At 36.4% G+C, this 72,089-nt stretch overlaps 4 protein-coding genes and 1 long non-coding RNA gene across 5 annotated transcripts; all 5 read right to left on the minus strand.

Moving 5' to 3' along the window:
- Positions 1-15,630: 15,630 nt before the first annotated feature.
- On the minus strand, positions 15,631-19,138 carry LOC131624416 (receptor-like serine/threonine-protein kinase SD1-8). The gene is made up of 6 exons (XM_058895359.1): positions 17,626-19,138; positions 17,256-17,518; positions 16,786-16,996; positions 16,451-16,688; positions 16,209-16,359; positions 15,631-16,108 (listed from the first exon to the last, which is right to left on the minus strand). Exons 1-6 carry the CDS (start codon positions 18,920-18,922, stop codon positions 15,791-15,793), a joined length of 2,478 nt encoding a protein of 825 aa, XP_058751342.1. The 5' UTR covers positions 18,923-19,138; the 3' UTR covers positions 15,631-15,790.
- An 18,372-nt stretch (positions 19,139-37,510) lies between these two features.
- LOC131624422 (G-type lectin S-receptor-like serine/threonine-protein kinase B120) lies at positions 37,511-40,873 on the minus strand. Its single transcript, XM_058895365.1, has 7 exons — positions 39,487-40,873; positions 39,284-39,394; positions 38,917-39,146; positions 38,611-38,821; positions 38,285-38,522; positions 38,060-38,207; positions 37,511-37,969 (listed from the first exon to the last, which is right to left on the minus strand). Exons 1-7 carry the CDS (start codon positions 40,799-40,801, stop codon positions 37,667-37,669), a joined length of 2,556 nt encoding a protein of 851 aa, XP_058751348.1. The 5' UTR covers positions 40,802-40,873; the 3' UTR covers positions 37,511-37,666.
- A 4,816-nt stretch (positions 40,874-45,689) lies between these two features.
- Positions 45,690-47,585, minus strand: LOC131624427 (uncharacterized). The gene is made up of 4 exons (XR_009290598.1): positions 47,305-47,585; positions 47,018-47,217; positions 46,823-46,914; positions 45,690-46,114 (listed from the first exon to the last, which is right to left on the minus strand). It is a non-coding gene; the product is annotated as an uncharacterized LOC131624427 (long non-coding RNA).
- Positions 47,586-47,798: 213 nt separating this feature from the next.
- Positions 47,799-49,734, minus strand: LOC131597533 (uncharacterized). Its single transcript, XM_058870228.1, has 7 exons — positions 49,586-49,734; positions 49,511-49,526; positions 49,263-49,303; positions 49,094-49,184; positions 48,918-48,999; positions 48,126-48,198; positions 47,799-47,940 (listed from the first exon to the last, which is right to left on the minus strand). Exons 1-7 carry the CDS (start codon positions 49,732-49,734, stop codon positions 47,799-47,801), a joined length of 594 nt encoding a protein of 197 aa, XP_058726211.1.
- A 64-nt stretch (positions 49,735-49,798) lies between these two features.
- Positions 49,799-50,756, minus strand: LOC131624430 (trafficking protein particle complex II-specific subunit 130 homolog). Its single transcript, XM_058895372.1, has 2 exons — positions 50,284-50,756; positions 49,799-50,128 (listed from the first exon to the last, which is right to left on the minus strand). The coding sequence occupies exons 1-2, from the start codon at positions 50,467-50,469 to the stop codon at positions 49,847-49,849; spliced, it is 468 nt and encodes a 155-aa protein (XP_058751355.1). The 5' UTR covers positions 50,470-50,756; the 3' UTR covers positions 49,799-49,846.
- Positions 50,757-72,089: the final 21,333 nt, after the last annotated feature.

Raw genomic sequence — 72,089 nt, forward strand, 5'->3', positions numbered from 1 at the left:
ATCAGAAGATGGTATCACGCTCAGAAGCACTTCAAGGTCAGAAGATCAGAAGATGCTATGCACCAAGCTGTTTGACTCTGATGATATTCAAACGTCGTATTCACAAACATCAGATCAGAAGGAAGTACACGTGGCAGACTACGCTGACTGACAAAAGGAACGTTAAAAGCTACTAAAGGCTACGTCAGTAGACACAGCGTGAACAAGGCTCGAGGTAGTTGACAAAAGCGTATAACATTAAATGCAAAGCTGTACGGAACACGCAAAGCATTAAATGCATTCAACGGTCATCTTCTCAACGCCTATAAATATGAAGTTCTGATGAGAAGCAAGGTTAACGATTTCGCACCAATACAATTCAAATTAACTTGCTGAAACTCTGTTCAAATCTAAACTCAGAATCTTCATCTTCATCAAAGCTCACTACATTGCTGTTGTAATATCTTAGTGAGATTAAGCTTAAACTGTAAGAGAAATATCACAGTTGTGATTATCGCTTTTAAGAAGCATTTGTAAACTCTTGAATAGATTACATTAAAATGTAAGGAACTAGAGTGATCGTGTTGATCAGTATACTCTAGGAAGTCTTAGCAGTTGGCTGAGCAGAAAGTCTTAGGAGTGAACTAAGCCTAGAGTGATCGTGTTGATCAGTAGACTCTAGAAAAGTCTTAGGAGTGAACTAAGCAGTTGTTCCCGGAGTGATCAGTGTGTGATCAGAAGACTCTGGAAGACTTAGTTGCGGACTAAGTGGAAAACCATTGTAATCCGTGCGATTAGTGGATTAAATCCTCAGTTGAGGTAAATCATCTCTGCGGGGGTGGACTGGAGTAGCTTCGTTAACAGCGAACCAGGATAAAAATAATTGTGCAATTTATTTTTATCGTCCAAGATTTAAAGTCACACTTATTCAATCCCCCCTTTCTAAGTGTTTTTCTATCCTTCAATTGGCATCAGAGCGCCGGTTCTAAGGTGCAAGCACTTAACCGTGTTTAGAAAAGATTCAGGAAGAGAAAAACGCTTCATTTAAAAGATGGTTGATGAAAGTGAAAAGACTACATCTACATCTGGCTCTGCTGAGCAATACAACGGTAACAATGGTTATACTAGACCGCCGGTATTTGATGGTGAAAACTTTGAATACTGGAAAGATAAACTGGAAAGTTACTTTCTGGGTCTAGATGGTGATCTATGGGATCTTCTGATGGATGGTTACAAACATCCTGTAAATGCCAGAGGCGTAAAGCTAACAAGGCAAGAAATGAATGATGATCAAAAGAAGCTTTTCAGGAATCATCATAAATGCAGAACTGTTTTGCTGAATGCTATCTCTCATGCTAAGTATGAGAAGATATCTAACAGGGAAACGGCCTATGACATATATGAGTCCTTGAAAATGACTCATGAAGGAAATGCTCAAGTCAAGGAGACTAAAGCTCTAGCCTTAATCCAGAAGTATGAAGCCTTCAAGATGGAGGATGATGAAGACATTGAAAAGATGTTTTCAAGATTTCAAACTCTTACTGCTGGATTGAGAGTTCTTGACAAGGGATACACCAAGGCGGATCATGTAAAGAAGATCATCAGAAGCTTACCCAGAAGATGGGGTCCGATGGTGACTGCATTCAAGATTGCGAAGAATCTGAATGAAGTTTCTCTGGAAGAGCTTATCAGTGCCTTGAGAAGCCATGAAATAGAGCTGGATGCAAATGAGCCTCAAAAGAAAGGTAAGTCTATTGCATTAAAATCTAATATCAAGAAATGCACTAACGCTTTTCAGGCTAGAGAAGAAGATCCTGAAGAATCAGAATCTGAAGAAGAAGATGAACTGTCCCTGATCTCCAGAAGGCTAAATCAACTCTGGAAGACCAAGCAAAGGAAGTTCAGAGGCTTCAGAAGTTCAAGGAAATTTGAACGTGGAGAATCTTCTGATGAAAGAAGATTTGACAAGAAGAAGGTCATGTGCTATGAATGCAATGAGCCTGGACACTACAAGAATGAATGTCCAAATCTTCAGAAGGAAAGTCCCAAGAAGAAGTTTCATAAGAAGAAAGGTCTTATGGCAACCTGGGATGAGTCAGAAGATGATTCAGAAGATGAGCAGGCCAACTGTGCGCTGATGGCGACAGAAGATGACGGATCAGAATCTACATCAGAATCAGATTCTGAAGAGGTATTTTCTGAACTTACTAGAGATGAGTTAGTTTCCGGTCTAACTGAACTTCTGGAACTCAAGTCTCAGATTAGTCTCAAATACAAAAAGCTGAAAAAGCAATTTGAATTTGAAACAAAGAAGCTTGAGTTGGAGAATTCTGAATTAAAAGAAAAACTTTTAAAACTATCCAATAATGTTGGATCTCCTTCTGATTCAGAAAAATCCACTCCCAGTCTAAACCATATTCTGAAAGAATATGATTTAAGTTTCAGGAAGTTCTTATCTAGAAGTATTGGCAGAAGTCAGCTAGCTTCTATGATATATGCCGTATCTGGAAACAAAAGAGTTGGCATTGGTTATGAGGGTGAAACCCCATACAAACTTGAACCTGTTGATGAAATGAAAATTACATACAAGCCATTGTATGATCAGTTCAAGTATGGCCACTCTCATGATATTAGGCACACTTCACATGCACAAAGTTTTCACATTACACACACTAAGAAGCATGTGACACAACCTAGGAAATATCATGAAACTCACATTAAGAATTATCATGCTGTTCCTCCTATTACTTACAATGTCAAATCCAAGTTCAATCAGAACTTGAGAAAATCTAACAAGAAAGGACCCAAAAAGATGTGGGTACCTAAGGATAAGATTATTTCTATTGCAGATATCCTTGACTGCAAAAAGGACAAAGCACAACATGTCATGGTACCTGGACTCTGGATGCTCGCGACACATGACAGGAAGAAGGTCTATGTTCCAAGACCTGGTGCTTAAGTCTGGAGGAGAAGTCAAGTTCGGAGGAGATCAGAAGGGCAAGATAATTGGCTCTGGAACTATAAAGTCTGGTTGATAATTTTGCAGGTTATGATATTGACATATCAGAAGTTGTTGAGCCAAGAAGCAACGCATCAGAAGCAGAGCTTCTCAGAAGCAAAGAACCAGAAGATCAAGTATCAGCTTCTCTGGAGGATCTAAGCATATCTGAAGAACCATCTGTCAGAAGATCATCCAGACTCATCTCTGGTCACTCAGAAGATGTCATTCTTGGAAAGAAGGATGATCCAATCAGAACAAGAGCATTCCTTAAGAACAATGCAGACTGTCAATTAGGTCTTGTATCTTTGATCGAGCCAACTTCTGTTGATCATGCTCTAGAAGATCCAGACTGGATAATTGCTATGCAAGAAGAACTAAATCAGTTTACAAGGAATGATGTTTGGGATCTTGTTCCTAGACCAGATGGATTCAATATAATTGGTACAAAATGGGTCTTCAGAAACAAGCTCAGTGAGAAAGGTGAAGTGGTAAGGAACAAAGCCAGACTGGTAGCTCAGGGTTATAGTCAGCAAGAAGGGATTGACTACACAGAAACCTTTGCACCAGTGGCCAGGTTAGAATCTATTCGTCTACTAATTTCTTTTGCCACTCAACATAACATCACTCTCTATCAAATGGATGTTAAGAGTGCCTTCTTAAATGGTTATATAGATGAAGAAGTTTATGTCCATCAACCTCCTGGTTTTGAAGACTCTATGTCTCCAAATCATGTTTTTAAACTTAAGAAATCATTATATGGATTGAAACAGGCTCCCAGAGCTTGGTATGAACGCTTAAGTTCTTTCCTTCTAGATAATGGTTTCACTAGAGGAAAAGTGGACACTACTCTCTTTTGTAAAACCTTTGAAAAGGATATTTTAATTTGTCAAACATATGTAGATGATATTATTTTTGGAACATCTAATGCTACACTTGGAAAGGAGTTTGCTAAGTCTATGCAGGCTGAATTTGAAATGAGCATGATGGGAGAACTCAAGTATTTCCTTGGAATACAAATAAATCAAACATCAGAAGGAACGTATGTTCACCAAACCAAGTATGTGAAGGAACTTCTGAAGAAGTTTAATCTTCTGGACTGCAAAGAAGCCAAAACTCCTATGCATCCAACATGCATCCTAGGTAAGGATGAGGTAAGTAAAAAGGTAGATCAGAAGTTATACAGAGGTATGATTGGATCTCTTCTATATCTGACTGCTTCTAGACCTGACATTCTGTTCAGTGTTTGTTTGTGTGCTAGATTCCAATCAGATCCTAGAGAATCTCATTTAACTGCTGTTAAGAGAATTCTAAGGTATCTGAAAGGTACTACTAATGTTGGTTTAGTTTACAGAAAATCTAAAGAATACAACTTAGTAGGATTCTGCGATGCTGATTATGCTGGAGACAGAATTGAAAGAAAAAGTACTTCAGGAAGCTGCCAGTTTCTTGGAAGTCATTTGATCTCTTGGTACAGCAAGAAGCAAGCAACCATTGCTCTATCAACAACAGAAGCAGAATATGTCGCAGCTGCTGGTTGTAGTACACAGATGCTCTGGATGAAGAGTCAGTTAGAAGATTATCAGATATTTGAGAGTAACATTCCTATTTTCTGTGATAATACTTCTGCTATATGTTTATCTAAGAATCCTATTCTTCATTCAAAAGCTAAACATATTGAGATTAAACATCATTTCATAAGGGACTATGTTCAGAAGGGTGTTATTTCTTTAAACTTTGTTGATACAGACCATCAATGGGCTGATATCTTTACAAAACCCCTGGCTGAAGATAGGTTTAAATTCATTCTGAAGAACATCAGTATGGATCTATGCCCAGAATGAGAAGATGAGAAGTTCTTATGTATGAGTAACTTCTGAAATGAAAAATGGATCATTTCTTTTAAACAGAAGTTCTGATTGAATTCTTTTAGAAATTATGATTCGGTTATTACTAACGTTTCATTGTCTAAGTTGATTCAGAACCTCTTTTAAAGCAAAACAGCTGTTACGTTTTATCTCGGGATGGTAAACCTGTCGTTACTATTCGTGGATAAGCGTGCGTGCAGTTGAAGGGACACCGACCATAGGTAACTGTGCTAGTCACCTCATTTGTCTTTATTATCTCTCCTCACGTCACGTAACATTAAATGCTTTTCATCATTCGTTTCATTTTATTTCTTTTTAAATACTCTTCAAAATGGTTTTTTGGTTTTCTATCTCCTTGCATTCCTCTTAAAGTTTGTCTCTCTCTCTTCCATATCAAACCCTACCTGTTCATTTTTTCTGCAAACCCATCATGAACTCTTCATCAAGCCCAGGAAATAATGAAAATGATAAAATCAACAAACGAAAAGCTATTGAAACATCACCTTCCAAACCCAAAAAGATCAAAATCACCTATGATCCTCTCAAGGTGAATCCATTCGAAGCAATGTTGTCTGGAAACTATTCTAGACGTGTGTTTCATCCTCCTGGTGAAAGCCCTCCATCATCTCCATCTTCTTCCTCATCTTTCGACCTTCAAGACTCAGCTTCCTCTTCATCTAACCTTTCCTCTCCCTTAATCTCTTCTGAAGAAATCTCTTCATCTCCACCGGCTGGTAAAGATGGTGGAAGATCTGCATCAGAACCAAGTCTCCCTGATCCCGCGCCTGAAAGCCCAAGAAGCAGTCAATGAGGCGTTTCACTCCTTCATGGCATGCTGGCACAGACGGTGTCTTAGCTAGGGTCCTAGGATTTGGTCTTAGTAGTTTTATTTTTCTTGATTGTTAAACATCTTCTTGTAATCCTTTTTTTAATTATCAATGAAAAACTTTCTTTGTTTTACATCCCAGTAAATGTTTTCTTTTGTCGTTTTATGCATCTGAATTTTTTTTAAAATATTCTTTTTGATGTTATGACAAAAAGGGGGAGAAAGATAAATGATAAATGATTTGATTAAATCTATCAGTTGCTGGGTAAAGAGGCTCCCACACATTCACTAACAAGAACTGCAAGTTCTATATGGTTTAAGTGTTTTGCAGGTACAGAAAAGTGAAGAAAATCTTCAAAGCAAACACAAGAAGCAAAACCATGGAAACTGAAGCAAGCTGAGTACTGTCAAGCTTCAGAGATCAGAAGCAAGAAAGAAGAATGAATCAGAAGCACTGATAATAGAATTTGAATATCATTGTCTATCCTGTTCTGACAAAATTCTATTTGCTCTGATACATATAATGTTATGGCTCTGATACATTATTTGCTCTGATACACGTTTTTAGCCTAAATGCTCTGATACATTTGGCTCTAATACATATCATGTATTTGAATATACATTTTATGTTCTAACTCGTTCATGCTGACTTTTGTCGTTTAGTTTTTGTTCTGTAACATTTCAGGATGTAGAGATGCTCTGATGATGCTCTGGTACATTCAACAATGTTCTGATACAAATCTAGCATGAAGTGATGTTGGTAGAAATTCAAAGTTCTGAAGCTATCCGTGGGAAGCAGAAATCAGAAGATATGAATGTTCTAGAAGATCCAGAAATTCAAGTTCTGAAGCTGTCCTGAATGGAAGCAGAAGTCAGAAGCTGTGAATGTTCTGAAGATCAAAGTAATTCAAGTTCTGAAGCTGTCCTGAATGGAAGCAGAAGTCAGAAGCTGTGAATGTTCTGAAGATCAAAGAAATTCAAGTTCTGAAGCTGTCCAATGGAAGCAGAAGTCAGAAGCTATGAATTCTCTGAAGGCAGAAGCTTATATGATCGTCTCTACCGAAATAATCAGGGAAGTCTTTTATCAAAGTTCTTCGAGTATTTATTTCAGGGGGAGATTATTTATCTCAGGGGGAGATTGTCAATCTCAGGGGGAGACATATTCATATGCTTATGCTATAGCTGTGTAATTTGTCTTTTGCCGTCTACTCTTTCTGATCGCAAATTCATATCATTTATATATGTTTTTGTCATCATCAAAAAGGGGGAGATTGTTAGAACAAGATTTGTTCTTATCAATTATCTTAGTTTTGATGATAACAATAATATGAATTTTGCTTAAGATAATATGGTACTCTAATCCAATGCAATTTCCCTTTCAGGAAATATATAAAGAGTACGCATAATTCAGCGCTCAGAAGTTGTGTCTCAAATGGTTCAGCATGCAACATCAGAACATGGTCTGGCAAGACATCAGAAGATGGTCGAAGCAGAATCAGAACATGGGTCTATGGAAGCATCAGAAGAACATGAGATCAGAAGCACTGAAGATCAGAAGATGGTATCACGCTCAGAAGCACTTCAAGGTCAGAAGATCAGAAGATGCTATGCACCAAGCTGTTTGACTCTGATGATATTCAAACGTCGTATTCACAAACATCAGATCAGAAGGAAGTACACGTGGCAGACTACGCTGACTGACAAAAGGAACGTTAAAAGCTACTAAAGGCTACGTCAGTAGACACAGCGTGAACAAGGCTCGAGGTAGTTGACAAAAGCGTATAACATTAAATGCAAAGCTGTACGGAACACGCAAAGCATTAAATGCATTCAACGGTCATCTTCTCAACGCCTATAAATATGAAGTTCTGATGAGAAGCAAGGTTAACGATTTCGCACCAATACAATTCAAATTAACTTGCTGAAACTCTGTTCAAATCTAAACTCAGAATCTTCATCTTCATCAAAGCTCACTACATTGCTGTTGTAATATCTTAGTGAGATTAAGCTTAAACTGTAAGAGAAATATCACAGTTGTGATTATCGCTTTTAAGAAGCATTTGTAAACTCTTGAATAGATTACATTAAGTTGTAAGGAACTAGAGTGATCGTGTTGATCAGTATACTCTAGGAAGTCTTAGCAGTTGGCTGAGCAGAAAGTCTTAGGAGTGAACTAAGCCTAGAGTGATCGTGTTGATCAGTAGACTCTAGAAAAGTCTTAGGAGTGAACTAAGCAGTTGTTCCCGGAGTGATCAGTGTGTGATCAGAAGACTCTGGAAGACTTAGTTGCGGACTAAGTGGAAAACCATTGTAATCCGTGCGATTAGTGGATTAAATCCTCAGTTGAGGTAAATCATCTCTGCGGGGGTGGACTGGAGTAGCTTCGTTAACAGCGAACCAGGATAAAAATAATTGTGCAATTTATTTTTATCGTCCAAGATTTAAAGTCACACTTATTCAATCCCCCCCTTTCTAAGTGTTTTTCTATCCTTCAGTAAGTTCGCTAGAACTATAGCAGGCGATCACTCTTATGCAGGTACACTTGTCAGAACCATGGCAAGTAATTCCTTTGGTACAGGCGAAGTTACTATGAGCATAGCAAATTAGCCTAAAATGGTACAGGTAAATTCTGCGATAACACTCGCAGATAACCATGGTGGTACAGGTAAATTCTGCGATAACGCTCGCAGATAACCCTGTTGGTGCAGGTGAACTTGCTAGAACTATAGCAAGCAATCCTAGTGGGGGTTCACAAACTACGGAAACTTACTAGAACTATAGTAAGTGGGGGTTCACAAACTGCGGAAGCTTGCTGACCATAGCAAGCCAATTACACAACCAACAGAAGGTCCTCGCTATTCCTTTTCAGGAACCTTTCCAGGAAGTCTTCTTTAAGGCGTATTCCATCCTTTCTAGGAGCTTTTTCAGGCACACAAGATTTTTAAACCGTTCTTCAATTGGGTTTATCACGTTAGTCCCTCGGCAGTGATATCTTCCAAAACATCATCAACAAACAATCAAAGGTGCTATCTTTCTTTTCAGAATTACTAACATACTTCGATTAACGTAACTAACAATCATGCATCATTTCAACTAACTAACCTCATTCATACATTACGCATATACATACATGGCTCTCATTTATTTTGAGAAGCGCACTGCATCATGCATCGCATGCATCATAAACATTGCATAAAGTCAAAGTTGCCTTTTTAGGCCACGCTACGGTCTGAATGCGTAGCTCCTACAAAAAAAAAGAGGAAAAAAGAAGAGAGCATTTGCTCCACAAAAAAAGAGAGAAGGAAGAAGGAGGAACATTTTCCCTGGGTGGCATCTGTAAGCCCATCTCCCTCAGAAGTCCTTCTCGACAAATGCAAATTTTAGGGCATTTCAGTGTCCAATCATCTTCTACCTTTAGATCACGATATGCAGACGTGCCTATCCAACTCTTCAGGTTTAAGAAGATTGAACAGGGGCAGCTGTCATACCCCAAAATTTGCCCGGTCAACTCATGTCTTTTAATCCATCAAGGATCAAAATTAAGAATCATGGGGTTTGACATTCCTATTGTCAAACCTGCGTTCTTATAAGATATCCTGAGTTAAAATGGGGGTAAAAATCAGAAAGTGCTTAAGCTCAGTCATCTAGCTCATTTATTCCGTCTTCTTGAAGTTTTTTTAGCCCTTTCTCACAAATTATTCACATGGTTTATTATTTATAATTAGTTTAATCATTTTATTATTATAACTAACTATTATTAATTAGTAGTGGTTTTAATAATATTATTATTAAGATTATTATAATTATTTTTAACTATTATTGTTATAATATACCATGAATTAATGAGGTAGTAATTTATTTGGGCTAAAAAAAAAAGATCAATTGGACAATGGGCCCATTAGAAAAAACCTAAGTTGTGCACTATGAAGAGGACACAAGGGGAGCCAATAGAGGGGGGATTTGGCCGCAAAAACCTTGGTGGGAGAACAGGAAAAAAACGTGAAAAATAGTGGCCATGGCAAAGGGATTTGAAAACCAATTCAATCCGTTCTAAAGACCAAATCGTCTCTCTCGGTCCCTCCTGAAGCTATCCCGATCGTTAGGGACGATCAAAGCACACGAAATCACCTCCATATGCTCACGGACGGGTCAAATCATGGAGAGTCTCGGTTGCCATCATACGAGCAGCATAAATACTGTTTGATCTTATATTCTTGTTCATATTCATGCTCTATGTGTTTCTGGATGGTTTAATTTGAATATAGGTGCAGGAATTGGGAAGCACCATTATTAGGTTTTGAAACTCTAATTCAGGGGTTTCCATTAGAGGCAAAATTGGACCATAAGAATGGCACCAATGAATTTAGAGAGTAATTTAGAGTTGGAATATGTCTTTGTATTTTATTTATTATGTGCCTATTATGAGTTTCGAATTCACAGGTCTATAGCAACAGTGTAGAACCGTGGGGGATAAACCTCTGCATTTTTCCAGGAAAATGAAGAAGACGACAGCCGTGTCGAGCAGCCATTCGTCCGTTCAAATCCACGCGCGCAAGTTCTGGTTTACACCGTTTTACCTTATCATATTACTTATCGTGTGCACGTTGTTTACAGGAAAAAGAAAGTGGACGAGTGGCAAGCGTATGGACTTGTGAATGAAGAAGCGCTAGTTCGAGTCCCAGCGGCGACGTTTGATTTTTTATGTGAATTAGAAAGCTTCTTGATCCCATGCGTACACTTCCAGTAGACTCACGTTGCAACCCCTCATCCTGGCCATCTGATACGTGTTCAGCCAGATCCAACGCTCGTAAGAGCGCAACCCTATGGTGTTCTCTCAAAAGGCCGGCACACAGGATTCACCCCAGGTTTATTTATTCTTTTTATTATTAATTATTTTATCTTTAATTCTAGAATTAGATTTAATTAATTTGTTTAAATTAAGATTAGCATATAAATTAGAATTTAGGCTATATTAGGTCATTCAGGATTTCTCCCAATTTTTCAATTATGTCGATTATTCGACTTAATAATTGATTTATTTATTTTAACCGATATTAATTATACAAATCAATAAAACCCTAGAAAGATTATATCTATTAGGGTTTGCTCGATCCCATTAGCCACGTGGCCGAAGATACTAGGGTTCAATTTATTATTCGTTTCGACTAAATTTATTGGTCGCGATGGTTAATAATCGATTAATTTAATTAATCAAATCCTATAAATTAAAATAAACATTATTTTGCTAAGTGGTTTTAACCATCTTATTGGTTATGATGATTAGCATACCTTATCAATTTGTTATTATTTGTAATCGTATTAATCGGTTATGAGAGGTAACAGTATAAAAATACAAATTCATAAAATAATAAAATACCTTAATTCATTATTAGTGATAATCGAATCAATCGATTTGAATTGGTAATGGTGCAAAACCCCAATCTTTTAACTATGGTGATCAAACCTATTGATCATTGCGGTTAATTGTGCCAAATCAGGGTTGTACGCCCGAAACATCTAAAACACACTAAACCACGATACTACAGGATTTTTATCCTGGGCAACTCAAAATGCCCTTTCAAATCAAATTCAAACCGCGATAGGCAATTCGAAGAGCCTAAAAACAATTTCAAAACAACTTCACACAATCTCTATAATCAATTCTAAGGCGTACAATCCTGTACCCGAACTACGTTGACTCTGATCCTCCATAAGGAGGTACGTAGGCACTTGGCAACAAGGCGAGTCCCCCTCCCTAAAATCTCAATTTTTCCCCTATTCAATTCTTTAGCTATTAAACCTGAATATTTTAGCCATAAACTTGACCCTTAGATTCAAAGCCAATAGGAAAGGGTTGAGGGTGCCTAACACCTTCCCTCGACCTGAATATAGTATCTTACCCTGATCTCTTAACTGCGTAGGGTTTCCTATTCGCCCTTCAGAATAGGTGGCGACTCTAAAACCTTTAATTTTAGGGCATGTTGCTACACACGGGTAAACTGTTCAAAGCTTTAGGATATGGATTTTTTAACTAGCAATTTCAAAATATTCTGATATCTAAACTTTAAACTCCAGTCGCACATGAAAAATCCGTGATATAACTTTGTACATAAGGTCATGTGCAACTCTAAGTTATGTTTTCATCAATCTATCCCCAATGGTAGCAATAAGTTCGAAACTTGCATGATTCATCCGATAGATTGTGATAAATCTGCAATATTTACGATATAATCCATTGTGTTAGTCTTAAACAGCGTCAATGAAATATCGAAAAGCATGGTATGAGAATCTACGAACACTTGCTCTGTCAGTCTCTAGGCTTTAGCAAGTTAATTCTTCATGCTTCCCCAACTCTATTGAACGGGTCCCAAATAGAGTTCGGACCCGCATTCTTACCTGCTATGTCATGGTAAGAATGCATAAATAAGGAATGCATAAATGAGAATCTGGGAAAGCTTGCTATGTGACTCTCTAGGTTTTAGCAAGATAATTCTCTATGTTTTGCTCCAACTCCAGTGGACAGATCCCAAACAGAGTTCAGACACGCATTCCTTACCTGCTAGGTCATGGTAAGAATGCATAATGAGAATATGTGAATACTTGCTATGTCAATCTCTAGGTTTTAGCAAGTTAATTCTTAATGCATAAATGAGAATCTGTAAACGCTTGCTATGTCAATCTCTAGGTTTTAGCAAGTTAATTCTCTATGTTTTTCCCAACTCTATTGGACGGATCCTAAACAGAGTTCGGATTTGCATTCCTTACCCGCTAGGCCGTGAAAAGAATGCATAAATAAGAATTCAATTGCACATGGTAGAAACAAGCACATTGAGATGACGTTTCACCACTTTATGGAGCTGGTTAGTGAAGGCAAGTTAAGATTGAGATATTGTAGAAGTGAGGACCAAGTTGCTAGTTTGTTGACTAAGGGAGTAAAAAATGATGTGTTCAAAAGGTTGAAGATGAGCATAGACATGGAAAACTTGGAGCACTTAATTAAGGTGATGTGTTGAGTGAAAACTTGGTAATTCAAGTGCTATAGCCGGTTAACACGAGAGTGTAACCGGTTACAGTTGGAAGAAAAGCACTTCTGGACAAGGAAAAAAGCAGTTTTGGAGTTTTGTTAACCGTATACCAGCTGCATTAACCGGTTACACCTGATTGTGTATTTTTTTAGTTTTGTCAGCTGTAATTGGTTAACCATTTGCGTTAACAGGTTACAGCCTCGAGTTTTGGATTTTTCTTGTATTTTGTTGATGTGTTTTATGTCCCAATCATTTTGTAACATTTGGATAAATGTCTTGGAGGCATCCTCGTCATTGGTTAATGCAAATTATCATTCTCACCCTCAATTATCTTTCTCTCTCACTATCTCTTTCTCCACATACTTCATAGTTTATCAATTGTGTGATTGTATCTTCTAACAATTTTAGAATTAAGGTTTATGCAATTGGTAAAATGAGCCACCAATTGACTTGGAAAAACCATGTTTGAAGAACAACCAAAAAGACATGTGAATTTATGTATATGTATTCTCTCTTAAGAAATTAAGATTCTATATTGCTTCCATATCTCCAATTAAATCAAATTCATCTTTTTATCATTGACTTAGGAATCTTAAAAGTCTCATATTACAAATTGGTAATATTGTATCGTATAAAAAGAAATATTACTAATTACCTCAATGTATTCACTTTCAAGTATATATAGTTTCCATTCACAAGGCAAAAATGAAGAAAAACAACAAAATTATGAGCCGTGTGAAAACAAAAATGACTCATAAAGTGCATTAACTAATTCTATCTCCCTACTAACATTGTGACTGTGAGATCATTTGAAACATCAAGACCATCCATGTAAAATTCTCTGTCCTCAGATCTCCTCATGGAAGTAATCAAAGGCTGCACAGGTAAAGGAAGAGTTGTTGCTTCACTCTAAAGCATCAACACAACATTGGACATGTTTGGTCTAAGACCTGCTGAATCTTGTACACATAGCATCCCTATGTGTATGCATCTCAATGCTTTGTTTTCCGGACTAGAATCGTGAATGCAACCATCAACAAGTTCCATTGCTCTGCGTTCGTTCCATAGATGCCATGCCTACATCCATTCCATTACAAAAACATTAGCTTTTCGCATTTCAATTAAAAAAGTTATGAGCTACGTTGGATATACTCACATAACCTATGAGACTTGAATCATCTGAATGACGAAAGCTAGTGTTTCTGCGGCCACTCACAATCTCTAGTAGCAATACACCAAAACTATATACATCTGATTTGACATAAAATAGGCCTTCCATAGCGTATTCGGGAGACATATAACCATTGTAGGTGGTAGAGTTATTCGATATTAGTAAATACCAAGAAAGAATGAGCATAGAAACAAAAGCAAACAATACTTACTATGTACCAACCACTCTGTTTGTATTGGCTTCATTTTGATTTCCACCGAATATCCGGGCTAAGCCAAAGTCAGATATTTTTGGATTTATGTTTTCATCTAGCAAAATGTTACTTGCTTTTAGATCCCGATGAATAATTCTAAGTCTTGAATCACGATGCAGATAAAGTAGTCCTCTTGCAATTCCTTCAATGATTTCAAAACCCAACTTTTTCAATATAAAGCGGAGAAAAGAACAACTAACCTTATCATAGGTCTTTCGCAGTCTACCTTAAAAGGCAAACAACCAACATCTTCCTTATTCGTAGAATCCACCAATTCGTTCGCCACTACGACCCCATCTAGAAGTTGCCTCCCCTGAACAATTTATTTGTTGGCAATAAGCGTGATCTCACTTATGGTGTTTAAATCTAATTGAGATAAAAGCTAATTTGTTTATTAAAAGGACAATCTTAATTTATATATATAAAAAAAAAGACAATTCTAATTAGTGACATTTTTATTTTTTATTAAACTGGGAAGGAACAAATTTGTCAATAACTCTCCATTAAGCTAGTTGTTCATTATTACTATTGGTAGAATGGTAGTGATGTTGCTTCCACCATAAATTGAGTGAAATTTTGTTGATGATGTTCAGCAAGTGCAATAAAGTCTTGTGTTTATTGTATCACAAATTTTGGCATATTGAGACTTTTGGTTTAAAGTTTCAAGATTCTAATTGTTTAGGTGTACAATATAATTTATTCAAAGTTTCGAATTATGAGATATTTGCACTCCCACATCAAAAGTTGCTAAAAAATGGACATAAAAATTTGAAGTGTGTATGAAATGGAAATCACAGAAGTGGGCCCAAGAGCAGATACACTTATAATATTTATTGTATAAGTTATATGCTACTTTTTATAATTAATGCAGTCACCAAAATAAATTATTAATATTCCGTTAATTTTGTTTTTGAGGTCTATATTCAATTAAAAAAAATTTGAGGTCCTTCGTTTTTTTTTGAGGTCCATATCCAATTAAAAAAAATTTGAGGTTCTTCATTTTATGAGACCTGTGACTTTTGTTGCACATGCACATGGCTGATCCTGTAAGATAAATGATATGATGTTTAATGTATTTGTTGGCAAATAAGCGTGATCTCACTTTATGAGTTTGTCTAATTTATAAATATATAAAGTTACCAACTAAGATTCACTTAGTTGCACTCAATAGAATAATGAGGTTTCTCAAAGTATCATTGAGTCTTGGTATCTTATATAAGAGAAACACTAAGGTAGAGTTGCATATATGGTGTTAGATTTAATTTATGGAGGTCATCTTGGTAAAAAAGCACTTCATGACATGCCCTCATGTCTAGATTAGGATACATATCTTGGTCATCTTAAAAACAATTTATAATCATTATTTCACCTAAGTTCGAGTTTGTGGCAACAACTTCTTGTGTGTGCCATGGTATATAGCTTAGAATAATTCTTGATCAACCTAGACAATCTCAAAGGAAGTAAATTGTAATGTTTTTTGAAAAAAAAATCTTCTATAAAGCTCTTTGAAAATAAAGTGATGCATAGAAGATACAAACACGTCAAAATTAAACTCTTTAAAAAACCAAATTTGCAACTCCTACTAAATTCCATTTACAGAAAAAAATTATGTTTATGACTTTCTAGGACTATACAAATATGTTAGATCAAGATGATGTCATATTTTTTTACTACCTAGCATCAAGTAATGTGACTGTGACTTGGTTCACACTCTGTGTTTCATCTTGCTTACTTGAAGACGACTTAGTCTCTGGAGGATTCTTTGATCTTCCAAGAGAAAACCCCGGACTTCTAGGTTCTGGCTTTAGTGCATTTTCACTTCCAAGCATCAAAAGCACTAAAGGCATTGTTGGCCTATCTTCGGCGCGTTCTTGGACACACAATAGCCCAACATGTATGCATCTAAGAACTTCAGATTTTGTATATGAATCGCCAATCGACGAATCAATGAGTTCCAATGCATTTCCTTCTCTCCATTGTCCCCATGCCTACAACAATAAAACATTGTCAGTTCTTTCTTAGTACCTAGAACTTCGATTTCATCAAAGATTATATCATACTACTGATTGAAGGATCTATCTAGCTTACATTCTTTAGAAGATTCATATCATCGTCTGTGTAGTAAAATCCTTTATTTTTCTTTCCACTTATGGTCTCTAGCACAATAACTCCAAAGCTAAAAACATCTGATTTAACTGAGAAGTTTCCGTCCATAGCATATTCAGGAGACATATAACCGCTGCACGTTAAAAAAAACATACAAAATGTTAAGGTCTCTTATATTTGGTATTTTATTAGAGAGTACTATAATGCAACATTGTGTTACTCACTATGTTCCGACTACACGTAAAGTGTTTGCCTCTGTTTGCTCATGGGCAAATATTCTAGCCATTCCAAAATCTGATATTTTTGGATTCATTTCGGCGTCAAGTAGAATGTTGCTTGCCTTGATATCCCTATGGATAATTCTCAGCCTTGAATCGTGATGCAAGTAATGAAGCCCTCTAGCGATTCCGCATATAACGTAGAATCGTTTTTTCCAATCCAATAAGTGTTTTCTAGCTTTGTCTAAACACATTAATAAGACAATCTAGAATGAGAAAAAACATATCTACATTTTGCAAAAAGAAAAGGACTTATGATCCAAAATGTTGAAAAAACTCACCAAACAAAATTGAATCAAGACTTCTATTTTCCATATACTCATACACAAGAAGCTTCTCTTCCTTGTCAATGCAACAACCTAAAAGCCGAACAAGGTTTCGATGTTGAAGCTTGGCAATTAACTTGACCTCATTCTTAAATTCTTCATTTCCTTGCCCTGAAGTTTCTGATAACCTCTTGACAGCTATTTCTTGCCCTTCAGCCAACCTTCCCTGATAACATCAAAACCACAAAACCTCATGTTAGTGTTAGAATATATGTTTTACATTATACTCTCTTTAATCACGATTATAAGCAAATATTCTTTTTTTAGTTTTATTGAATAACTGATGTATATATGATTTCTATATAGACCAGATACACCAGTTATTCAATAAACTTCAAAAAACAAAAAACTTTGCTTATAAACCAAAGAGGTAATTGCTTTGCAATTTTGACTTAATATGATAGGAGATAACAAAAAGAACTTACCTTATAAACACTACCAAAGCCTCCATGTCCAAGTTTATTTGCTTCCAAGAAGTTATTTGTAGCTATTATTATGGTATTAAAATCAAATATTGGCAAGTCTAGTTCATCCATGTCGTCTGCATTTCTAATTCTATGACTTAGCAATTTCCTCTTACATAAAAGGATACACAATCCCAAAACTATAACAACAATAGAAATTGTGATTCCTATAATCACAGCTTTAGGGTTTTTCTTGTGAGAGCCTCTGGTAGAAGTTGAGTTATCTAAAGGAAAAAGAGTTTTATATTTAACATTAGTTCTATTAGTGACATCCTAATTTCTAATAATCAAAAACCAACAAATATAAGAGAAAGAAACTCAAGAAACATACCTAGTAGTTCAGAAGCTGCTAATCTAACAAAAAGATCTTGTCCACCATCAGAAAAATTTCTTATATCATTGAGTTCTCCAATCCACATAACACAACCACTTCCTCCATTACTTATATAAACATTTGCATAACCAGTACATGAACAATTCCCATGACACAATTCACCACATTCACCAATTTCCATTGTCGTGTTCACAAACACTGAGGTTGTCTCAGGCAACTTCACTTTCTCCATATGATAAAACTTATCACTCTTACAATCCAATTTCGTGTTCCTCACACATCCATCAGACCCATCTCTCAATTTCCAAGCTTGTTCATTCTTAGGACTAAACCCTTTCATGCATTCACAAACCGGCGAAGCGTTGGAATCACATACACCGTAAGGACCACATTCTTTGTAATTATCACATGGATCTCTCGGCGCGTACCAAAACTTTGTCCATGTTTTGCTACTCTGAACCCAAGTTAGACGTTGAAGTTGACCATCAGAATTCACTACAAGTCTCGAAAAAATCGATTTATTCCTAATCGAAAACGAGTAGTTCACACCGTGTTCGTTCAATGAGAAACTGAAAACTATTGAATCTATCTCACGTTGCATATCTGGTACACCGCTGAATCTTTCACCATTCCAAGGTCCAGTTCGGAATATTATAGTATCCCTATCATCATTCCGCAGGAAAAATTCTGGTAGACCATGATAATCAACTTTGAGTGAATAATCACCTGAGGAAGGATCTTCACCTGTGATCTTCCATGAAGTTAAGTGCTTTTCAGTTTTTTTGTCGAAATTCCAACCCATGGTCATGTTTGGTAACAAAGTATCTGTCGGGTGATCGAAGCTTTGCCATAGATATTTTGTTGGATCATTCACGTTTATTTCTCTGAGAACTAAATTTCCAGTATCTAATAGCTGAAGAACAAGAACCTGGTTTTTAGCATTTGTTTGATTCAAAGAATTCGAAGACCAAACGAGGTTGTTTGAAGCTGTCGATGAATTGAGAAGTGCTATGTTTCCATCGTTAGTGATTTTGAGGAAGCTGTCGGTTGAATTTTGAAGAGGGTTGTCTCTATTTGCAACCCAAACAACAGTGTCTGGGATGTTTTTGTACCGTATGGCTAAATAAATGTTGGAAGATGTTCGTGAGATGAAACCAAGAACGAATGATCCTTGAAGAGATTCAAGGGTGTGATTTGTTCTGAGAATTTGTGTTGAGGTTAACGTGTCTGTGACTGTAGAGGTTGAGATTGTGATGAACAAGAAGAAGAGGAAGAAGAAGAAACCTCCTCGCATGTTGGAGAATTGTATGTGTGTGTGCGTGTTTGGTTTGTTTATTGTCTTTGTTTTATGTTTATGTGGGAGAGAAATTGCATAGTTTTTAATAATATTGATTATTTGACATTATTATGATGTAGGTGGAGAAGAAAGAAGAACCAGCTGACCCGGCACTAAATAGGATTAGTTTTTGCTAGGTCAATGCTTGGATAATTGCTTCCATAACGTGAAACTAACTATCCGTAACCGATAACACAAAATTGTAACTGGTTACCGCTATTTGAACAATTAAAATGCAATATAGTGGTAACCAATTACCAAAACGCAGTTATCGATTACATAATTAGCTATACTTGGCAATTAGCTATACTCGGCAGCAAGTAATAAGTCCTTGCAAAATTTTGATTTTTCGTATGCTACACATTTTGACTAAAGGATACGACGGGCAAGATAAATAATGTTACACTGACTTGATTCTGTCAACAAATGTTATGACTACGTATTCCATTTCATTAAATAATATTTGACTTTAATGCCTAATTTTGTTACTACTTTGGTGCTGGTTTCTAGATCCTTGTTGAATTTTGAGTTTTTGTTGACTGGTAATTCACGATCAAACCGTGTAATATGAATGGAAAACACTCGCATAAAACATGAACGAAAATTAAATCACAGAAGAAAGTTCAATTACATGTGCATTAATTGACTACATAAGCAAATATGTCCGCAAATGTCATTTTCGATAGTTTATAGTTATATTTTGACTGTCCTATTATAGTCTATATTTGTTTTTATATTTTAGTATGAACTGCCTAATTTACAAGTGGTCTTCATAAAAACATTACGAGTATTACAATAAAACTATGATAAAAATAGCACATTTTATTACTATTTAAACTAAAGTTGTCATAAATAAAATTTAATCTTAACCACTAAAAAAGTAAATTATACTTAAAAATAAAATGTGTTAAGATTAAGCATTGATTAGTAGCTTAATTGAAGTTTAACAAATTTCCTTGTGATGCATCAAATTATCACCATCAACCAGCCCTTTAAGTGTTTTAGTTCTCTCTCTTCTCCCCTTACTTTAATCTAGCCTCCACTTTTTTTTTCTTTCTAAAATTCAATTTTTTTATTTATTCATGTAAGTAGGGGTTGAAAATAGATATACCCACTTTGTTTAAAGTTATCTCATAAAAATCCACAAAAAATAAATGAATGGGGCAATCATACTTAAGGGGGTTTTTCCCGCAAAATTGAGGTAGGGCGAACAAGTGAGTGCTGCGCATTTTTAACTTAAAATTGTAAAAAAAAAAATTATGTTGATACCACCGAACACATTAGAGAGTGCAAGCTTAAAACATTGGTTCGTGCCTGCAAAAAAGTGTGGGAAAAACGTACATGTCCGACGGGGCGGACCCGTTTTTCATCCCTAGGTGTAGTTTCCCTTCTGGTGATGTGATTAGTTCCTTCCTCTACACCACCCTTTTGTTCCGTTGAAGGTTTTACTTCATTTGCCTCCAGCATCGCACAAATTTGTGGTAATTCTCCAGCGGACTATTGTTCGCTATTTTCATTTGAGTGGTTCTTTGGGGGTATGTTTCAATCTACTTCAGAGCATTTATGGTTTTTTTCGGCCTAAAAATATGCAAGGGTTTGTTTTAAACTTTTGCTTGGTGGTGGTGTGACTTAACTAGATTTATTGTGATATGGAGTTTTCAAGATGTTTGGGTTGATGCCATCACAATAATGTTTTCTTTTTCTTTTTCATAACCTTATCGCTTCCATACTGGGCTTATGATTTCTCAATTATGGTTCGTTGCGATATAGGTTTATTTAGCTTGAAAAAGCTTTTATGCTTGCTGTGATTTCTTGCGGGGAGTTATTGGCATGTAAATACGTCTGGGTTGGTGTCGACTCATTAGCTATTACTAGATGAAAAAGCTTTTTTATTTTATGGTTTTTTTTTAAATTAATTTTTTAGTTTTGTTTTGTTTTCAATTGGTTTATTTTCTGGTTGGTTACTTTCATATAGTAATAAGGTAATTATAGCTTAAGTTGTTGTGTGAAAAAGTACCCATACTAAATGCTTATGTGTCCTCTGCGCATGCTAACTCGCCAAACTATTTTAAATATAATTCTGAATGATCTGATTGGTTTAATTGAGCTATACTGAAGGTTAAGCAGGTTTACTGTAACTAGTTGAGAAGCCCCATCCAAGAAGAGGTACTGTATAGATTGTCATCTCTACCCAACATGGTGAGGACAGAAAAAATCAAATATATTGTTTCATCGTGAGAGAATATTTCAGTATGTCTCTATTATTTAGAACTTGTGTACATTTTTTTCTGATGTCATTTTCATGATTACACACACTGAGGCACATTATTTCACTACAAGAAAAGTGTGATATAGCCACCTAATTTTGCGACGTGATTATCACGTGGCTCAAAAAAGTGAGTTGCAACGTGATAATCACGTCACTATAAGTTTTTAATATTAAAAAACTAAAATCAACGTTGGCACATGGGGTGTCAGAAATATTATTTTAAAAAAATATTTCCGAAGTGAAAAACACGTCGCAACAACTAAATAAAATAAAATAAATTCAAAACAGGTAAAGTATACTGACAAAGGGGGGAATTTCAAAGGGGGGAATTTCAAATTTTCATTTTTTTTGTTGCGGCGTGTATATCACGTCGCAAATGTTTTTAGTATACCACGCCAACATTTATGCAGTCATGTGTGCAGTCATGTGTGCAGTTAACTGACACATTTATTACTGTCAGGATGTTGCGACGTGATTTTCACTTCGCAACCTAGACACGTGAAAATCACGTCGCTAAAATTAATATACCCATTCGCGTACAGCTCCTCTTCCCAGAACCCCCATTTCTGTTTCAATCTTCATCTTCCCCCAAACCCTCTTCCTCTCCTCCCTCTTCAACACTCCTCCCTCTTCAATCCACCATTTTCAGTCTCAAATTTTTCATACAATCCCCCATTTCCAGGTATGCAATCAATCTTCACTTGTTCTTGTCCATTTTTTTTTAAATTTTTTGCTAATAATCTGATTTTGATTTAATATGTGTAGGTGAAGAATTTCTGATTTTGATTCAACTATAAGAGCTCACTAAATATTGTTCAAGTTCATTGAGGTATCTTTTTTCAATTTTATTTATCTAATTTTTCAGATTTTTTGATGTGATTATATATATATATATATATATATATATATATATATATATATATATATATATATATATATATATATATATATATATATATATATATATATATATATATATATATATATATATATATATATATATATATATATATATATATATATGTTATAGATTAATTTGATATATAATTTATTTTTTGATGTGATTATATGTTATAGTATGTATTATTTATATGTTATAGTATGTATTATTTATAGTATGTATTATTTATTTTTTGATGTGATTATAGGTTAATTTGATATATAATTTATTTTTTGATATATAGTTATTTTTATATGTGATTATTAGTTAATTTATCTAATTAGAAACATATATAGATTTAATAAAAATAGATTTTATGTTATAATTTTTAGAATGTATATATATAAAAACAGAATATTAGGATGTTATTATAGTTATAGAATATTAGGATGTTATAATTTTTAGAATGTTATAATTATAGATTTTATAAAAACGAAAAATATTATATATAATATGTATTATTTTTATAGAATGTATATAATATTGTTAGAATGTTATAGAATGTATATATTGGTAGAATGTATATATTGTTTATCTACTTATATTATAGAAAATTATTTACTTATAGTTGATATAAGTAAATGTTTAGTTATTGTTACTAAAAAGAGAATGATTGGATATATGTGCAGTATGGAATATTATTTGTATTATCGTAGTTGGATGTATGATAGAGTGGAACCAGGAAGACGTGCACTTAAACCCAATTTTATAGAAGGAGTTAACGGGTTTATCACGTGGGTGTTGCTCAAGAATGTTGTCGAAGCGAAGGAGGAGTTAGGTGTCCCTGTCTTAAAGGTGAATGTAGACCTATAATTAGTGACCCAGAGGAAGTGGTCAGGCATTTGTATAGAAGGGGTTTCATGGAAAATTATTGGGTTTGGACGTTTAATGGTGAAAAATTGCCGAGTAACGTACCAGAGACTAGCAGTACGCGTGCTTCAAGTAGTCGTCCGCCAATGGAATATGAGGAAAGACCGCCTATTAAATATGAGGAAAAATTTAATCAGATCGGTGACATGGTTGAGGATGCTTTTGGTGTGAACGTGACCTATGATCAACCTGAAGATTTTGATGGGGAAGAGATGCCGAACGAGGAAGCGCAAAGATTTTATCAGCTGTTGAATGAGATGAATACGCCGTTATATGATGGTTCGTCTGACTCGAAGTTATCAATGTGTGTGAGATTATTGGCCGCCAAGTCAAATTGGAATGTTCCTGATGAGTGTTTGGAATTCTTTGTAAAAATGATGTTGGACTCAACTGCAATGAAAGACAACTTACCTACAACATTTTATGAAGCAAAGAAGTTGGTGTCGAAGTTGGGCTTAAGAGTAAGAAAGATTGATTGTTGCATTAATGGTTGTATGTTTTTTTATGACAATGAGTTTGGTACTCAAGATGGATTGTTGGAGGAATGCAAATTTTGTATGAGTCCAAGATATAAAGTTTGCAGTAAAGCCATTAACACTAATCAAGACCGTGTAGCAGAAAAGTCCATGTTTTATCTTCCGATAATTCCAAGGTTAAAAAGAATGTTTGCTTCAATGCACAGTGCAAGTCAGATGACATGGCATCATACAAACAAAACAAGTCCAGGCACTATGCGGCATCCATCTGATGGCGAGGCATGGAAACACTTTGATCGAATACATCCTGATTTTGCCGCAGAACCTAGAAATGTCAGGATTGGATTATGCTCAGATGGTTTTGCTCCTTATGTTCAAGCGTTGGGAAGTGTGTATTCTTGTTGGCCAGTTATTGTAACCCCTTACAACCTCCCTCCCGAGATGTGCATGACAAAACCATACATGTTTTTGACGTGCGTCATTCCAGGACCTTCAAGTCCAAAAGCCGGGATTGATGTGTATTTACAACCTTTAATTGATGATTTGAAGAGGTTGTGGATTGGTGGAGAATGGACTTATGATATATCACGCAAAAAAAATTTACTATGCGAGCTGCCTTGATGTGGACCATCAACGACTTTCCAGCATATGGCATGTTGTCTGGTTGGGGTACACATGGTAGAATGGGTTGTCCGCATTGTATGAGTTCCACCAAGGCGTTTACGTTGGATAAAGGGGGGAAAAGTTCGTAGTTTGACTGTCACCGCAAATTTCTACCAAAAAATCATCCGTATAGAAAGAACAAGATAAATTTCATAAAAGACAAACAGGTAACAGATATGCCTCCGCCCCGATTGTCACCAGGTGTTGTATGGGACAAAGTTTGTGGGCTATCAAAAATTACAGATACTGGAAAGGCATGTAGAATTGAAAGATATGGGGTCGATCACAATTGAACAAAAAGAAGTATATTTTGGGACCTTCCATAATGGAAAGATAATTTGTTGCGCCATAATCTAGATGTTATGCATATTGAGAAGAATTTTTTTGATAATGTATTTAACACCGTGATGGATGTTAAAGACAAGACGAAAGATAATGAGAAGGCTAGACATGACATGGAAAAATGGTGCAATCGAAAAGAGTTGGAGTTGAAGCCTCAACCAAATGGGAAATTATTGAAACCGAAGGCTTGTTTCAGTCTGACCTCCCCAGAAGGTAAAGCGGTTTGCCGATGGTTAAAAGAATTGAGAATGCCCGACGGCTATTCTTCAAATTTAGCAAGGTGTGCTGACGCCAACACTGGGAAGTTGCATGGTATGAAAAGTCATGATTGCCATGTTTTTATGGAACAATTGCTACCAATTGCGTTTGGTTCTCTACCTAAACATGTGCTTAATCCACTGACTGAAATTAGTCAATTTTTCAGAGATATTTGTGCTTCAGCTTTAAAAGTAGATGACGTCATTAAGTTGGATCGAAATATTCCAGTCATTCTATGCAAGTTGGAACAAGTATTTCCGCCTGGTTTTTTTGACTCCATGGAACATCTACCTGTGCATCTCACCTATGAAGCTTATCTTGGAGGACCTGTTCAATATAGGTGGATGTATCCGTTTGAAAGGTTAATGGGTGATTCAAAACGATCAGTGAAAAATAAGGTTAGAGTTGAAGGATCGATATGTGCACATTACTTGCATCGAGAAACATCACATTTTTGCAGTCACTATTTCAAGCATTTGATGTTAACTCCAAGAATCATTCGAAATCCTGTCAATGTTAGTGAAAGGAGTCAATTCACTTTATCGGTCTTCGGGCTTCCTGGCCGTCCATCTGGAGAAAAGGGTGTGCATTGGTTGACCCAACAAGAAATGCAATCTGCCCATGTTCATGTCTTAATCAACTACATTGAAGTTAAACCATTTCTTGAGTAAGTATACATACCCCTAACTTTTAATTTTCTTTACAATCATAAAACTCATTGCTCTGAAACTTATAATGTGTTTCTTTTTAGGGAATTCAACAACACCTACTTTCATACTACCGGTGTACAATCAACATCTGGTGTCATCCATGCTCAATTTCCAGCATGGTTTAAGGAGAGATTGTATAGCATTGTTGCACCGACTCCCGAAATACTCCATTTGAGAAACTTCTCTCAAGGCCCTATTCAAAGCGCAAATGAATGGCACACATACTTCGTGAATGGATATAAATTTCACACTCATACATGGACTGAAGGGAAAAAGACCATAAACAGTGGTGTTTTTGTGAAAGGAGTTACAGATGGTGGTGAAGATGACTTCTATGGTTTTGTCAAACATATCTACGAGTTGGTGTACACTTACTTGGACTCGGAAAATAAAGTTATCTTGTTTTATTGTGAATGGTATGATCCAACTAGAGGCACAAAAATAGATAGGACATATGGTACTGTTGAGATTCAAATGGACCAGAGGTACAAAGAGTATGACCCTTTCATAATGTCACATATTGTTAGGCAAGTTTACTATGTTCCTTATCCTTCATTTGTGCCACGTAAACGAGGGTGGTGTGTTGTCATAAAAACAAAACTAATGGGTCATATTGAATCTGACGATCTAGTGGAAGAAGATCTTGCTTTCCAAGTTGATGAAGTGGAACAAATTAATGATGTGATTGCAGAGGAACAAACTACAAGTTTGTCTGATACAATGGTTGATGGGCATCTAGTTGATTCGTCTATATTGGATGAAGAGCATGAAGATATTGCATCTGAGGACAATATCACATCAAATGATGAGAATGATGTGGATGACGAGCACGAAGATTTATAATAATGAATATGTGTTGTTGAAAATGTATTTTTATAATTTCACTTAATGAACTATGTATTGAATGTGTTAATGATAACCATTTGTTGAGATTATATTTTTATAATTTTACTTAGTGAACCATTTGTTGAATATATTTATATTAATTGTGTAATCTCTATAAATAGGTAAAATGCCACCCCGACCTGATAAAGGTAAGGGTGTAGCTGATAGTGGTAAGAAGAAGCACCAACACCCACGAGTAGTAGTATGTCAGTCACCTCAATCGGCCACGTGTCCTCCGCCACAGAGTCAGGTTAATAGTATGTCCATGGCCAGTACTCAGGGTTTTCTCCCACTACTCTCCTCTCCGTATCCATATGACAGTCCGTCTTTTATTACCCCACCACCACCTGGTTACACATCCTTCCAGCAGACACAGATGCCCCCTTCCTTCCAGCAGACACAGATGCCCCCATCCTTCCAGCAGACACATGTGCCCCCATCCTTCCGGCAGACCGGAGGATTTGGTTTTCCACCTCCCACACAGATTAGTCCCTCATCTTTCCAGCAGACTGGAGGATCTAGTTTTCCACCTCCCACACAGACTAGTCCCTCATCTTTCCACCATACTGGAGGATCTAATTTTCCACCTCCCACACAGACTGGTCCCACCCCACCATCTTTCCAGCAGACTGTTCGCACCCCACATCCCCAACATGTGCCCCCACAGGATGATGATCAGGCGGAGGATGAGACTGCGGATGATCAGTTGGATGGGAGCGATCTTCGAGGGGATGATGATCCGAGTCAGATTCATATCATTGACGGGAGATTTTTTATCAGGCCCGAAGGAAGCTCGTAAGTTTCTTATTTATCAATTTTTATTTAAGTATACGTTTCCATTTTTTATAACTTTATAATTAATGTTAATTCAATTAATGTTGTTTAGATTCACGCCGAGTCGGACTGCTGCCAAAGGTATAAATTATATAATTCAGCAGAATTATAAAAAACTTATAAAGACTTTTAAAGATGTTAAGGGCGAGGATAGAGAACATTGGTTTACGCATTTTCAGGTATACTTAATTTATTGTTTAAGTTATTGTTATTTAAATGACTTTTTCACTACAGTTATCTAACTTTTATTTTATCTACTTTTATTGCAGGAAAAATGTGTGTGGGAACCAATGAAAGAGAGACAGATTAAGAAAATTATTATGGCAGAACTGCAAGACGACTTTCTGACATGCTACGACGTGTTAGAAAGCGTTGGGAACTTCATGGCATCCGTCCCAGTTGGATAGGAGAAGAAATCTTTCGGGAACTTCTTAAATATTGGGAGAGTGATGAGTTTGCGGCCAAATCTGAAAATGCAAAGAAGATGAGAGCATCTGAAAAGGGTGGTTGCCTTAATGCTGTTGGAAGTATAAGCACTGCTGAGCATGTTTGACGCCTGGTAATAATTATTACCACTTCTTAAAGTTATAATTTCAATTAATAATTGATATTATTAATTATAGTTTATTTTGTTATTTAGACTAAGGAATTAAATAGACCACCACTTATGACCGAGCTGGTTGCGAGGACTCGGAAAAAGAAAACAAGAGCTTTTGTTGACAATCGTACACAAAAAGCTATGGTAAGTTATTTAAGTTGGGTATTATATTTGGTTAAGCTATCGGTATTATTTTTTTAAGCTATCAGTATTATTTGGTTAAGTTGGGTATTATATTTGGTTAAGCTAGCGGTATTATTTGGTTAAGTTGGGTATTATATTTGGTTAAACTATCGGTATTATATTTGGTTAAGCTATCGGTATTATTTGGTTAAGTTGGGTATTGTATTTGGTTAAGCTATCCGTATTATATTTGGTTAAGCTATACGTATTATTTGGTTAAGTTGGGTATTATATTTAGTTAAACTATCGGTATTATTTTTTTAAGCTATCAGTATTTCTTTAAGCGATGAATTGTGATGTACTTGGTGGCGATTGTGAAGTGCCGATAAAGTGTTGATATATATGAATTAAATTGGTGATAAAAGTGCCGATTCTGAACTGATGTAAATGCTTATGTATGGCATAAACGATAATGTATCATCTGCCGTGTGCATATATATATATATATATATATATATATATATATATATATATATATATATATATATATATATATATATGCTTATGTGATGATTGATGATATGATCGGTATATCCGAATGAATATTAACCTGATGATGCAAAAAATATTGCAAAGTGGAAACCATGAATATGTGATTCCTTAATTTGTTAATGAAGTTTTATTATTCTGATTTATTAATTAATTCCGACGGGTAGAATTGGGGTGTTATAATTTTCATGTGGCATGTGAAATGTTGTGGCGTGAAAATCATGTGGCAACTAAATTTGTGGCGTGAAATTCATGTGGCAACTAAATTATATTTAACTTTTTTTTTGTATGTGTAGGATGATTATCAGGCATTGCTTGTACAATTTCTGACTGTTAATCCTCAGTATACTCCAAGACCGGGAGAGCCGCTTCATCCGGATGTGGATTTTTATCTTTGGACTAAAGTCATTGGCGGCAAGGGGCCTAACGGGTGTTTTTTTGGTGGTGGAAATTTGGCAGGAACCTTGAGACCTGATGATAGAACTCTATATCAAAGAGTTATCGACAGGGAAGGAGGTTCACGTCCTGTAACTTTAACAGATGAACAGAGAGAAACCATAAGACAATTGGCCGTAAATGAGGTGAGGCGTGAGGCGGCGGAACGTGAAGCGACACTGAAAGCCTAAATGGAGGCCCAAATGATGGTAATGAGGAACGATCATCAGCGAGAAATGGAGGTCATGGCGAAAAGACAATCGGATATGGAGGCACAAATGCGACAATTTATGCAATCCTTTGGTGGAAACCAAAATATGGGGGGTTCTGCGCCGACTGATCAGGAAAATCTAAATGAGGATGAGTTTCCCGACCCAAACTGATTGTTGATTTAATTGTTTTTATTTTGTTGTTACTTTTGATTTTGAATTTGTGTAAACTATTAATTAAATTATAATTACATTATTTAGTAATATTAGATTTATAATTTTAGTTTCTTAATTTTAGTATATTTAGTTTATTGAATTAATTTATAAATTTTATAAATTTTAATATATTTAGTTTATTAATTTAAATATATATATGAATGTCGCAACTTCACACATATAATTGCGCTTTTATATCTCCTCTAGGTAAATTTAGTGACGTGATTTGCATGCCACTAGGCAGTGACATGTAAATCACGTCACTAATAAAGATGCTTTTGCTGACTCAATTCTGCTACGCCTGCTCTGACTGAAAAAGCATTAAACTCTGGTCCAAATGTTGCGACGTGATTTTCACTTCACTAAATAGTGAAGTTAAAATCACGTCACTAAAAGTTGCCACCTTGTCTCCTGCGACGTAAATGATCACGTCGCAAATAATGATTTGTGAAGTGTTTTTTCTGTTTGTGGCGTGATAATCACGTTACTACTGAGCTCTTTTTTTGTAGTGTTTGTTTTAGCCCTGAGCCTTTCAGCCATCCATTTTTAATTGTTTTTATCCCTTGCATAACCCCTTTGAGCATGTTTCCCTTTTGTTTGGAGTAGAAGCATTACGTCTCAAAGATGTGTAAAATTTAAGTTTGAGGTTATTGTTGGAATAACAACCAATAAGTTTGGGGTATCAATTAAAATTGAAGGAATCAAATATGAGTACAAATTTGAAAAAAGAAGAAGTGAGTATGAAATCAACAAACTTGAAGAAAAATTTAAAAAATTATAACAAAGTACTCAAAGAAAAGTGAAAATCAAAAGTTAAAGAGAACTCAGTTGAAAGAAATACCCCCTATTAGTTTTTAAGAAGACAATGTCAATGAGAATAATACTCCTTACTCCAAGTATCAATCTACTCTCCGAATATATCTTACCTGAGCCTCATCCCTATTACAACCTGCAAGACCTCAAAAACTGTGTTTATTGTGCATATTGTCATTTATTGTCATCTAGTTAGAATCTATTCAAGCATACAGTATAATGTTGCATAGTATGAATTTTCAGTGAAAACGCATAAACACCTGAGAAATTTGGTGAGACTGTGCAATAAAGTGACAAGTGAAGTAGGATCATCAAGTGAAAATAGGGAAGATCAATTGACCACAGTAAACAGGCAAAGCTTAAGGCCATGGTAAAAGAAGACCATAGAATATCCCAAAGGTATGATATTTTCAAATAACAAAAAACTTTATCTGAGTTGTCATGAGTAGATAGTTCTTAAAGTTTCTTGAGGACAAGCAACGATATAAGTTTGGGGTTGTGATTAGTCACCATTTCTGCTATAGTTATTATTATTTTAACAGGATAAAGTACACGAGTTATTTGCATTTTCCATAATGTTTGAGTGGTTTATATGTAAATTTTTTTAATTTCGAATTTGTATATTTTTTAAATTATTCTTAGTATTTTTGATATTTTTGGGAAGGTTAACATGTTTTGTAGGTTGGAGGAAGTCAAATAAATGGCCAGAAAAGGGACACGATGAATTTTTAGAAGAATTCACAAAGTCTATTTTTCAGCATGTTTTACATCATATGATAGATGTGTGGTATTTTGATCATAACTAGAGTGTCGTAACTCTGAATGATATGGGGTTTACAGAAGATGAAAGCTAACATCAAGAGCAAAAAATTTCATGAAGACACCAAAGACGATTTTTTGCATTTTTGCATTTCTGCTCATACGCGTATAAAATCTACAAATTTTTGCATTTCTGCCCATACAGATATAACAGCCATCCATACGCATATGGGAGCCTATCATGCGCCCAAAACACCGCGCATACGCGTATCAAGCCCCCATACACGTATGACAGCCCCCATGCGCGTTTGGGCCCCAGAATCGCAAAAAAGCCCATTTTTTAATATTTAACGCCAAGAAACGGTTTTTGAGGTTTGGACTGGGTTTTTGACGGTTAAGTGTGAATTAGGAGTTGAAGAACACAGAGGATCAAGGTGGAGCATCATCTTCAAAGTATTTTTGCCATTGAAGACTCTTCATCTTCCTCTTTTTGTAATGTTTGACATTTTAATGATGTTTATTTTCATTAGTATGAGTAGCTAAGCACATTTGAGCTAGGGATGGGTACCTGAGATTGGTTCTGTTGATAATTCAAATTTGATCCTTGTATTGAGTTATTCTTTATTTTCTAATAGATTTATTTCTTTTCTGAGTTTAATGCTTTCTTTCTCAGACTAATTGATGATGATTTATAGTTATCTGTTAGGCATGACTGTTAACAGTAACGCTTGATGGAAATAATTCTATCTTAGACATCACCTATGACTCAGGATACAATTTAAAAACCTATATGATTTGATAGACTAAAGTATATGTTATTGATAATTGAATGCTTAAATTCATATATAATTCACTATGGACATAAGAGTGAATTTGAATGTTTAAAGTTTTACTCACTTAAGACTTAGGAGTAGATACACTTGAGAACGATAATTTATGAAGATAAACTAAGTTGATACAAGGTCAAGTTAGGATTATTATTGAGATCATGATCAAACTCTAATTCCTTGCATGCTTTACTCATATTATTTTCTATTCTATTTTTAATTTTGCTGTTATTTAATCTTGTTCGATCAAAACCAATTCAAAACTCTCGATTGATTTTGTTTAACTAAATAGAAACTCGAACCCTATATCACCATGCAGTTCTTGAGATCGATACTTTGGGATCTCCCATTATTACTGTTTTGGCATATTAGTACACTTTTTAATTTACCAATCAAGGATCCTTGTTGTTGGAAAGGGTTTTCAAGAGCAGGTACTAACCAAGGACCACCATCAGAAATACAAAACTGGGATTCGCTCCTAGTTATGCCTAGAGAAGTATCTTAGGCTCCAAGGAACTTGTGGAGGAAGGCTCGAGATGGAGAACTGGTAATGGCCTCTAAGTGAAAGTCTGGTCTGATAAGTGGCTCTCCAATGCTGCTGAATTTAAGATCCACAGTCCTGCTCGAAGACTTGACAAAGACACAATAGTCCTTCGAGCCATAATCAAATGAAGATATGGAAAAAATTTGGGCAGCCCCTGTTCATACCAGAATTAGGAACTTCATGTGGAGATTGGCAAAGAAGATCCTCCCCATCCGAGCGAACCTGTTATAAAAAGGGATCAAGACCACACCTGAGTGTCCTCTGCGCCACACCAGTGTTGAAACAGTCCAACACTTTTGTTCAGTGGTTACTTCCCTAAAAATCTATTATACACATGACTTAATTTTGATGTAGATTTTGTGAATAGGAATTAGTTTAAATGTAATTATTTAGTGTAATTACCGATATAGCCCTGTAACCTTTATATATACGAGAAATAATAATGAGAAAAGTATGAAGCCAAGAATTGTTGACATGGTATCAGTAGGTTTTCGATCAAACCTATGAGTTTTAGGTTAATCTTGGCTTTATTCAGCGACACCCCACTAGGTCGCTCTTGAAATCGTCTCGGTAGATCTTGTTTCTCGGTAATTGAAATCATCTCGGTTCTCGGTAATTGAAATCATCTCGGTTCTCGGTAATCTCTTCCAAGATTGCGATTCTAATCTCGGGTGCTTACAAATCGTGTTTGCTTTGATCGTGTTATCGTATTGGTGTCGGCAAGTATTCTGAATTAGGGTTTTGACTCGGTTTCGGCAAGTATTATGAATTAGGGTTTTGACTTTGGTGTCGGCGAGTATCCTAAATTGGGGTGTTGATTTGGTGTCGGCAAGTATTTTCTTCAGTGTTCCGTTGGTGTTTCTTGTTTCACGTTAACAAAATTGTTACGTTAACAAAATTGTTCTTAAGTCATCTCTGATATTATGGCTTCCGAAGAGATAGATCATATTTGTGTTCGTTTTACCGGAAAGAATTATCGTGTTTGGGAATTCCAGTTTCTGATGTATGTCAAAGGGAAAGGATTATGGAGTCACTTGGACGATGTCTCTTTGGCACCATTAGAGACAACTGACTTAGATGCATGGGAAATAGAAGATGCTCAGATTATCACTTGGATTCTCGGTACTATTGATCCTCACATGATTAATAATTTGCGATCTTTTTCCACTGCCCAAGAAATATGGAACTACTTGAAGCGTATCTATAACCTAGCCAACGCGGCCAAACATTTTAAGTTGGAGCTAGACATTGCCAATTACAAACAAGACAATCTGTCTGTTCAAGAATATTATTCTGGTTTTTTGAATTTGTGGGCAGAACACTCTGCGATTATACATGTTGATGTTCCCAAGAGTTTTCTCGCGGATGTCCAAGAGGTCTACAATACTAGTAGGTGAGATCAATTTCTCATGAAGCTTCGTGCAGAATTTGAGGTTGTCAGAGGTGCTTTGCTGAATAGGAATCCTGTTCCTTCTTTAGATACATGTGTTGGTGAACTTCTCAGAGAGGAACAACGTCTTGCCACTCAAGGATCCATGTCTCACGATGTTGTCATTTCTAAGTCTGCTATGTTTGCATATGCTCCTCAGAGTAGAGGTAAAGGTCGTGATATTCGACATGTCCAATGTTTCTCTTGCAAACAATTTGGACATTTTGCTCAGAGTTGCAGTAAGAAGTTTTGTAATTATTGCAAGCAGCGGGGCCATATTATCTCTGATTGTCCCACCCGTCCTCCACGATCAGTACAACGTCCGGTGCAAGCATTTCCTGCTAGTACAAGCTCTGCAGTTGGTCCTTCCATCACCAATCCATCTAATGGTGGTGCTCTCCAACCTGAAATAATCCAACAGATGGTACTTTCCGCTCTTTCAACCTTGGGAATTCAGGGTAAGTCTTCGAATGTTTCCTGCCCGTGGTTTCTTGATTCGGGTGCATCCAATCACATGACAGCCTCTTCTGAATACTTGCACAATTTACATTCTTACCATGGTAATCAGAAAATTCAAATTGTGGATGGTAATGCTCTCTCTATCACGAATGTTGGTGACCTCAACTCTGATTTTCGGGATGTGTTTGTAGCACCTGGACTTGCTTCCAATTTATTATCTGTTGGTTAATTGGTTGATAATAATTGTAATGTAAATTTTTCTCGTGATGGTTGCCTTGTGCAGGAACAGGTGTCGGGGAAGGTGGTTGCGAAGGGGCCTAAAGTGGGAAGACTGTTTCCACTTCAGTTTATTTCTAGTCATTTATCTCTTATTTGTAATAATGTCTTGAATTCTTATGAGGATTGGCATAGAAAATTGGGTCATCCTAACTCTGCTGTTTTATCTCATTTATTTAAAAATGGTTTATTGGGAAATAAAAATGTTGTTTCTAATGCCTCTCTTTCATGTTCTGTTTGCAAATTAGCTAAAAGTAAAACACGTCCTTTTCCGTCTGGTGCTTATCGGGCTTCCTCTTGTTTTGAAATGATTCATAGTGATGTATGGGGTATGTCTCCTGTAGTTTCTCATGCTCGCTATAAATATTTTGTCACATTTATTGATGATTATAGTCGTTTTACTTGGATATATTTTCTTCGGTCTAAATCTGAAGTGTTTTCTATGTTTAAGAAATTTCTGACATATGTTGAAACTCAATTTCATGAAAATGTTAAAATTTTTCGCTTTGATTCTGGTGGTGAGTACATGTCTCGTGAGTTTCAATAATTTCTTCAACAAAAAAGGCATTTTGTCTCAACGATCTTGTCCCAATACCCCCCAACAAAATGGGATGGCAGAACGCAAGAATCGTCATTTGCTTGATGTGACCCGCACTTTACTTCTTGAAGCTTCTATACCACCCCGATTTTGGGTGGAGGCTCTTTCCACAGCTATCTTCTTGATCAATCGTCTTCCTTCTACGGTTATTGATCTCGATTCTCCTTTTTTTCGTCTTTTTAAAATTCAGCCTAATTACAATGATTTACATACTTTTGGATGTGTTTGTTTTGTTCACTTACCTCCATTTGAAAGGCATAAGCTTGGAGCGCAGCCTGTTCAATGTGCGTTTATGGGGTATAGTCACTCTCATAAGGGATTTGTGTGTTATGATGTCACTAACCATCGTTTTCGCATTTCTAGGAATGTGACATTTTTTGATAATCAGTTTATGTTTCCATGTGTTTCTCCTATCATGACTGATATTGTTACTCTTCCTAAGTTTTCTATTATGCCTCAATCTATAGAACGCTATAAACCAGGTCATGTATATGTCAGAAAACACAAACAGCCGGTTCCCACACCCCTTCCCGACGCTGAACCGCCACCTGATCCTGTAACGGTTGAACCACGACGTTCTGGTCGAATATCTCGAGCACCAGATAGATATTCACCAGACAGGTATGATTCCTCACATACTTCTCTGACTGCCACACTCTCTAGCATATCTATTCCTACTTGCTATTCACAGGCTGTTAAAGATGTACGTTGGATAAAAGCAATGAATGAGGAACTTCAAGCTCTTCAAGAGAATTTCACATGGGATATTGTCTCTTGTCCTCCTGATGTTAAACCCATTGGCTGCAAATGGGTGTATTCTGTGAAATTGAATTCTGATGGGTCCCTCAACCGTTTCAAGGCTCGCTTGGTTGCCTTAGGAAACAAGCAGGAATATGGAATTGATTATGATGAGACATTTGCACCGGTTGCCAAAATGACATCTGTTCGTACGGTACTCTCTATAGCAGCTTCTAACGGGTGGGCTCTTCATCAATTAGATGTGAAAAATGCTTTTCTTCATGGTGACCTGGCGGAAGATATTTATATGACTCCTCTTCAAGGTTTATTTCCGTCATCTAAGGGTGTGTGCAAGCTCAAACGCTCCTTATATGGTTTGAAACAAGCGCCTAGAGCATGGTATGAAAAATTTCGCTCCACTCTACTTGGGTTTTCCTTTACTCAGAGTCAGTACGATTCTTCTCTATTTATTCATAGAGCATCTATTGGAATTGTCCTACTTCTTCTGTATGTTGATGATATGATTATTACTGGTTCTGATCATGCTTCCATTCAAAGCCTTAAACAGCAGTTACAAGCAGCGTTTCATATGAAAGATCTTGGTAATTTGCATTATTTTCTTGGTCTTGAGGTTCAATCTACATCCAAGGGCATATTCCTCCATCAACACAAGTATGCCACAGATTTAATTTCTATGGCTGGTCTGCAATCGGCTAATCCAGTGGATACTCCTCTTGAGATTAATGTTAAATATCATCGTGATGATGGTGATCTGTTGCATGATCCCTTATTGTATCGTCAACTCGTGGGTAGCCTTAATTACTTGACTATTACTCGCCCTGACATATCATTTGCTGTTCAACAAGTAAGTCAATTCATGCACTCTCCTCGCCACCTTCACTTGGCAGCAGTTCGTCGTATAAATCGTTACTTGAAGGGAAGCTCTCATCGTGGTTTATTCTTTCCCACTGGAGTTCCTCCTAAATTGAGTGCTTATAGTGATGCCGATTGGGCAGGGTGCCCTGATACTCGACGATCTGTCACTGGTTGGTGCATGTTTCTTGGCTCTTCATTGATCTCATGGAAAAGTAAGAAACAAGCGAGAGTCTCTAAATCTTCTACTGAATCTGAGTATCGTGCCATGTCTGCTGCTTGTTCTGAAATAATTTGGCTTCGTGGTCTTTTGGCTGAACTTGGATTTCCTCAAATAGAGCCAACTTCACTTTATGCTGACAATACAAGTGTCATCCAAATTGTTGCGAATCTTGTTTTTCATGAACGCACCAAACATATTGAAGTTGATTGTCACTCAATCCGTGACGCTTATAATGACAGAATAATATCACTTCCTCATGTCAGTACTCAGTTGCAGATTGCAGATATTCTTACCAAGGCTGTTCCGCGTCCACGTCATCAGTTTCTTGTTAGCAAATCGATGCTCATTGACAAGCAGCATCAATTTGAGGGGGGGGGGTGTGAATAGGAATTAGTTTAAATGTAATTATTTAGTGTAATTACCGATATAGCCCTGTAACCTTTATATATACGAGAAATAATAATGAGAAAAGTATGAAGCCAAGAATTGTTGACATATTTCAAATTTATTTCTTCTAAAAGTCTATTATGTTATTGGTAGAATGAGCCACCTATTGATTTGGAAAATCCGTGTTTGAAGCACAACCAAAAAGACATGTGAATTTGAAAAGTCTCACAGTACAAATTGATTGTATTCTATAGAAAAATATTACAAATTTAATCTATAGACATTGTATTCACTTTCAAGGTTATATAAGTTTAAATTCAAGAGGCAAAAATGAAGAAAAATATCAAAACTACGAGCCGTCTGAAAACAAAAATGACTCATAAAGTTCATTAACTAATTCTATCTCCCTACTAGCATTGTGACTGTGAGATCATTTGAAACATCAAGACCATCCATGTATAATTCTCTGTCGTCAGATCTCCTCATGGAAGTAATCAAAGGTTGCACAGGTAAAGGAAGAGTTGTTGCTTCACTCTCAAGCATCAACACAACATTGGACATGTTTGGTCTAAGACCTGCTGAATCTTGTACACATAGCATCCCTATGTGTATGCATCTCAATGCTTTGTTTTCAGGACTAGAATCGCGAATGCAACCATCAACAAGTTCTATTGCTCTCCGTTCGTTCCATAGATGCCATGCCTACATCCATTCCATAACAAAAAAGATTAGCTTTTCCGCCTTTTCGCAATTAAATTAAAAAAGGTGATATGCTATATTTGAGATACTCACATAACCTATGAGACTCGAATCATCTGAATGACGAAAGCTAGTGTTTTTGCGGCCACTCACAATCTCTAGTAGCAATACACCAAAACTATATACATCTGATTTGACTGAAAATAGGCCTTCCATAGCGTATTCAGGAGACATATAACCACTGCATATGGTAGAGTTACTTGATATTAGCAACACCGAGAAAGAATGGGCATAGAAACGGAAGCAAATAATACTTACTATGTACCAACCACTCTGGTTGTATTGGCTTCATTTTGATTTCCACCGAATATGCGAGCCAAGCCAAAGTCAGATATTTTTGGGTTCATATTCTCGTCTAACAAAATGTTACTTGCTTTTAGATCACGATGAATAATTCTAAGTCTTGAATCGCGATGCAAATAGAGTAGTCCTCTAGCGATTCCTTCAATGATTTCAAAACGTATCGCCCAATCTAATTGTGCTTGCTTAATAGGATCTGCATCAAGAAAACTCAATTTTGTTAAGAATATGTGATCCTAGAAATGCAGTAAGAAAATGTGCAGGGTTAATGCGAAGAAACACACCGAATAAAAAGCAATCCAAGCTTTTGTTTGGCATGAATTCATATACAAGCAACTTTTCTTCCCCTTCAATAGAACATCCCATTAGTCTAACCAAATTTCTATGTTGTAATTTTGCTATCAACATCATTTCATTCTTGAACTCCTCTAAACCTTGGCTCGACCGCCTCGAAAGCCTCTTGACAGCTATTTCTTCTCCGGTCGGAAGCTTTCCCTGATAAATGAAACAGCAAAATTTCATTAGATCCTTATATTAGGCCTAGAGCTAATAAATGTTAGGTTTAAATATATAGAAGCATTTGTTTTCACCTTGTAGACAGGACCGAAACCGCCTTCTCCGAGCTTATTTTGTTCCGAAAAATTGTTGGTTGCTGCTGACATGCAACTAAAATTGTAAAATGGAAGCTCAGTCTTGCTTAGTTGATTACCTTCCAAACTATGTTCACCTGATCCTGAAAATTCTGCAGACACCTCTCTGCTCTTTCTTGCATCAAACATTGGTATTACATCACTATTTTTGCGACGCGAAGTAGTAGAAACTGCCAAGAAGAGAATAAAAAAAATATATACACAACTTATATCAGAAAAGCAATTCACAGGTACATTTTTTCTATCATCTTATAGTAAAAAAATAGGTACGATACGATGAATATGAATACGAATATGAATATTTCACCTTTGAGTTTTCTCTTGTTCCTCCATACCAACCATACAAACATTCCTAGACAGATTAACCCTGCGAGAACAACCGATATTATCACAATCTTCTTGATTTTACTTTCGTCGCCTGAAAAATTGTACTAAACTGATAAATAAGAATCCAAATCAAAGAGCTACATTACATCAAAAAAGCTAAAGGGACTTTTTAGAGTATCTTACCTAAATCCGAACGAGCAAGACGAACACGCAATGTATTCCCTCCATGTTCAAACTTTTGAAGATCTACCAACTCTCCATACCAAGCCATGCAACCAATTCCCATAACTTCTGCATAAGCAGTACAAGAACCATTCTTCAAACAATTCCCTTCACAATCCGAAGTATCTACCACATTCGCGAAATCGGGTAACTTCATACACCTAAGCTTCCAAAAACCATCTTCTCCCAAACTACCATTCCTCATATCACCCTTCAATGCTGTCATCCTCCTACATCCACCTGTTAAATCCCCTCTATCCTTTAGTTCAAACCCTTTTAAGCAACGACATTCAGCCAAACCCGAAACCGACAAATCACAAACTGCAAAATCACCACAAAAGTTATAAATCTCACACTCATTATTAGGCCCTTTTTGTATCTCAGTCCAATTTTTCTCATTTTTGTCCCAAATTAACTCTCTTTCGTAACCATCCGAACCAATCTGAAACCTCACAGAACTAGGATGATTCAACAACTCTTTATTATAAACAAAATACCTATCTCCATTATTAGTATCCAAATTAAGAACAAAACCATTAAGAAAACTAGCTGTCATATCTACACCAGTAAAAATTCTACCATCCCAATAACCACTTCTCCATTTTCTCTTCTCTCCTTCCAAAATTACTATTTGTGGTGGCAACCCTTCAGGATCAATTCCCATTGTATGGTTCCCTAATGAAGGATCCGTACTTGATTTCCATGAAGTCAAGAAAACGCTCTTCCTCTTCTTCTTCTTCTTCTTCCCATTCACATGAATTTTCATCCCAGGTAGATAAGTATCACTTGGATTTTCAAAGCTTTCCCATAACACCATTTTCTCATTTGAAAGAACAAGGTCACCATCATCTCTAAGAACAACCTCGGAGTTGTTTTTGTTGTTGTGAGCAATGGAAACATTTGTAGACCAGACATGTTTTTCATTTTCGTCGAGGATAACTAAATTGCCGTTTGTTGATATTGTGAAGGAACCATTGCTGCCATTGATGGGTTTGTTTCTGTTTGCAACCCAAATGACTTGGGGTCCAGGAATGTTGTAGTACCAAATACCAACGTAACGAGAAGAAGAGTTTTGGAAACCGAAGAAACCCATCACGAAGTTGAAGCCATTGGAAACTAAAACTTCACCTTCTCTGTCTCTGATGAAATCACCATGCTTGATACTGTCTCTGGAAGTTGAAGCGGCACATGAGAATTCTGAACAGAAACATAGGAAACATGATAAACATGCAAAAGAAAATAAGGTTTGGTAATGGTTTTTTGTGACCAGCATCATTTTGTTACTATTTTTGTTTGTGAAATTTGTGTTAGAATGATAGAGTATTAAATGTTATGGTTCTTAAAGACACGTTTTAATAATGTGGAAAATGTGTATTATATAGTTTGTCTTTTTATTCATAGAGGTTGACTTGAACCTACCAAGAAATGTTGATGATATAAGTGACAAGGGTTACGCGGAAATTGACGTGGGTGGAACTCGCTACTTTGACATATAAGAGTGTGAGGTGTTGAAATTGTGTACATTATTAGGGGGTGATTGACACATACATATATTGAAGAGATTCGAAAATGGTTTACGTTGAACGTTTAAGAATGAAGTTTCTCAACATGTCTTCACTTCGTAACTCTCTCGGACCGGCCAAACAGTCCAGCAAAGTTGGCCCGACGATGAAAGTCTAATTCAAAATACTCTAGCAGAGAAGCGATGAACAGGTAGACCCTTTTCAGAGAACCGTGTATATCCAAACCGCTTGGCTATCATCGGTTATTGGATCTAATTAGACGGTCTCACGTATTATATGTTGGGCCGAGCAGAAGCGATTTTAACCGTCCATCATATAAAAGTTATTCTTGTTGAGATAGACACTACATATTTACCCAAAATTTTAAGACATTAGGTATATGGGTTTCTTCACTTATAAAATTCTCAACCTCCATTTTTATAAGAAATGTGAGACTTCAAACTTAACCACACATCATATAAAAACACTTTTACGCACATAACAAGTACTTTTCATTCACACTTGTAAAGTTATACCTCTTGACCTCACAAACTTGAGTGTTGGAGTGCTAACCTTCTAGGAACACTGATAGAGAGTATAATCATATTATTTAAGTTAATTTAGAATTTTAATTGATGTTTTTATGTATTCTTATTTGGATAAAGCTAACATGTGTCCTACGGGCACATGTTAAGAAACCTAAATATAGTAAATTTGTATTCGAAAACGTAATAAACACATTAATTATAAACTTTTTATGAAAACAATGCACAATTTCTAAGTAAAAATTTATACATTTAGCTCTTAACATGTGCTCTTACGGCACATGTTAGCATGACCCTTCTTATTTAGTGGGCTCTTATTAATATTTGGGCTTTTAGGTTTATTATTCATTAAGAGTATTATATAATGTAGTCTCATAGACACATTTGGAATCAATCAATGAAATGAAAAAGTCTTTAATTTTTCTTAGTTAGTTTGTGTTGTCTTTTATTTTGAAGATTTTATTAGTTTTGTTAGGGTTCCTATTTTGCTTCTAACACATACCCTCACTCCAGTGCATCTGAGGCATGTACCACCGTACCAAAAATATATTTGTCCATATATCACTGATCTTAGGTTCCACACCAAACTAATGATGCTGTTTGTGGGAAACTTCTTATGAATCTCAAAAAAACTCCACGGTGAATCATCAAATATTTTGGATGCACTTTTTTTGCTGCTCATTCCTTCAATTAGCAACCACAAGATTTGACCTTGCTACCAGAATTGCCACGTCGATACTGACCTCTATCCCGACACCACACTTCATCATCTCATTGATTACCGGAATATCACCCAACTTGAAGAAGCCACCCAAGATTTTACGAAGAGGGGTGCTCAAAATTGTAGAGGAATGAAGGAGAGCCAAAAGACGAGTCCAATCCTTGGATGTTGAGATAAACAAAAGATGGATGGAGTCTCTAATGAAGTGCTTCCATTGGTGATAACCACCATAATATAAATTCATGTATTTTCAAAATTTTGATTGACAAAGGAAGCTCATGCGACATCATGTACGCCAGTCTTTTCAAGAAGTTATGGCTAGACAAAAGAAGACTGTCACTTAACAAAGACATGGATCTTCAGGCGTTAAACGATTCTATGACTTGTGTCTTATGCACAATAGAATTACCAGTCTCCTATTGAGATGGAAGAGACATAAGGATGGTGGACATGCCACTTCCTTGTGGTCCTTTGTATAAATGACTAAAACTACACCATATGGAGACCTTTCTTCACAATGCTTGATCTAGTTCCTTTGACTATCCACTTAAAGAAATCTCAAATAACTTTTTTATTTCCAACACAACTCAAGTCTACATATCATTATCAATCGAGTCAAAGACTAACAACAACAATAGATCTTTAAAAAGGATCTTCAAAAAAACTTGATAAAAACTGAAATAAAAATAATAAATTCAAACTTGAAATTGCTTAAATTGAAAAAATATTTAATGATGTTTAGCATATTCTTAAGTGTGTGCTTCTGTCCACTTAGAGACCATGTCGTCGTTGTGTGTCAATGTCTATATATTACTTTTGTTCATCTTTTTCATTTAAAGAAGCGGATAGAATGCACACAAGGAGAAAACAATGTAATTCGTTTTTTTACCTAGGTTTTATGTAGTAACTATTCATTGATTAAACCTAACATTTATGCTCCTATCTACCTATTGTTCCTTTTGAAAATCGAAAATGGATGCTCTAACTATGCTTTAGAAACCAGAAATGAGGATAGTTGGATAACTGTTGATCTTAAACAGTGGCTTTGATCTCCTTTATAGTAGCGCGAGATGAATTTGCCTGATTAACACTCCAACACCCAAGTCAGTTTGAGATGCAAGATGAGTATAATGAAAGTGGAGATCAAAGATTGTACCTTGCTCTTAGCATATGAGCTGCTTTTATACTTTAGGTCAATTAGAGTGGATTTGAGATGGATTGGGCTATGGTCAATTGGGCATTTGGTCGGTCCAGAACAGTTTTCTCCAAGACTTTTGGGGGAAGCCTTAAGTATTATTGAACGAACTTCGTCTCGTGATCCAATGCAGAATGGAATTGAATCTCCTGGGATCAATTTTGTAAAAGTAATGGGGAACAGACGCATTTAATGTTGTCTCATCATCAAAACGCTTCATCATCCTTTTTGGCACGTGTATTGACATAACTTGTTAGGGGTATGACGCACTTCATAAAGTAATTGAGTACACTCGAGTTACGTGTATCCGTGAGTGGAAATATAGTCATTGATCTTGTAATTTATTTCCCTAGTTGGTTATCATCTTTCACCTGTGTTTTCTTATAAATAGAGTGAGTTGAGTATTTGGAAGTTTTCGCAACCTTCTAGCTTTCAAGCTTACAGTTACTTTACAGAAAAGTGTCATCACTCCTTCTTTTCTGAGAGTATCATTAGAAGTGATTTGTTGCTTCACTTAGAGCTTTCTCCTTCTTTCATTCCTCCTGGTTCATCAATCTCCCCTTATCAGGTATCTTTATAACTCAAGCTTTTTCTTCAGCATTTCCTATTTTCTAGTCAGGATGAGTGATAATACTTTCGACTTAGTGAGTGATTCTAAAGTTAAAATTGCATCTGCTTCCGTAATGGGGACATTTCCCGATTTTACATTTCTCTCTCTTAGTAGTGATCACATAGGATCAGAAATCATAACCGTATCTGACGATTTTGGGTCAGAAAGAATATCTTGGAATTCTTTAGGGGAAGAAACTTTTTCTTCTGAGTCATTAGACGCCCTATATTGAATGTTAGCAGAGGAATAAGTTGGTATGAGGTCCCTATGCCCCCTTGTGTATTTTTGGAGAAGGAGGTGAGAGTCAACTTGCAAAGGAGGTGTGGACCTCCGTTTTTCTCGGGCCATACCTCTGTTCGGGAGAGATACGTGAACTGACTTTTTTTTATCGCTTATGCTTTCGCATTTTTTAAAATTCACAGAGTCGCCACCGACCTTTTATTTTATCCAATTAAGGAAAGGTTTATAAAAGAAACAAAAAAAAGACCTTTAAGAAATTCTGGGTAAGGGGGTAGGTTATACAAAGGGAAGGTGTTAGCACCCTTTGTATCCATGGTTATCCATGGGCTCTTAAGTTTGCTTAGCTCACTTGTTTTTCGATCACTTTTCAATTGCTTTAGAATGCTCATATGTGGTTTCAAATACCTTTGTAAATTGAATTTGTAATGATCCTTGTGCGGATGTCACTAGTACAAAAATGTTAATTTACACCTGTTTTTTATTAAATTTACACCCATTATTTTTAATAAAAATCGGGTGTATATCCACAGGGTGAGAAATGTCTAACGAATTTACACCCGTTATTTTTAACAAAAACCGGGTGTAATTAAGCGTAATTACGTTTTTAATTACACCCTGTTTTAATAAAAATCGGGTGTAACTGGGCGTAATTACGTTTTTAATTACACCCTGTTTTAATTATAATAAAAATCGGGTGTAATTGGGCTTAATTACGTTTTAATTACACCCTATTTTAATAAAAATCGGATGTAATTGGGCTTAATTACATTTTAATTACACCCTATTTTAATAAAAGTCGGGTGTAATTGGGCTTAATTACACCCTATTTTAATAAAAATCGGGTGTAATTGGGCTTAATTACGTTTTAATTACACCCTATTTTAATAAAAATCGGGTGTAATTGGACTTAATTACGTTTTAATTACACCCTATTTTAATAAAAATCGGGTGTAATTGGGCTTAATTACATTTTAATTACACCCTATTTTAATGAAAATCGGGTGTAATTGAGCTTAATTACGTTTTAATTACATCCTATTTTAATAAAAATCGGGTGTAAATATGTTCTTAATTGCCCCCTATTTTAGTAAAACTAGGTATGTACTCCTGTACAATTTAGCACCCAGAACTTTCAAACTGTATAGCAGCGAAACAGTGAAATAAAACTGCTTTGACAATTTGAGGCATTTTGATATATATAACCAAACAAAATATGCATTTTTCAATTTTGCTACATGATATGCATATATATTCAACATATAAAGTGATCCTTCTACTTTTGAGAAAAAGAGATGAAAGGGTTGGATCAAAAACACGAGTTGAGCAATAATCACAGTTGAAAAAACAAAAATTACACAGGTGGTGCAAACTTCATTTGATAATTGAGGTCCAATTAGTAGCTATGATGAAATTGCCAATATACAAAGGTGGCACTCCTCAATTCCCATCAGAACCTTAAGTTAACTTCTAATAATACAAAGGAGGCACTACTCAATTTCCCTTAGAATCATAAGTTAACTTCTAATAATACAAACCTTGTGATCTACATCATAAGAGCATACAACTTTCTTCTTTCAATCAACCAAGGAACCACTTAGCCATTAGATCAAAGAATGATTTAGATTAGTTTTGACAAAAAAGGACAGATGATAAATAACAAATTGATCAAGCCTCGATAATTGGTCTTCGAAGACCAAAACAAACAGCTGACCGAAAAAGAAGAGGTGCATCTTCTGTCAATACCTTTGCGTCCAACTTTTCAATATGGGCCCATATCTGCATAAACAATATGTATGTTGCATAATGTCAGATAATTTACTAAGAGGTACTAAATCATTTTTGGGGATGCTACTAGAACAACAATTGAGGAGACAAAAATAAAAGTGTGCATAAAAATTAGATTGGTTTCATAATGCACCATATTGAGATAAGGAAGAATACAGAGTGCTGGTGTAGAAATATTAAGCAAGAAAAACACAACAAACCATACGAGTACTGACAAATGTGTAGTAAACAATAAACGCAACTGACAAATAAGAGTTAAAGCATGACTGTATGTAGAAAGGAACTTCGTGCAGCATAATGAAAGAGCAGATTAACGCCCAGCCACTTTCTTAACAGTTAACCCATCTCGAAGTATACATCAGTTCAATTTCACAAATCACAAATATTAGAAAAGCTATTAATTAGACTTCATTGTAATAAAAATGCAATTACATTTAACTCAATAACTTATGTGTCTAAAAATCAAAATAAAATATTTTGAAATGCATTGGAGAGTATACCTATTAACATAAATTGTTAGGATTAGGAATATGCTGACAACACAAGAGACGTTGTCATTTTATTGCAAAGAGAAACATATAGAATCAAACAGTAACACTAAAACAACACAATTTGCTCAAGCTAACATAGGCTCAAAGTCTAGAAGCAGTAGCACCAAACATCAAACTTAAGATGATTTGCATAAGAGAAAAGTCATACCAATGTTACAAAATCTACTCCTCCAACACAACAGTCAAATCCTTCTGATGAACACAACTCCTTAACATTCAGTCCATTATCCTCTTTTACATCTAAACAAAACCAAAAACAACAAAGTCTCCTAGCAGCATTTCATCAAGCATTAACATGAACAAATACTCTAAAACAAACAAAATCATAGTAAGGAAAATTAACCTGACTGGTTTTGTAAATAATTCTCTCTACAGGGGTTACATGCCAGCCAATTTGGGAATCCATTAGTGGAAACATCACAACAAAAAGTACGAAAACGATGCTTAAAGGATTCAGCTCCATTCGCATTTATAATTTCCTTAGCTCTATCAAGAGTCTCATCACTACAATCGCATGCATAAACAATAACATCCTTGTTTTCCCTACAAAGAATTTAAAAAATATAAAATCAATAGCGTGATGAAGAATAAGAAAAGGCTGAGAAAGAAGGAAAAAAAAAAGAGAAATACCGTAGAACTTTTCACATTAACTGAGAACTTTTCACGCCTAGAAAAGGCTGTCTATATGGCCATGGTGCAGTCTAAGTCACCGGAGAGAGTGAATATTTCTAAACTATAATCATAATATTGGCACATGGTTTTTTCAAACATTTTCAAATGGTTCCTGTACACGCATAAAATAGTGTCCAAAGAGAACAAAGTGGCCTTTCAAGTATCACTTTTGATAAGGAGAAAATGTCTCCCGACTATTAACCATTGCAAATTTTACATCATTTACCTCATTTTCATCAGTTGCTCGGGCAAGAAGATCTTCTTTAGCTTCTATAGAATCTTGTATAGAATCTTGTAAACCATCATGATAAAAACATGTAGTTTCCAGCACTTATTAATGTTAAAAATAATTAGTCACGCAAAGATGATCAAGCTAAAAGATAATCAAAAAGTAAAAGAGGGATATTCCCAATCACTGTAAATTTAACTGAGAAAGAAGAATTGCAAATGAATTATCCATAAAAGCCATCGAAATGTCCAGCATCTATGTCAGATTGGAGCATAGGTCGTTTTCCTGTTTGCCAAACAATGCCCTCGGCTAGGTGTTCTTTGCTTGGGGTGAGCATTACGAAATTGGGATCAGCTCTTTGATAACTGCATACAAGTAAAAGTGCAAATAAACAAGCAAATTTACCAACAGTTCGGAGCACAAGTTTTAAAATAAAATTGAAAGCAATTCTCATTTTTTTAATGCAGCAACACAGGTTTGGATGAGTCATGATATATTAGCAGAGAATCTATTGAATCAAAAACAAAGAAGTGCTTCCAATGAAATGAACCTGGCTTCTCTGAGACTTTCACTTTGGAGGCCAAATCCATATTGCAATTGACCGTCTGCACGATCTCTGGTGGCTGAAAAAAAAAAGGACATTCTCAGCAGGGACAAACATCCAGTACGAGGATGACTCTATAGAATCACAATCTTTGGAAGAAATGTCTCAAATTAACATATTTAACTTTGGAAATTTTCATATGAAGAGAAGTTAGGAACAATTTAACATCATAGATATTAGATCTTATATCATCGAACTTGCAGAATGAGGTAGAGTGGAACACATCGAAAATGATATTATATGGGCGATAAACACAAAGAAAAAAAACAACATACCCCATCCCAAAACACGAAAAAAAAACATACCTCATCCCAAAACACTCTCTGCATAGGTAAAACATGCTTATCCAATGTACCAAATACTAATCTTTGGTCGGGAGAACTTAGTAAGTTAGTAGTGCCCAACATAAAACATAGTGAGCATTATTTAGAAAAAAGAAATGCTCAAGGGAGAAAACATATATTCTACAAAGAATATAGGTATAACAGTTTAACACGAAGGAATAATTTAAACTTCACAAACATCGGGAAATAGGGAATCCTTCTTCCTAGCGCCTCCCCGTACAAGGACGGATGCAAAAGGATGTGAAAAATCCCACTTAAGAAAAAAAGGAAAACCGGGCTCAGTCATTGGTTTGAGTAATTCTTGGTTAGACTTTACTTACATTTTGACTGAATTCCAGAGGCTTTAAGACCAAAAACATAGCAAGATTGAGTAGAAAAATCCCTCTAGATATACCTGAAATGTTGAATGTGAAAGAAGGTTTCCACCATGACTTGAATGCAACAACCATTGTTGAGCTTTTAGGTCCAACTTTTGCCTGAAAATATGATAAATATTCATCTTTATTCTTGAGTAAATCCTATGCAATCAATCTATGACAAAACCTGCCTAGCATTATATTGATTTTTTACCTTCAGCAAGAAGTTCTTATTGGCTTGCCAGGAAGCACCTATTTGAAAAGTGGAGTCTGAGATACTGTTTGCTGCTATCGCGTCATCAACACTTCAACGCAGAAAATTAGATTTACCACATTGGTACAATTGCACAGAAGTTTGAATATCTTTAAAGCCAAAAGACTACCTTGTTTGTAACTCAAACCCAAAGTCAATGTAGTTTGTATCCTGGATAACAAGGTAAAATATTATTAATTACCTTATGGCAGAAGAAGAAACATTAAGTAAAAACATGATGAAGGGAGCTTCAAAGATGTATCCATATGATGATTAACATATAAGAATGATGGAAATGGAAAAACCTTTCAAATATCTGATTATGGAATGCTCCAATTTCAAGTTTTAGAGATATCGTTCTCATTCCATCTACAATACTCTCTCCTTGTTGTGACTGAAAAGAACAACAAAAATAACTAAGTAATTAATGTTTTATATAAATGACGTGAATACCAACAAGGTTTTCTATCACTGTCAGAACCTGAAGATGATCCTCCGTTGAGTGTGTCACTGATGGCACGATTTAGAGTCCAGAGTATAGAAGGAGCGTCACTTGCCCAATTCTCGTCCTCATCATTGTCTGATACACCAGAATAGGCCATAACATCATCACTCTCTGCAGGACCAACTTTTGAAACACCACGAGATCTAAACCTCAACTGCCCAATAAGAACTCCAAGAACATATGACCCTGGTTTCTGAAATAATCCATCTTCAAGAGAAAGTAGCCGCACACAGGATAGCAAGTAGCCAGCTTTGATCATTAAGAATATTTTGACACTCTCCTAGAATAGGAAGGACCTCGGCCAACAAGTCCTGCCATCCTTCCCCATTATACAGTGCACAAACCTTCTCATATGACTTTGCAGCTTGGTCAAAATGTCCATGTTTAAAGGCAACAGCAGCTATCTCACCATCAAGGACAACTCCATGTCTTTTCCACCAGAAATGGTGGTAATTGTCAGCAGCACCTTTAGTTAGCTCTAGATATTTTTTCTGCCCATAACAAGAAACAGACACAGATCATTAATGAAGATGTAGTCTAAATGACACTAGATATTAACAATTATTTTCAGGTCAATATGTACTCATAAGGGAGAAAAATGATAAACTACACAACCAAAGGCATGAATATCTGCCCATGATGATACCTCAAACTCCTCAGATGATGATAATGATTTTAACATCCCAAGATTAGAAATTGTTTGCTTCAAAGCATGTTCGGCAGCAATATAAATCTCAGAAAGCCTCATAGGTCGGCCAATTGAGCTATCAAAGTTTTCCGGAGAAGTATTAGTACGTGTCATCGAATTTGAGAGTACTTTTTGTGGTGACATCTTGGGGGGTGAATCAAAACATGATCTGTCAGCATATAAATCAGATTGATAAAAACCCAAATTAAAACAGAAATTATAAGATTTTATAACAGTTTACTGTAAGTGATTCCATCTGGAGCAGTATATAGCATTTCATTACCCTTCCATTGGACCCTGGCGACTGTCAAACATTTCAAAAACATTTCCAGTGGAGAGTGAAGCCCTCCGCCTGTTAGCCTCTTGTAGTAGTACAGTTGGTTCAAGGGGTAGAGGTTTCCTCTGGATACCAAAGTGCTTGATTCTAGGAGTTGTTTGGAGAATCAACAGCCGAGATATAACCACATAATGTTGAGTGTGTCATTGAACTGCAAAGTAGCAAACTAATCATCATATAAACAATCCTCAAGAGTTAACAAACAAAAAAAACAATAACATTCACACAAACATTGTAAAAAATTGTCATTTTTCTTAAAATCTGAATATAATCTGAAAACCCCAAAGTAAAATGAGTTCAATTTAACTGAAATCTATAGTAAAATGCACAAACCTCAACAAGTGAAAATGATCCTCACCAAAATTGAGACACATAACACGAACACTCTTAAAACCCTTAGTAAAATCAAACCCCTCATCGTGTACATCCTCGGTAGTATCAAACCCTAAATCCTGCACCATTTTATCCTCAATCTTCCTCATGTGCTAAAAATAATTCTAATGCACCAATATCTTCATCAATTGAATCCACTCCGGCCACAGAAGCACCAAATCCACCTCTTTCCTCACTAATTTCGCGAGTTCACTGTTCATTTTTGCCTCTTCATGAGACAAAGATATTGTTATTGGTTGCGAAACGGGTTCGATAATTTCGTTTGGAGAGTTTTTAGATTCACACCAAGCTCGAATTCCTTGACGTGTTTCGTGTTTTTGAGAATGTTCGATAATTGCATCAATTTGATCGAAGACGAAGCTGTGACGAGCAGAAAGGTTAAGGTTTAGGATTTTGGTTTTGGGAGGTTGAGATAAAGGTGAGAGCGTAAGAATGGGGTTTATAACTTTTATTTCAATAGGTCAAACAGTGAAACGTCAATTTTATATTTCAAAGTTAAATCGTTTGTTTAGACACATTAATATTGATTTATTAATTTATTAATAATATTTAAATTATTTATTAATATGCTATATAAGATTATATATTTTGAGTTATAAATTTTAAATACATTTTTTTCATATAAATTCACACCCTTTTTTTGTTTAAAGGGAGTAATTGAACTTTTATTATAATAATATTTTTAATTTAAACCCGTTTTTAGAAAATAGGGTGTATATTGTCATCTCATAATGTTTAAAATAACATGTTATTTACAAAATTGCCACTTCATTTTTTATTTACACCCGTTTTTTATATATTGGGTGTAAATTTTAAAATTATATTGATCTTTTTGTAGTAGTGTGTATACAAAATGTTTGTTTATCTTTCGAAAGATGTTTTGAAAAGAACGTTAAATTCGTAATGATCCGTGTTTGGATGTATACAAAATATTGTCTTTTTGGAAAGTTTTGTTTTGAAAAACAACAGTGTATGAGAATTTTGTTTGTTTTGATTTGAGCGAGCAAACTAGGAGGTCTACCCTGAGTTGTAAGGTCTTTATCCTATTTCCTTTAAAAATCTATCCTTTCACCGGATACAAACAAAAGGTTCGATTTTGTACTCGAAACAGTAGAATTTTGACTTTGATTTTGAAAAGAATGAGAAGGGATTACCTTAAGAGGTGCAAGTGTGATTGTGATTGTATTCAGATATTTTATCTTTGAAGTTAATGATCTAACGGTTCAATTTTATCTTTGACATACACGCAGTTTATATTTGCTGGAAATTAAAATGCGGAAATGTAAAGTGCGGAAAGTAAATCTACGCTATTACATCGACTGTGCAGGAAATGTAAACTAGCCTATTTACATGAATTTGACATCCTATACATTTATCTAGGAATTTAAATTGCAAGAAAAATAAAAGGCATGTTTTTGGATTTTTTATGATTTGATTTTAATTATAATTAATGCATGATTAATTAAATTAAAATGAAGAAAAAAGATGAAAATAGATTTAAACCTAGAAATTAAGTTTAAAATATGTACAAAATATTTGTCAATTAATTTTAAAACAAAACTAATTTTTTTTGAATTTTTGAAATTGATTTGAAATTGATTAAGCTAATTAAAACATAATTATGAAAATAATTACACAAATAATTAAAACTTAAAGAGAAAATTATTCAAAATATGTACAAAATTAGTCTATAATATATAAACAATATTTTATATAAAGAACAATTTTTTTTTATGATTTTTTGATTGGTTAGAATAATTAAAAAGTAAATATATAAATATATACTAATTAATTATGCAAAATATTGAAATTATGAAGGAAAATAAAATATTTTTATTTCAGAAAATAATATATTATTTTAGAAGTCTAAAAATATTTTTTGTGTATTTTTTGGATTTTTTAAACTATTTTTAATTAATTTTGCAAAGAAATTAAAATAGAAATAAAAATAAAAGGATACTGATCAGATGTGGAAATTGAATGAAGGAACATGATGCAGCTGCATGATCTGGCGCGTTCGATTGGATGGATAGTGGATCAGATGGTTCAGATTTTGAGGCGCATGGCACTCAGTGTACCTGCAAAACACTTGATTAGTGGGAAATTTAAAAAACTTGCGCGCGCGTGCCAGCCAATAGGAGGAGGACACGCATCATCTTCAACCTCCAGACGCCACTTTCAACAGCGCTTTTATGCAAAAGCGCTATAATTGATGAACCCTAATTCTGCAAAAATAACGAATAGGGGTAAACAGGCATAGAAATCAGGCGCGATGGTACCATTCAACTCGTCTTGTTCCACTGAATGTAACCATGCCCTTAATTTGCTTTAATTTTGGCCCTAATGAAGAACCCTAATTTTGAGCTAAGAAAACCCTAAAATGGTATATGCTACAAACAACCATTAAAATCTCATTGAAGCTCCAGAAACGACCAGAGCTTCAAACCAAACACAATTATGCATCTACATCTTGTTAAATATGCGTGTGTTTTGAGATATAAGTTGGTTTTAGTTTGAACAAACCGTGGCCTATATAGCTCGATTCAATGAGGTTTAATACTTGGAAATGATTGGAATTGTTTCAGTGAAGCTCAGAGATGATGTTTGAATGTTTATTTTGTATTGAAATTGACTGAAACTTAAAATTCGAATTTCAAGTTTCTTTGAAAATTACAAGTTGTTACAAGAGTGCTATGTGCTTATGAATGCTACTGAATTCGTCCTCCTCTGTTACTGAAGTATGCTAGCCTATTTATAAGCATTGAAGTGCTTAGAATTGAAGCTAAGAAGCATCTAGTTGCCTTTGTGGAATTCTTGATTTTTTTATATTAAAAACCTTTGAATTATTGACCAAGTCTTCTTCTCTTCAATTCTCTGCAGAAAATCAGAGATTCCTTGGGTGAGTCATGCTTAGATTGTAAGCTAACCATTATCCATTCATTTTCCTTTTAATTTAATCTTAAAATAAGATAAAATTATGCCAAAAAATGTATAAAAATGGTATGGGCCTTGTCTTGGTCGTGGGAGGCCCATTATATTATGGAAATGATGTTTGAACCATGAAGACTTGGCCCCATTTGGAAAAAATACATTTTTGAGCAATGTTGGTTTCATGCATTTTCCCAAACTTTAGCCAACTTCAACAAGGTGTAAATCCCTCAATTTTTGTCATATGAAGGAGATCTTGCACTTTTTGGAAACCTCAAAGAGTCCTCTAACCAATGTCTTTGGTCTCATGTCAAAATGAGTTTTTATGCTCCTTGTGTGTCCTTTTGAAAAAAGTGTCTTTTTGTTGACTTTGAAAATGACCTGTAATGTCTTTGGCCATATTTTTCAAATGGTGAATCCAATGATCATGGGATCAATTGCATTTGAAAGATAATTGAATTTCCTTCAAAATGAGCCTTGGTTTGAATTTTTTGGATGAAGGATGAGAGAGTTATGACCAGTCAAAGTTGAGTTGACTTTTCAGGTAAAAACCCTAATTTTGAATCTTAGGGTTTTGTTGATTTTTGATCTTTCCTTGATGAATTATGATCATCCAATGATCAAATGATAAATCCTTTGACAAAATATGGACTTTGACAAAAAATTTCATTTTTGACTGTCTGTTGACTTTTTTGGTCAAACGGGACGTCTGATGACTGTTTGAGCTGCTGACGGTGCGTCTGAGTGAATTGAAGTTTGAAAATTTGTATGATGGTACTTTGAGATATATGGATGTGCATGAAATCCATTTCAGGTCTCAAAAACTTGTTTCTCCTGTAAAAACAAGAAAACCCTAGTCAGGGACTGTTTATGTAGGAGATAGTTAAACGTACCTGATTTTTGTGCAGTGTTGAGTCTCTGCTAATCGCGTGATATTCAGAAGACTTCTAGAACAAAAATCTTGGAATTTTGAATTGCAAAAGATTGATTTGATTGATGGTACAAAACACTGAGAATTGTACTGCCAGCAGTTTGGCTGTCGACTGACTGTTCAGGTATTGACGTAGCAGTTAGAATGAAAAATCAACAGTCAAAGTTAATTTTCTTTTTTTTTGTTTTTTTTTATGTGAAAAATGAAAGTTTATTTACATGACTTGTTAGAAAAACACAGACATAATAAATAACTAATATTTACTGTATGCGGGCAAAATTACCGATAATAACCCTGAAAATCATTTAATGCACAGAAAAATGAATATTTGACTGGCAAAAAACACATAAAATATTATCTGAGTAATTAAGCAATATTATGACAAATAGTACAACATTTAATACTGACAGTACAAATATTACATACTATATTGAACAGTACGAACAAACGGTACATTTAAAAAAATAAGAAATACGGCAAATTTTAAAAATGACGATTGATAACCCATGCTACAAATAGTAACATGTAGATGATCGGGGGCATAAGCATCCCAGGTCCACATTGTTCCGGGCTATGTAGACAGAAGAAAGACATGATCACCGTAGCAATGGTGATGACCATAAGAAGACACGTTTCCCACCGCTTCGCCATTTTGTCGGGGAAGAAGAAAGGATGGATTATGAAGTAGAAATTTGAGAGATGAATTAGAATTTGATGTGAGATTTTTATGAACAAATGAGAGGTATTTATAGAGTGGAAAGAAGGATAGAGACGTTGGGGAATGATGTGATTCCGTACAAAAGGAAAATTTGAGTGGAAATAAGATTTGAAAGAAAGTGTATGATAGTGTTGGGAAAAAGAGAGATGTAGAGAATAAAGTTAGGATTTGATTTTTGAAAAAGAGATTTGAAAAGATTTTTGAAAATAATGGAGTATAGTACAAAAATTAGTGGGAAACAAAAGATAATAATAATCTACTTGTTACCAGTACAGTCTGAGTTTCCTGATTCTGCGCCTGCAAAAAGATTTAACTCTGTACCAATAGTGTCAGTACTATTTATCTGTAAATAAATAAATAGCATGTGTGAAGTAATAAACAGTATTTGGCGTTTGCGTAAGAATAAATTCAACTACAAGCCAAATTACTGTATAAGAAAAATTCTAAAAACTAAGTATTTCATATGTCAGGATATTTGTTGAAATAAAAATCCATGATTATATGAGACTCTTAATTTTCAGATTGGAGTTTTCTTGAAAAAAGATGCGGGCAAATTTTGGGGTATAACAGTTGCCCCTATTCAATCTTCTTAAACCTGAAGAGATTGTCTGAAATCTAAAGGTAGAAGATGATTGAATATTTAGATGCCCTGAAAATTTTCACTTACCTTGATCAGAAGAGATGTTGGAAGTTGCATTTGAATGTCGTCTGCGAAATGTTGTTGGCAGATTGAAACATCACCTGAGATGGGCTTTCAGATGCCACCTGGTAAATGTGTTGATGGTTTGTTCATCAGAATGAATCCATTGATTATATCTTGATGAAGGATTTGAAAGTCTTTGTGTTGACTATTTCGGAACTGTCCAAGGTTACCGCTTTAAGTCCAGGAGGATGATTGCTACGGAACTTGTCCAAAGTTTTTCCGATTTAGATTTTTGGAAGTTGATCATTGTGGAACCGTCTGAGGTATCGCTTTAGATCTGCAATGTTAGATCGTTCTGGAACCGTCTGAGGTATCGCTTTAGATCTGCAATGTTAGATCGTTCTGGAACCGTCTGAGGTATCGCTTTAGATCTGCAATGTTAGATCGTTCTGGAACCGTCTGAGGTATCGCTTTAGATCTGCAATGTTAGATCGTTCTGGAACCATCTGAGGTATCGCTTTAGATCTTCGATGCTTGTTTTTGAGTTTGATAAGTGATCAGAATGAATCTTCAGCTTGATTATATTTGAGAGAACCGTTCATGGAATTCAGGTGAACACTGCATGTGATTGAGAATATCTTTGTTGAAGATATCTGTCTACCTGAAAAATCAAGTTAGTGATATGCAATGTTTATGATGCATGTAATGTGAGCTACAGGAGAAATAGGCATGTTATGTTGTGTATGAATATGCGCATGATGCATGATGTATGATGTATGATGTATGAATGTGAATATGAATGTGTGATGTATGAGTATGAATGTGTGATATATGAATATATGAATGTGATGTCAAGCTTCTATTTGGGAAAATAAATTTCCGTCAGTCATCTGGATATGACTATATTGCGATTGTTGATGATCTTTCGTCTTGTTTGAGTACCCTTGGCTGGGGAAATTCTTTGAGAACCATAGTACTCTGTTGAAGGATCTTTGACTAATCACTTGGGAATGAAAGGTAGCTGGAAGTTCTGATGCCCTTTCAAATGGGAATGAGGAAGATGCATAATCCTCCGATGCACTATCTGACCCAGTCCGGGTGCGGGGATCACACCTTCTGAAGATAGTAATCTGGAACACCTGCTGGGGAATAAGACTTCTTCTGAAGAGAAAATCTCTTTGAGGAATTTGCTGAGAAATGCGCTTCTCTTGGGGATTTTCTTCTGATGGAATGATGTCCAGATAATTGGGACATTTCCTGAATGTTGTTCCTGTTTTTCCTGGTAAACATCAATCATATTCAAATGCACATGTTCATTCAGAATTATCATTGGGACATTTACGTATTTAAAACAGAAAAAATGAAAATAGTGATTTTTGAGCCTAAGCTGCATTGAAAAGAGCCATGATAGGCGGATTAGCACAGGGAGACAACAATCCTAGAAGTAGGAAATTGTCGGAAAGCTTTGGAAAATATTTATAAAGATAAATAACTATGTGAAAATGATCCAGTCAAGTTTCAACTCTGCTATTGCCAATCTGTCTTCGAGCATCTCATCCCTCACGTGTTGGAAGAAAGTGATTGGACTGATCGGTGTCTTTGAGGTGTTGGATCTTGACGGTGAGTAGGCAGCTGAACGGAACATAGTTGTATGCTTCATTCCCTAACTTTTGCCTAGGCTGCCCTTTCAGGTTTTCAGCCTACCGGGATAGTATTTGTTTAGTCTCTAATTTTTGCCTGGATCGCCCTTTCGGGTTTTCAATCCACCGAGACGCTCATTTTTTGCCTAAGTTGCCCTTTCAGGTTTTCAACTTAGCGAGCTGTTTTTTTTCTTTTTAAGAGAAGTATTTTTTGACTATGTCAGCATTCACAGGGTGTGGGAAATCCTCACCATCCATGGTGGTAAGCAACATGGCGCCGCCGGAGAATATTTTCTTAATTATGAATGGTCCCTCGTAGGTGGGAGTCCATTTGCCTCTGGGATCACCTTGTGGTAAGATGATGCGTTTGACAACCAAGCCACCAATTTGGTATGCTTGACTTTTGACTTTTTTGTTGAAGGCTTTGATCATACGCTTTTGGTATAGCTGACCATGACAAATAGCTGCGAGCCTTTTCTCATCAATCAAGTTTATCTGGTCCAACCGTGTTTGAATCCAATCGTCTTCGTCTAGATTGGCTTCTTTCATAATCCTTAGGGAAGGAATCTGAATTTCAATTGGAAGAACTGCCTCCATACCATAGACTAAGGAGAATGGAGTTGCCCCCATTGAAGTACGCGCAGATGTGCGATAACCATGAAGAGCAAAAGGTAACATCTCATGCCAGTCTTTGTAGGTTACTGTCATTTTTTGTATGATTTTCTTGATATTCTTGTTGGCAGCTTCTACCGTGCCGTTCATCTTTGGTCGATATGGAGAAGAATTATGATGTTTGATCTTGAACTGTGTGCAAAGTTCAGTAATCATTCTGTTGTTTAGATTTGTGCCATTGTCCGTGATAATCCGTTCAGGGATGCCGTACCGACAAATGAGATTGTATTTGATGAACCGGGCCACCACATTCTTGGTAACAGAAGCAAATGAAGCTGCTTCTACCCACTTTGTGAAGTAGTCAATAGCGACCAGGATAAAGCGATGTCCGTTGGAGGCAGTAGGTTTGATTTCTCCAATCATATCAATACCCCACATTGCAAAAGGCCAAGGAGCCGTCAGGACGCTTAATGGAACTGGAGGTACATGTACTTTGTCAGCGTATATCTGGCATTTGTGACATGTTCAGGAGTGATGATGGCAGTCTGTTTCCATGGTAGACCAGTAATAACCTGGTCTCAGGATCTTTTTAGCCATTGTATGTCCACTGGAATGAATACCGAAGGTACCATTGTGTATTTCTTCCATGATCTGTTCTGCTTCCTTCTTGTTTACACAGCGAAGTAAAGTCGAGTCATGGTTGCGTTTGTATAAGGTTCCATTGCTTAGAAAGAATTTGGCAGCAAATCTCCTTAGAAACTTTATGTCATTAATGGATGCCCCTTCAGGGTACTCCTGAGCTTCGAGATATCTTTTTACTTCATGGAACCATGGTTTTTCCTCGGTTCCCTCGGTATTAATCTCGTTGCAATATGATGGTTCATCTTGCCTGTAAATGGTGATCATAGGCGCCTCGTTGTCCCACCTGACTTTGAACATGGATGACATGGTAGCTAAAGCATCAGCTAGTTGATTTTCCTCGCGTGGGATGTGTTCGAAAGTGATTTCTTTGAAGTAAGGAATCAAACTCAACACATATTCTTTGTAAGGAATTAGATTCGGGTGCTTCGTGTCCCATTCCCCTTCGACTTGGTAGATTACCAAGGCTGAGTCTCCGTAGACTTCCAGGAATTTGATTCTTAGATCGATTGCAGCTTTAAGACCCAGAATACATGCTTCGTATTCGGCTATATTGTTAGTGCAATTGAAGCATAATCTGGCAGTGAATGGTGTATGACCTCCTGCGGGGGAAATGATCACAGCTCCGATGCCATTGCCAAGTGCATTAGAAGCTCCGTCAAAAACCATAGTCCACCGGGATCCTGGCTCGGGTCCTTCTTCTGGTCCTGGTTGTTTGTAGTCATTGACTAGCATAATGTCTTCGTCTGTGAAGTCAAAGTTCAATGCTTGATAATCATCCACTGCTTGATGAGCCAGATGATCAGCTACCACACTTCCTTTGATTGCTTTTTGTGAAGTGTATTGAATTTCATATTCTGTTAAGATCATTTGCCATCTCGCTATTCTTCCAGAGAGAGCAGGTTTTTCGAACACGTATTTGATGGGATCCATCTTGGAGATTAGGAAAGTGGTGTGATTTAGCATGTACTGTCTTAGTCGGTGAGCCGCCCAAGCTAAGGCACAACAAGTTTTTTCGAGTAGTGAGTATCTTGTTTCACAATCGGTAAACTTTTTGCTAAGATAGTAGATTGCGTGCTCCTTTCGGCCGGATTCGTCATGTTGTCCTAGTACACACCCCATTGAGTCTTCTAACACAGTTAGGTACATTATCAGAGGTCTGCCTTCCACAGGTGGCAACAAGATTGGAGGTTTTTGGAGATACTCTTTGATTTTGTCAAAGGCTAACTGGCATTTGTCATTCCACCTTTCCACTTGATCTTTCTTCAACAGTTTGAAGATCGACACACAAGTAGTAGTCATGTGGGCAATAAATCGGGCGATGTAATTCAGACGTCCCAAGAATCCTCTGACTTGTTTCTCGGTATGAGGTATAGGCATTTCTTGAATGGCTTTAACCTTGGCGGGATCAACCTCAATACCTTTGCTGCTGACGAGGAAACCTAAAAGTTTGCCGGATCTTACTCCAAAGGTACACTTATTTGGGTTCAGTCGCAACTTGTACTTCTTGAGTCTGTCAAACAACTTGTGTAAATGACCCAGATGTTCTTCCTCGGTGTTGGATTTTGCAATCATGTCATCGACATACACCTCTATTTCTTGATGAATCATATCATGAAATAGCGCTACCATTGCACGTTGATAGGTTGCTCATGCGTTTTTCAGACCAAAGGGCATTACTTTGTAACAAAAGGTTCCCCAGGGTGTTGTGAAGGTTGTTTTTTCCATGTCTTCGGGTGCCATCTTGATTTGATTGTACCCTGAGAATCCGTCCATAAAGGAGAATACCTTGCATTGTGCGGTATTGTCAACCAGTACATCGATGTGTGGTAAAGGGAAATCATCTTTGGGGCTTGCCCGGTTCAGATCTCTGTAGTCCACGCACATTCTGACTTTCCCGTCTTTTTTAGGTATAGGCACGATGTTAGCTATCCAAGGAGGATAACTTACAACTTTTAGGAATCCGGCATTGAACTGTTTTTCAACCTCGTCTTTGATCTTTTTTGACATATCAGGCCTACTCCTTCGTAGTTTCTGTTTGACCGGAATGCTACCTTCTTTGATTGGCAGGCGATGAACTACAATGTCCGTGTCAAGGCCTGGCATATCTTCATAGGACCAGGCGAATATCTCGACGTAGTCTCGCAGCATTTGAATCAGTCTTTGCTTGATGCTGTGTTCTAAATCAGCCCCTATTTTGACTTCTTTCTTTTCTTCGTTGTTGCCCAAGTTGATGACCTCAATTGGCTCCTCGTGAGGCTGTATGTGAAGGATAGAAAAACACTTAGAAAGGGGGGGTTTGAATAAGTGTAGCTTTAAACACTTGACAGATAAAAATAAATTGCACAGTTATTTTTATCCTGGTTCGTTGTTAACTAAACTACTCCAGTCCACCCCCGCAGAGATGATTTACCTCAACTGAGGATTTAATCCACTAATCGCACGGATTACAATGGTTTTCCACTTAGTCAGCAACTAAGTCTTCCAGAGTCTTCTGATCACACACTGATCACTCCAGGAACAACTGCTTAGATACCCTCTAAGACTTTCTAGAGTATACTGATCCACACGATCACTCTAGTTACAACCTGCTTAGATAACCTCTAAGACTTTCTAGAGTATTCTGATCCACACGATCACTCTAGTTCCTTACAACTTAATGTAATCAATTCTAAGAGTATTACAATTGCTTCTTAAAAGCTATAATCACAAACTGTGATATTTCTCTTAACGTTTAAGCTTAATCTCACTAATATATTACAACAGCAATGTAGTGAGCTTTGATGAAGATGAAGATTCTGAGCTTTGATTTGACAGCGTTTCAGCAAGTCTTTTTGAATAATCTTGTTCAGAGTTGTTAACCTTGCTTCTCATCAGAACTTCATATTTATAGGCGTTTGAGAAGATGACCGTTGAGTGCATTTAATGCTTTGCGTGTTCCGTACAGCATCGCATTTAATGTTATACGCTTTTGTCAACTACCTCGAGCCTTGTTCACGCTGTATCTACTGACGTTGCCTTTAATAGCTTTTAACGTTCCTTTTGTCAGTCAGCGTAGCCTGCCACTTGTACTTCCTTCTGATCTGATGTTTGTGAATACAACGTTTGAATATCATCAGAGTCAAACAGCTTGGTGCATAGCATCTTCTGATCTTCTGACCTTGAAGTGCTTCTGTGCGTGATACCATCAGAACTTCAGTGCTTCTGATCTCATGTTCTTCTGATGCTTCCATAGACCCATGTTCTGATTCTGCTTCGACCATCTTCTGATGTCTTGCCAGACCATGTTCTGATGTTGCATGCTGAACCCTTTGAGACAAAGCTTCTGAGCGCTGAATTATGCATACTCTTTATATATTTCCTGAAAAGGAAATTGCATTGGATTAGAGTACCATATTATCTTAAGCAAAATTCATATTATTGTTATCATCAAAACTAAGATAATTGATCAGAACAAATCTTGTTCTAACAATCTCCCCCTTTTTGATGATGACAAAAACATATATAAATGATATGAATTTGCGATCAGAAAGAGCAGACGGCAAAAGACAAATTACACAGCTATAGCATAAGCATATGAATATGTCTCCCCCTGAGATTAACAATCTCCCCCTGAGATAAATAATCTCCCCCTGAAATAAATACTCGAAGAACTTAAATAAAAGACTTCCCTGATTATTTCGGTAGAGACGATCACATAAGCTTTTGTCTTCAGAGAATTCATAGCTTCTGACTTCTGCTTCCATTGGACAGCTTCAGAACTAGAATTTCTTTAGATCCTTAGAACACTCACAGCTTCTGATTCCTGCTTCCATCTAGGACAGCTTCAGAACTTGAATTTCTTTGATCTTCAGAACATTCACAGCTTCTGATTTCTGCTTCCATTTAGGACAGTTTCAGAACTTGAATTTCTTTGATCTTCAGAACATTCACAGCTTCTGATTTCTGCTTCCATTTAGGACAGCTTCAGTACTTGAGTTTTCTGGATCTTTAGAACATTTACAGCTTCTGATTTCTGCTTCCCTCGGATAGCTTCAGAGCTTGAATTTCTACCAACATCACTTCATGCTAGATTTGTATCAGAACATTGTTGAATGTACCAGAGCATTATCAGAGCATCTCTACATCCTGAAATGTTACAGAACAAAAACTAAACGACAAAAGTCAGCATGAACGAGTCAGAACATAAAATGTATGTTAGAACACATGATATGTATCAGAGCCATATAGGCTAAAATAATGTGTCAGAGCAAATATAATTTTGTCAGAGCAAATAGACAAATATTAATCAAATTCTATTATCAGTGCTTCTGATTCATTCTTCTTTCTTGCTTCTGATTTCTGAAGCTTGACAGCACTCAGCTTGCTTCAGTTTCCATGAGCTTATTCTTTTTACAGAATAACACTTCTTATGGTTTTACTTCTTGTGTTTGCTTCTTGTCTTCACTTCTTTATACCTGCAAAACACTTAAACCATATAGAACTTGCAGTTCTTGTTAATAAATGCAACTGATTAAATCAAATCATTTATCACATATTTCTCCCCCTTTTTTGTCATATCATCAAAAACAGAAAAGATTCAGAGACAAACAGAACGAAACACACGGAGGAAGAAGATGATTTCATTGAAGTTCAAACAGCAGGTACAGAAGTACAGGAAGATAAGTAGGAACAGATGCACAGAAACAAAACAGATGCAACGAAAAGAAAGAAACAACACAGACTCAATCTAAGATGGCCCTAGCCTTGACAAGATCTTGGCCAACATCTCTTTAACCTCATTGTTGTGTCCTTCTTGCCTCACCATGAAAGCGATATACTTAGCATTGAGTGAGCTTTGCTCATCCTGTCTCTTCTGAATTTCTTCCAGTGTCCTTGCAAGACGAGAAGATTCATCAGAAGAAGCTTTACCGCTTTCAACCACAGGAATAGCAACTTGATCTGTAGCTTCCATGGATAGATCATTTGCAGGGATTTCCTCAACAGGAACAGTTCTAGCAACATGATCTTCAGCATCTGCTTCTTGCATAGAAGCATCTCCATATTCTGCAGCAGGAATTTCTGAGTCTCCATTCTCAAGTGCCTGAAGAATGGCAGCTAGATTCCTGGGAGCAGAAGGACCTTCAACTTCTGGTGGGTCAACAACTTCTAGAATGACCAAGCTTGGGTCTTTCTCAGAAGGGTTTTCCCTCAGAAAGTCAAATAGGGTCTTGAAATCTCCAAGAAGAACAGGATAATCAGGAATCCAGATAACCATATCCCTGCATGGATTAGCTTCCATTGCAGCAGCCAGTCTTAATTCTTCCATTTCATCCAAAAAGGGCTTCTCTTCCAAAAGATGTCTTCCTCTGAGACGAACAAACCAGAAGTCTTCATAGTTTCTCAGAATTCCACGAGGTCGTGAGGCAGCAGCTACACAGGCTTCCTGAAGTTCTAAAAACAGAGCATCTGATTCTCTGCGAACGATCCTCCAGAAGTTCCGCATAGCAACATCATTCAATCCAGAACTTTCAGCAATTCTGAGAGTATCAAAGATACTTCTGAGATTCCTCTTTATTTTTTCAAAAACTACACCAATAGGGTATACAGGGCGGAATTTTATTTGGGTTTTTGAAAAGGCAGGGTTGGAAGTGAAGTACGGATGAGGTTCTCTATCCAACCTATAAGAAGATTCTGCTTCAGTATCAGAATCTAACACTACCACTTCAGCTTCAAGACGAGGCTTGGGAGTGTAGTTGCAATCACGGAGCAGCTGTTCATGTGATGCAGAGGTTGGAAGAATAGAGTCACTATGGTTATTTAGAGTGGTGGAAGGAACAGATTCATAGTTGGCATGGGGAGGTGGTTGAGAGATGGAGATATTTGTGTGTGGTGGAAAGAGAGTTTGAATGGGTGGTATATCCAGAACATGATCATCAGTAGCTTGGTCAGAAACAAGGTTAGTTGAGGGTGAAGGAGAAGGGATGGAGGCATCTGGAATTGGTGAGAGAGGAGGAGAATTGGGTTTGGTTGCATGAGAAGATGGAGGTGTAAGAACACGGACAATTATGGGTGATTCTGGTGTGGCTTTTTCTGGTTCAGGGGTAGGGACAACCTCTATTGGTGCAACTTCTGAACGAACAGCAGGAACAGAATCAGGTTCAGAAATGCATATACCTTTGGAACCTCTCAGAAAAGCTTTGGCCACATCCTCAGTCTTCTTCTGCTTCTTACTCTTCGGCTCTTCAATAATCTTTGCTTTGCCTCTAGAGATTTCTTTCCTTCTGACATAAGCCAGAACTTCTGGTTGATTCTCAGCCTCTTGAGCAGCATTTTCTTCATCTGAGCTTTGAACAATCATCTTCCTTTTTCTGTTTATCTTCTTCTTAACAGCTTCAACAATCTCATCATTGTTATTTGACTTCTTCTTCTTTTTCTTCTTCTCAGCTTCCTTCTTATTCTTCTCAAAATCAGCAGATACATCCTTAACAACTTTTGCAATCACTTCTTCTGGGACTACTTCATTCTTAGTGGTAGCAGCAACTTTCTTAACAACCTTCGCCTGATTGAAGGAGGGATGATCAAACTTTCTTTTGGTTCTTTCTTCCTTCTTGCGATTCACTTTAATAGGAGCACCTTTGTCTTGATCTTTAAGACTCTTATCCTCTTTTTGTGACTTCAGATACTTAGTTCTGACTTCAGGTACCTCACTATTGAAGAAGGTTTCAAAGTCAGCTAGAACTGGTTTTCTTCTGATTCTTGTTCCAACTAGAGGTTGAGGAACTTTGAGGATAGTGTCAATTATTTTCATCTTCTTTAGAGAAAAAGCATTTAGACAGGCTCCAGTGGTGACAGCAAGGTCTTTGATAATACCTTCAGACTCCAGACTCTCAACAATCTTGGAATGCACCAGAAGGTTTGTAATAATTCTACCAAAAGGAATGATTGTTCCACCATTTTCTTTTCTGAAAGCGTTTCTGGAATCCTTTACTGCTTTCCACATATGGTTGAAGATAATGTAGATCGCATCAACCTTCTTCTGAGTGGCAATGCAATAAAGAATATACCTTTGCTCATTATTGATGAAATCCGCGGCATATGTTCCTTTCCTATGGTAGAAGCACCCAAGAAGGATCTTTGTCCAGATTTTGTAGACATCTCTCAAATCCTTGACGCTTTTTGTTTTCTTGACATTTGGATAGAGAGTGGACAAAACATCTCCCAAATCTGCCCTTTGATCAAACTCAAAAACCCCTTCAAGGGTTTTTCAGATCAAACATCATTCTTAGGATGTTTTCAGTAATAACAACAAACTTTCCATGGACGAAAGAAAGTATAGATTTTGGAGCAACCACAGCATGTGCCCAGAACTCCTTGACAAGATCCGGATAAACTGGGCCAACGAACTCAGCAAACAACGAGGTCCATCCTTGAAAGATGATGTCTTCTTTAAGATGAAATTCATTTTCTTCAAGGTTGTCAAAGTCAACCATGAGTTCACACAGAACTTCCAATTCATCTTTAGGAATGAAGCATGCAACAACAGGAGTGAGTTCCTGGTTTGTTTCATTATGCATATGGAGAAGAGTAGATGAACCAACATTTTGAGATGAAGAAGCAGCCATTGAAACAGAATGATCAAAAGAGAAGAACAAATTCTGGGTTTTTGGTTAGGGTTTTAGAAACGACTAAGAAGCTTTCAAAAAGAAGGTATGCAAGAAGAAGGAGAGACAAGGGAGCGAAAAAGATATATGAGATGATTTGAAAAGAATATATAGAAACGGATTTGAAAAAGAAAATAATAAAAAATATAAACTGAACAGTTCCAGAATCAAAAGAAATCAATTTTATTAAATGATGAGTGACGTAAGGAGAGAGAACGTGGTAAATGAAATGATTTAGAACGGTTACCTAGGTCGGCGTCTTTTCAACTGCACGCTTTGTACTAATCGTACAGACACGTGTTCATCATCAGATAATGGATGACAGGTGTGAAATATTCAATAGGCTTTACGCCTTCTGATTCCGATCACAGCTTCTGAATTGATCAAGTTTCTCTTCTGGAAACACTCCTTCTGAAGTGTGCTGATGTAAATCTGAATGATCTTCTGATCCATTACTTCTGATATACACAGCTTCTGGAGATTTACATCTTTGTTCTGCAGCTTCTGATAAGATAAAAACTGTATCTGCAGAAATTCTTAAGCTGCTTTGTTTCATCAGAAACAAGTTTATCATCAAACCAGATATTTATTGATTCGTCCACAATCAATGTTTCAATATTGTATATTCTGTAGCACTTAGAGCATTCAGAATAATCAAGAACGAAACACCATTGCTTTAGAAACAAACAAAACAAATGGTTTCAAGACTAATAAACTTTCTTTTCTGATCTCCTACGAACATAGTTTCTTCAACAGATTTAAGTACCAGAACTTGGAAGACAGTCCTTCTTCCCTTCAAGTGTTGAGAACATCTTGAGTCCAGGTGACATGACATGTTGAATGTTGTCTTCTTTGTCACCAAGAGAATCTGCAAAAGAAATAGTCTTTTTCTTCGGTACCCACATCTTCTTGGGTCCTTTCTTGTTAGATTTTCTCAAGTTCTGATTGAACTTGGGTTTAACATTGTAAGTAATAGGAGGAACAACATGATAATTTTTAATGTGAGTTTCATGATATTTCCTAGTTTGTGTCACATGCTTTTTGGTGTGTGTTATGTGAAAACTTTGAGCATGTGAAGTGTGCCTAATATCATGGGAGTGGCCATACTTGAACTGATCATACAATGGCTTGTATGTGAATTTCATTTCATCAACAGGTTCAGGTTTGTATGGGGTTTCACCCTCAAAACCAATGCCAACTCTTTTGTTTCCAGACACAGCATATATCATAGAAGCTAGCTGACTTCTGCCAATACTTCTAGATAAGAACTTCCTGAAACTTAAATCATATTCTTTCAGAATATGGTTTAGACTGGGAGTGGATTTTTCTGAATCAGAAGGAGATCCAACATTATTGGATAATTTTAAAAGTTTTTCTTTTAATTCAGAATTCTCCAACTCAAGCTTCTTTGTTTCAAATTCAAATAGCTTTTTCAGCTTTTTGTATTTGAGACTAATCTGAGACTTGAATTCCAGAAGTTCAGTTAAACCGGAAACTAACTCATCTCTAGTAAGTTCAGAAAATACCTCTTCAGAATCTGATTCTGATGTAGATTCTGATCCGTCATCTTCTGTCGCCATCAGCGCACAGTTAGCCTGCTCATCTTCAGAGTCTGAATCATCTTCTGACTCATCCCAGGTTGCCATAAGACCTTTCTTCTTATGAAACTTCTTCTTGGGATTTTCCTTCTGAAGTTTTGGACATTCATTCTTGAAGTGTCCTGGCTCATTGCATTCATAGCACATGACCTTCTTCTTGTCAAATCTTCTGTCATCAGAAGATTCTCCACGTTCAAATTTCTTTGAACTTCTGACACCTCTGAACTTCCTTTGCTTGTTCTTCCAGAGTTGATTTAGCCTTCTGGAGATCAAGGACAGTTCATCTTCTTCTTCAGATTCTGATTCTTCAGGATCTTCTTCTCTAGCCTGAAAAGCGTTAGTGCATTTCTTGATATTGGATTTTAATGCAATAGACTTACCTTTCTTTTGAGGTTCATTTGCATCCAGTTCAATTTCATGACTCCTCAGGGCACTGATCAGCTCTTCCAAAGAAACTTCATTCAGATTCTTCGCAATTTTGAATGCAGTCACCATTGGACCCCATCTTCTGGGTAAGCTTCTGATGATCTTCTTTACGTGATCAGCCTTGGTGTATCCCTTGTCAAGAACTCTCAATCCAGCAGTAAGAGTTTGAAATCTTGAAAACATCTTTTCAATGTCTTCATCATCCTCCATCTTGAAGGCTTCATACTTCTGGATTAAAGCGAGAGCTTTAGTCTCCTTGACTTGAGCATTTCCTTCATGAGTCATTTTCAAGGACTCATATATGTCATAGGCCGTTTCCCTGTTAGATATCTTCTCATACTCAGCATGAGAGATAGCGTTCAGCAAAACAGTTCTGCATTTATGATGATTCCTGAAAAGCTTCTTCTGATCATCACTCATTTCTTGCCTTGTCAGCTTTACGCCACTGGCATTTACTGGATGTTTGTAACCATCCATCAGAAGATCCCATAGATCACCATCTAGACCAAGAAAGTAACTTTCCAGTTTATCTTTCCAGTATTCAAAGTTTTCACCATCAAATACCGGCGGTCTTGTATAACCATTGTTACCGTTGTGTTGCTCAGCAGAGCCAGATGTAGATGTAGATTTTGCAGTTTCATCAGCCATCTTTTACTGAAGCGTTTTTCTCTTCCTGAATCTTTTCTAAACACGGTTAAGTGCTTGCACCTTAGAACCGGCGCTCTGATACCAATTGAAGGATAGAAAAACACTTAGAAAGGGGGAGTTTGAATAAGTGTAGCTTTAAACACTTGACAGATAAAAATAAATTGCACAGTTATTTTTATCCTGGTTCGTTGTTAACTAAACTACTCCAGTCCACCCCCGCAGAGATGATTTACCTCAACTGAGGATTTAATCCACTAATCGCACGGATTACAATGGTTTTCCACTTAGTCAGCAACTAAGTCTTCCAGAGTCTTCTGATCACACACTGATCACTCCAGGAACAACTGCTTAGATACCCTCTAAGACTTTCTAGAGTATACTGATCCACACGATCACTCTAGTTACAACCTGCTTAGATAACCTCTAAGACTTTCTAGAGTATTCTGATCCACACGATCACTCTAGTTCCTTACAACTTAATGTAATCAATTCTAAGAGTATTATAATTGCTTCTTAAAAGCTATAATCACAAACTGTGATATTTCTCTTAACGTTTAAGCTTAATCTCACTAATATATTACAACAGCAATGTAGTGAGCTTTGATGAAGATGAAGATTCTGAGCTTTGATTTGACAGCGTTTCAGCAAGTCTTTTTGAATAATCTTGTTCAGAGTTGTTAACCTTGCTTCTCATCAGAACTTCATATTTATAGGCGTTTGAGAAGATGACCGTTGAGTGCATTTAATGCTTTGCGTGTTCCGTACAGCATCGCATTTAATGTTATACGCTTTTGTCAACTACCTCGAGCCTTGTTCACGCTGTGTCTACTGACGTTGCCTTTAATAGCTTTTAACGTTCCTTTTGTCAGTCAGCGTAGCCTGCCACTTGTACTTCCTTCTGATCTGATGTTTGTGAATACAACGTTTGAATATCATCAGAGTCAAACAGCTTGGTGCATAGCATCTTCTGATCTTCTGACCTTGAAGTGCTTCTGTGCGTGATACCATCAGAACTTCAGTGCTTCTGATCTCATGTTCTTCTGATGCTTCCATAGACCCATGTTCTGATTCTGCTTCGACCATCTTCTGATGTCTTGCCAGACCATGTTCTGATGTTGCATGCTGAACCCTTTGAGACAAAGCTTCTGAGCGCTGAATTATGCATACTCTTTATATATTTCCTGAAAAGGAAATTGCATTGGATTAGAGTACCATATTATCTTAAGCAAAATTCATATTATTGTTATCATCAAAACTAAGATAATTGATCAGAACAAATCTTGTTCTAACAGTATGGCCTTGTCTTCTTTTTCTAGCAGCCTTGCAAGTTCTCTTGGCACTTCACAATCTTCCTCACTTTCGTCCTCAGTTTGGTAGATCGGACTTTCAAAGTCATGACGGGCAATAGCAGAATCGTTGTTGACTGGATCCAGAGTGTATGTGAATCTGCATGTTAGTTATGTAAGTGTGTGTGAAGAAAAAACATAGCTATTTGAAAGTGAAGAAAGAAAGAAAAGGATCACAAAATTTTAAATATGCAAGCGTCCCATGATTTTACTGAATGCACATGATCATGATATGATAAGCCCTTATAGAAGGGCCAGTGTGCTTTGGGCAAGGCACACGGCTTTCAGGCTCATGGTTCGATTGTTCAGGAACCATCTTTATCTTTGCACAATATACACAAAGAAAACAGGAAATGGCATTTACTCCTGGTCAAAGGAGATCACATCCTCAGCTTTCCAGTTGTTCAATCCACTGTTGTGAGCAGGGAGTATCCAGCTGTTCCAGTTGCAGTTGTCTTCTTCATCTTCCACAGCATTGATTTCATTAGTGGGAAAATGAGCAGGTGATCCTTCGGGATAAGGGATATACTCTGCTGGATACGAGAGCCCAGGCTGAGATATCTCTGTTGGCTGAGCGAGATGCTCGATAAGGCCGTCCCATGCAGTCGGGATGATGTTTTGAATAGAGACTTGTGCATCTTGATGAGGAGTGTATGCTGACAGAAAGCAACCCTCGTTATTTGGTATTTCCCTGGCTTTTTCAAAAGTGAAATTGCCATCGTAATGTTCATCCCATCCAGTTGGGACAATGTCCTTCATAGCAATTTGTGAGCTCGGAGGAGCGGAATACTTCACCATATAGTCATATTTGCCGCTGGGTTCTCCTAGCGTGTCCCATACTTCTTTGGGTGGATTTTGATATTGCTTAGTGACAGGACTTGTGAAACTTTCGTCATTTCCAATTTGATCACCCCATCCAGTCGGGGTAAGGTCTTCCATAGCAATATAAGAATTCTGAGGTGCGGCATACTGATAATTATACCCGTCACTTGGTTCTCCCACAGCATCCCACATTCCCATGGAAATAGGTGGAATTTCATCTGGATACGGCTGAATGATATGGTTCATGAACACTCCTTCATCTTCAATAGCGTTTACTTCTTGGCTGACGAAGTGTGACATTAATCCTCCAGAACGAGGACTTTGATCATTCTTTTGACCTTCACTATCATAGCCCAGGCCTAGCTTGTCCGACTTGTAGGGTATATCGGGAAGCTGTCCCCATACTGTGCAATCACCCTGTTCAATCATGGCTTTGTCAT

Source organism: Vicia villosa, linkage group LG1, assembly GCF_029867415.1.
Source record: "Vicia villosa cultivar HV-30 ecotype Madison, WI linkage group LG1, Vvil1.0, whole genome shotgun sequence".
Taxonomy (NCBI): Eukaryota; Viridiplantae; Streptophyta; class Magnoliopsida; order Fabales; family Fabaceae; genus Vicia; species Vicia villosa.

Excerpts from the sequence above, each read along its gene's own strand:
- LOC131624416 (XM_058895359.1), bottom strand. The coding sequence starts at position 18,922 with ATGCGAGGAGGTTTCTTCTTCTTCCTCTTCTTCTTGTTCATCACAATC. Across the intron at positions 16,997-17,255 it reads GCTTTGGTAGTGTTTATAAG|GGAAGGTTGGCTGAAGGGCA; the intron begins GTAAGTTCTTTT and ends TGATGTTATCAG. Across the intron at positions 16,360-16,450 it reads TTACGTGTAGTCGGAACATA|CGGTTATATGTCTCCTGAAT; the intron begins GTGAGTAACACA and ends TTTAACGTGCAG.
- LOC131624422 (XM_058895365.1), bottom strand. The coding sequence starts at position 40,801 with ATGATGCTGGTCACAAAAAACCATTACCAAACCTTATTTTCTTTTGCA. Across the intron at positions 39,147-39,283 it reads GAACAAGAGAAAACTCAAAG|TTTCTACTACTTCGCGTCGC; the intron begins GTGAAATATTCA and ends TCTTCTTGGCAG. Across the intron at positions 38,822-38,916 it reads GTTTCGGTCCTGTCTACAAG|GGAAAGCTTCCGACCGGAGA; the intron begins GTGAAAACAAAT and ends TTCATTTATCAG.
- LOC131597533 (XM_058870228.1), bottom strand. The coding sequence starts at position 49,734 with ATGGCCTATTCTGGTGTATCAGACAATGATGAGGACGAGAATTGGGCA. Across the intron at positions 49,185-49,262 it reads GGGTTTGAGTTACAAACAAG|TGTTGATGACGCGATAGCAG; the intron begins GTAGTCTTTTGG and ends TCTGCGTTGAAG. Across the intron at positions 47,941-48,125 it reads GAAAGTCTCAGAGAAGCCAG|TTATCAAAGAGCTGATCCCA; the intron begins GTTCATTTCATT and ends ACTTGTATGCAG.
- LOC131624430 (XM_058895372.1), bottom strand. The coding sequence starts at position 50,469 with ATGTCACCACAAAAAGTACTCTCAAATTCGATGACACGTACTAATACT. Across the intron at positions 50,129-50,283 it reads CATCATCTGAGGAGTTTGAG|AAAAAATATCTAGAGCTAAC; the intron begins GTATCATCATGG and ends TGTTATGGGCAG.